This window comes from Pan paniscus, chromosome 17, assembly GCF_029289425.2.
Source record: "Pan paniscus chromosome 17, NHGRI_mPanPan1-v2.0_pri, whole genome shotgun sequence".
Taxonomy (NCBI): Eukaryota; Metazoa; Chordata; class Mammalia; order Primates; family Hominidae; genus Pan; species Pan paniscus.
Window position 1 is genome coordinate 71,925,543 of NC_073266.2, and position 72,089 is coordinate 71,997,631.

At 38.6% G+C, this 72,089-nt stretch overlaps 2 pseudogenes; one reads left to right on the forward strand and one right to left on the reverse strand.

The window, feature by feature from the left end:
• Window positions 1-12,932: 12,932 nt before the first annotated feature.
• Window positions 12,933-20,515, reverse strand: LOC129394616 (small nuclear ribonucleoprotein G-like; annotated as a pseudogene).
• Window positions 18,914-30,974, forward strand: LOC117976774 (uncharacterized; annotated as a pseudogene).
• The last annotated feature ends 41,115 nt before the right edge of the window (window positions 30,975-72,089 follow it).

Genomic DNA, 72,089 nt, shown 5'->3' on the forward strand with positions numbered 1-72,089 from the left:
TTTTAGACAAGGTCTTCCTCTGTGCCCAGGCTGGAGTGTGGTGGTACAATCACAGCTCACTGCAGCCTTGAACTCCAGGCTCACAGGATCCTCCCATATTAACCTCCTGAGTAGAGGGGACAACAGGCACATGCCACCATGCCTGGCTAATTTTTTATTTTTTGTAAAGATGGGATTTTTTCCATGTTGCCAGGATGATGTTGAATTCCTGGGCTCAAGCTATCATCCCTCCTTGGCTCCCAGTGTTGGGATTACAGGTGTGAGTGCCTGCCCAATTTCTCTCTTTCCTTTCTTTCCTTTCTTTTTCCTTCCTTCCTTCCTTCCTTCCTTTCTTTCTTTCCTTCCTTCCTTCCTTTCCTTCCTTTCTTCCTTCTTTTCTTCCTTTCTTTGCTTTTCTTCTTCCTTCCTTCCTCCCTCCCTCCCTTTCTTCCTTTCCCTTTCTCCCTTCCTTCCTTCCTCCCTTCCTCCCTTCCTCCCTCCCTCCCTCCCTTCCTCCCTTCCTCCCTTCCTCCCTTCCTCCCTTCCTCCCTTCTTCCCTTCTTCCCTCTCTCCCTCCCTCCCTCCCTCCCTCCCTCCCTCCCTTCCTCCCTTCCTCCCTTCCTCCCTTCCTCCCTTCCTCCCTTCTTCCCTTCTTCCCTCTCTCCCTCCCTCCCTTTCACCCCTCCCTCCCTTCCTTCCTTTCTTTGTTTCTGACACAGTTTTGCTCTGTCACCCTGGCTGGAGTGCAGTGGCGCGATCTCTGCTCACTGCAACCTCTGCCTCCCAGGTTCAAGCGGTTTTCTTGCCTCAGCCTCCCGAATAGTTCAGATTACAGGTGCACACCACCACACCTGGCTAATTTGTGTATTTTTAGTAGAGACGGGGTTTTGCCATGTTGGCCAGGCTGGTCTTGAACTCCTGACCTCACCTGCCTCGGCCTCCCAAAGTGCTGGGATTACAGGCCAGCTTTTGCACTACATTGGCAGTACTGACTAGTTGCAACAGAGACCATATATGGTATTTTCATCACGGCACTGCTGTTCCATGCACTACGAATTAAAGTGATGTAGTTATTACTTGTCAGCGTTTTGAGTTCTGCACATATAACTGTACTGTAGTGTTTCCAGAACCAAGCCGGCTCTGGCTGTGTTTTCTCGAGGCCCAATAATGAGAAGCAGACAAACTAGGAAGGAAGGGAATTGATTGTTGTAACTGGATACAGGGAGAAGGTCAGAGATAATTCCATCAGACCAACTCACTCAAAGTGTTATAATTTTCTTGGTGCTTATATAGGTTGGGGTTATGTGCCTATGTGCAGTATAGCATTCGCCTAAGCCTATTGGTAACTAATTTTGTTTCAACTAGAAGGTCAGAGGCAAAAAATGCTTGCTAAGTCTGATTAAAAGGGCCCCAGTACCGCCAGTACCTTCAGGCCTGTCTACTGTGGAACCGGAGTGATTATTTCTGTCTTATCTCCTTTATATTATAGCTTGGTCTGCAGGGCTGCCTTGCGCTCTCCAGTGAATCTATTCAAACAGCTGCCTCTGTTACCTTGACTCTCAGACAGATCCCGGCACTAAGAATTTAAGATTGTCTCTATTATTTTGACTTGCTCCAGGTTAGGGAGAAGCCCATGCAAGGCTCCTACTGACCATATGTTTCATTTCTAGCTTTGATGTCTGGGCACTGGTTTCCCTAGATTTAACTATTTGCTCAATGTTAGGGCAGTGCTGTGGAAATTTGTCTGTGTAACTGAAGTACTGTGTAGACCTGTCTGTGTGATTGTTGGGGGAATTGGCCTGCCACAATAGCATTTTATTTATTTGTTATTGCCAGTGCATACCCATCATGTCAAACAAGATGGGGAAAATGAACTTCAAATATCATACTTTTAGGCATGGTGGAGTGTAGATTATTTTGTTATTAAATTAGGTGGCAAATCATTGTGTTTGTTATGCACTGACACTGCAGCTGTGCTAAAAGAATACAAATATACATTACCGTGACTAGGCTGAAGATCTATCACAGTATTTCCAACTCACAGGAAAGCAACAGTGAGATAAACTAGAACGTTTAATAGCATCACTGTAGAATTTCTTTACAAAAATAAAAAATGGAAATGAGGCCACTAAGTTTTGAGTGGCTCATTTGTGGGTCAAGTAAGGAAATCTGTTTATCAATGTTAGGTTATTTAAACTGAGTTTGACTGCAGCAACTGAAGGAATGTGTGCAGAGAAAATACACGTGTTTAAGACTATTAGCCCTTTGGGGAGAATAGTTGTTCAAAGAGTTGAAGACATTGAAAGTGACATCAATAGTCAAATAAAAAGCAGAGAAAAATTCATTTCAATGGTTTTGCTTGTCTCTTGATGAGTCAGTGATGTTACTGATACTGCTCAGTTGTTGTTTATTTAAGGAGTCAATCCCAAGTTTGAAGTGTCTAAAGAATTAATCTCTATGAATAGCCTGCAAGTTACAAGCACAGGAGGAGTATTTTCAAAGAAGTTGAGAAAAACTATCCAGTAAACTTGAAATGGAATTTGCTAAGATTTATTACAACTCACTGTGGTAAAAATGTGTGAAGCAGAAAAAAATCTTAGTTGGACAAATTTACAAATCTTATCAAAATGTAGGATGTTGAAGCCCTATTCATGGCATTATTAGCCAGGCATGAATAATGCCTATTCATGGCATTATTCATTAGCAAGTTCTTTGCGGAAAATATTTGGGTCTACCATATGTTACTGAACCAATAGTATCAACAGTGAACTTCATTTGCTCTTGTGGATTTAACCATCATCAGTTCTGCATTTTTTGGGGGTCAGAAATAGAAGTTTAATCTTCTCTCTTGCGCTACTACACAGCAGTTTGATAATTTAGTAGTTGTTAAGTTTTATGTGATACTTTTGAGTTTAGGGGAAAACTGAAATTTTTCAGAATGAGAAAAATTAGCTTCAACTATTAAGGAACACTATGGCTTTGAAATTAACATGAGGTAGACTTCATAATGTTTCTTAATGAATTCAACTTAAAATTACAAGGTAAAACATCACATACATGCAAATATTATACTGTGGTAAAGTTATTTTGATGACAGTTAACATATGAATCACAAGTAATGTCATCAGTTCTCATGTTTCCAAATGGTGAAACAAGAAGTGAAATCTCCACTCCTACACAGACTTGCAGTGGATGTAATTTCCAAGATCCAATTATAGTTTCAGGAGCACTTTTGGACTTCAATTCAAATGCAAAGGGACTTCCTATATTTAAACATTCATTTAATTGTGCAATTGAGGAACTTTCACCTTACCTTCAATTGGAGGTTATTAATGTAATGACCTACTGAAAAGCAAATATCAAAGGTAGAATCTAATAGAATTTCATAAATGCTTTCTAAACATGAATATGTTCAACTAAAATAATATGTTTATAGATTGACATTAGTATTGGGCAGTACCTATCTGTGTACAAAAACATTTTCAAAGATGAAATTTGCAACTGTTCATCATTAACAGATGAACATTTATGATAAGGAGCACTAACTTTGAACCCCAATTAAGCAAAATGTTATCTCCTAAAGAAGAGAAAGAAGAGTTCAATTTTTCTCATTAGTAGACTTGTATTACAAAAAATTATACTCAATTATTATTATATTTTAAATTTTATCTATAAATTTGTTTTGAAATTAATTTTCTCTCTTGGCATGTAAGTACCTACATAATATCTTTGATTTTAGTTCTTGGACTACAATGCCTAAACCCCTGCTCTGGCAGAGTGTTCTTAGAATATAGGGTTGAAGTAACCTTTTAAGTCATGGCAGAAATGCATATGAATACTTAGATTCTTGTGGGGACTCAATTGCAGCCTAAGGCCTGAAGTTTTCTATATATTTTAAATTCTTATTGATAGGTCTTTTGTCCCAGAGATCTCTGAAAATGGAAAGCAACACCAACCACTGTGCATTTTGATGATGAATTAAATACATAAAATTTAAAAAAGCCAACTTTTCCAAGCATTTAAACAACAATTGCAAGTTGATTAATTCCCTGAAGCAATTTAGATTATACTCAAACTAGTATATCTGATTCTTTTAACAGGAGATAAACTATACACAAATACAATCATTTCAAAACTATTTCTAAAGTTATGCTTAAACCTAAAACATCAGCACCATGATTTTGATTCATACTCATGTATTAGATCTTATATTTTCCAAGTGTTATACTTTGATAGCTTCCTAGGGTTTTATTATTTTGATTTTTTCTCCAGGGATTTTGTAATTTCATGTGATGTTATAGGAACTGAATATCAAGTTAATTATTGGTTGAGATATTGGACCTGCTCATAGGAACATTAGATAGAGTTGCTTTTCTTTTGACATTGAAGTTTTATGTATTGTATCATGAGACTCTTAAGTACTTATTGTTCTTAACTTAACTTTTGAATGGTGTTTATCACAAAAATAATTTAGTCTTTAGATTTCCCATAGCCAGCAATACCCGAGCCATTGTCCTGTTATTATATTTTAATGCCTGGGTATGTTGGCCTTATGACTCTGCTGATTTTTCCTACCCTAGATGTAGACACAACCTCCTTCCAAGGAAACAAGAGTTCTTGCTCCTCATAGTAAAGAATAGTATAAGGTACCATAGTCTGAATACTAGCAAAACATATGAGAGTGAACATAGGGCAAAAGTACAGCTACTGCAGCTGTTGTTGGACTGTTTTTGGTAGTAATGGAGCTGGAAAATGACATGAATTCACACTGATATTTCTTATTTAGCATCTGGTACTGCTATACCATTTCTATGTGTTTTAAAACCATACTGTACATGGTTTAATTGACCACTTAAATTTTCTCCTATGTTAACAACACTTTTAGAAAGGTAAGAGAAGGAGAGAATGATGACGGCTGGATGCATTGGTCACTTCTTGTTAGTGGTTTAGGGTAAGAAATGTGGTTGTACTGAATTACAAGTATCACATAAGAGTCAATCATTTATTCATTTAAGTCTACTAAGTGCCAGGTTTTATGCTAAGCTTTAATGATGGTGTTTCTGCTCTATGCAATCTGTAATCTGGCAGTGGAGGCATTCATGTAACCAATAATTCTACAATTATTAACTGGAAGGAACACTTTGAATGAAACATTCAGGGTGTGTTGAGAATGTATTATAGGAGCACTTAACCTAGTTCTGAGGATGTTAGAGAGTTTTGATAGATGTGTGCAAGGAAAGGAAATGGCATTTAGCACGTTGGTGGTAAAAACAGTGAACCATGCTCAGAAGGAACTTGCTGTATTTGGAGGCATTAAGTGGCCCACCCAGAAATGAAATTGCAACCATTGAAGATTTGTTATTTTTTAAGAAATAATTTCTTTTGCTTCTAAAGCTTTGTGAATTTACAAAAGAAGTCCATGTTTACAGACAGTGTTCATTCATACTAAGAATGCAAAAGAAGTGAGCATCTGTGCCACCACGAATGGTAGCCATAACGTCAGTGTTTGTCAGCAAATATACACGGACCATTATTCAAAACAAGTTCCTCTAACCTTGAATGATTGCCTCAGAGATCCTGCAGTCATTACCCACGATCTCACATTATGTACTTGGGTCATTGGTATGACCATTGGGCACTGGAATGATACAGAGGTTTCTCTGCAGTGTGTTTATTTTTTCCCCAGGGTAGCTTCTATGAAAAGGAAAATTTCAGCTTACTTTTTGAGGATAGAGATCGTGGTTTATGTTTTCAGGCATTCTCAGCTCCTCAGCACGCTATCTGTACAGAACAAGCACTTGATGCATGTCAGCCGATCCGTTAGTGTGCTGTAATGGCTTTGAAAAAGGGTGCCCTTTAATTGATTGCTTCATTCTTAGGACCATACTTGGTGTTTCTTTGGTTTTCCCATTCTTTTTTTTTTATTTTATTATTATTATACTTTAAGTTTTAGGGTACATGTGCATAACATGCAGGTTTGTTACATATGTATACATGTGCCATGCTGGTGTGCTGGACCCATTAACTCGTCATTTAGCATTAGGTATATCTCCTAATGCTATCCCTCCCCCTTCCCCCCACCCCACAACAGTCCCCGGTGTGTGATGTTCCCCTTCCTGTGTCCATGTGTTCTCATTGTTCAATTCCCACCTATGAGTGAGAACATGTGGAGTTTGGTTTTTTGTCCTTGCGATAGTTTGCTGAGAATGATGGTTTCCAGTTTCATCCATGTCCCTACAAAGGACATGAACTCATCATTTTTTATGGCTGCATAGTATTCCATGGTGTATATGTGCCACATTTTCTTAATCCAGTCTATCATTGTTGGACATTTGGGTTGGTTCCAAGTCTTTGCTATTGTGAATAGTGCCGCTATAAGCATACATGTGCATGTGTCTTTATAGCAGCATGATTTATAATCCTCTGGGTATATACCCAGTAATGGGATGGCTGGGTCAAATGGTATTTCTAGTTCTAGATCCCTGAGGAATCGCCACACTGACTTCCACAATGGTTGAACTAGTTTACAGTCCCACCAACAGTGTAAAAGTGTTCCTATTTCTCCACATCCTCTCCAGCACCTGTTGTTTCCTGACTTTTTAATGATTGCCATTCTAACTGGTGTGAGATGATATCTCATAGTGGTTTTCATTTGCATTTCTCTGATGGCCAGTGATGATGAGCATTTTTTCATGTGTTTTTTGGCTGCATAAATGTCTTCTTTTGAGAAGTGTCTGTTCATATCCTCTGCCCACTTTTTGATGGGGTTGTTTGTTTTTTTCTTGTTAATTTGTTTGAGTTCATTGTAGATTCTGGATATTAGCCCTTTGTCAGATGAATAGGTTGCAAAAATTTTCTCCCATTCTGTAGGTTGCCTGTTCATTCTGATGGTAGTTTCTTTTGCTGTGCAGAAGCTCTTTAGTTTAATTAGATCCCATTTGTCAATTTTGGCTTTTGTTGCCATTGCTTATGGTGTTTTAGACATGAAGTCCTTGCCCATGCCTGTGTCCTGAATGGTATTGCCTAGGTGTTGTTCTAGGGATTTTATGGTTTTAGGTCTAACATTTAAGTCTTTAATCCATCTTGAATTAATTTTTGTATAAGGTGTAAGGAAGGGATCCAGTTTCAGCTTTCTACATATGGCTAGCCAGTTTTCCCAGCACCATTTATTAAATAGGGAATCCTTTCCCCATTGCTTGTTTTTGTGAGGTTTGTCAAACATCAGATAGTTGTAGATATGCGGCATTATTTCTGAGGGCTCTGTTCTGTTCCATTGATCTATATCTCTGTTTTGGTACCAGTACCATGCTGTTTTGGTTACTGTAGCCTTGTAGTATAGTTTGAAGTCAGGTAGTGTGTTGCCTCCAGCTTCGTTCTTTTGGCTTAGGATTGACTTGGCGATGTGGGCTCTTTTTTGGTTCCATATGAACTTTAAAGTAGTTTTTTCCAATTCTGTGAAGAAAGTCATTGCTAGCTTGATGGGGATGGCATTGAATCTATAAATTACCTTGGGCAGTATGGCCATTTTCATGATATTGATTCTTCCTACCTATGAGCATGGAATGCTCTTCCATTTCTTTGTATCCTCTTTTATTTCCTTGAGCAGTGGTTTGTAGTTCTCCTTGAAGAGGTCCTTCACATCCCTTGTAAGTTGGATTCCTAGGTATTTTATTCTCTTTGAAGCAATTGTGAATGGGAGTTCACTCATGATTTGGCTCTCTGTTTGTCTGTTATTGGTGTATATGAATGCTTGTGATTTTTGCACATTGATTTTGTATCCTGAGACTTTGCTGAAGTTGCTTATCAGCTTAAGGAGATTTTGGGCTGAGATGATGGGGTTTTCTAGATATACAATCATGTCATCTGCACACAGGGACAATTTGACTTCCTCTTTTCCTAATTGAATACTCTTTATTTCCTTCTCCTGTCTGATTGCCCTGGCCAGAACTTCCAACACTATGTTGAATAGGAGTGGTGAGAGAGGGCATCCCTGTCTTGTGCCCGTTTTCAAAGGGAATGCTTCCAGTTTTTGCCCATTCAGTATGATATTGGCTGTGGGTTTGTCATAGATAGCTCTTATTATTTTGAGATACGTCCCATCAATACCTAATTTATTGAGAGTTTTTAGCATGAAGGGTTGTTGAATTTTGTCAAAGGCCTTTTCTGCATCTATTGAGATAAACATGTGGTTTGTGTCTTTGGTTCTGTTTATATGCTGGATTACATTTATTGATTTGCGTATGTTGAACCAGCCTTACATCCCAGGGATGAAGCCCACTTGATCATGGTAGATAAGCTTTTTGATGTGCTGCTGGATTTGGTTTGCCAGTGTTTTATTGAGGATTTTTGCATCAGTGTTGATCAAGGATATTGGTCTAAAATTCTCGTTTTTGGTTGTGTCTCTGCCAGGCTTTGGTATCAGGATGATGCTGGCCTCATAAAATGAGTTAGGGAGGATTCCCTCTTTTTCTGTTGATTGGAATAGTTTCAGAAGGAATGGTACCAGCTCCTCCTTATACCTCTGGTAGGATTTGGCTGTGAATCCATCTGGTCCTGGACTGTTTTTGGTTGGTAAGCTATTGATTATTGCCTCAATTTCAGAGCCTGTTATTGGTCTATTCAGAGATGCAACTTCTTCCTGGTTTAGTCTTGGGAGGATGTGTGTGTCGAGGAATTTGTCCATTTCTTCTAGATTTTCTAGTTTATTTGCATAGAGGTGTTTATAGTATTCTCTGATGGTAGTTTGTATTTCTGTGGGATCGGTGGTGATATCCCCTTTATCATTTTTTATTGCATCTATTTGATTCTTCTCTCTTTTCTTCTTTATTAGTCTTGCTAGCGGTCTGTCAATTTTGTTGATCTTTTCAAAAAACCAACTCCTGGATTCATTAATTTTTTGAAGGGTTTTTTGTGTCTCTATTTCCTTCAGTTCTGCTCTGATCTTAGTTATTTCTTGCCTTCTGCTAGCTTTTGAATGTGTTTGCTCTTGCTTCTCTAGTGCTTTTAATTGTGATGTTAGGGTGTCAATTTTAGATCTTTCCTGCTTTCTCTTGTGGGCATTTAGTGCTATACATTTCCCTCTACACACTGCTTTGAATGTGTCCCAGAGATTCTGGTATGTTGTGTCTTTGTTCTCATTGGTTTCAAAGAACATCTTTATTTCTGCCTTCATTTCGTTATGTACCCAGTAGTCATTCAGGAGCAGGTTGTTCAGTTTCCATGTAGTTGAGCGGTTTTGAGTGAGTTTCTTAATCCTGAGTTCTAGTTTGATTGCAGTGTGGTCTGAGAGACAGTTTGTTATAATTTCTATTCTTTTACATTTGCTGAGGAGTGCTTTACTTCCAACCATGTGGTCAATTTTGGAATAGGTGTGGTGTGGTGCTGAAAAGAATGTATATTCTCTCGATTTGGGGTGGAGAGTTTTGTAGATGTCTATTAGGTCCGCTTGGAGCGGAGCTGAGTTCAATTCCTGGATATCCTTGTTAACTTTCTGTCTCATTGATCTGTCTAATGTTGACAGTGGGGTGTTAAAGTCTCCCATTATTATTGTGTGGGAGTCTAAGTCTCTTTGTAGATCACTAAGGACTTGCTTTATGAATCTGGGTGCTCCTGTATTGGGTGCATATATATTTAGGATAGTTAGCTCTTCTTGTTGAATTGATCCCTTTACCATTAAGTATTGGCCTTCTTTGTCTCTTTTGATCTTTGTTGGTTTAAAGTCTGTTTTATCAGAAACTAGAATTGCAACCCCTGCCTTTTTCTGTTTTCCATTTGCTTGGTACATCTTCCTCCATCCGTTTATTTTGAGCCTATGTGTGTCTCTGCATGTGAGATGGGTTTCCTGAATACAGCACACTGATGGGTCTTGACTCTTTATCCAATTTGCTAGTCTGTGTCTTTTAATTGGAGCATTTAGCCCATTTACATTCAAAGTTAATACCGTTATGTGTGAATTTGGTCGTGTCATGATGTCAGCTGGCTATTTTGCTCGTTAGTTGATGCAGTTTCTTCCTAGCCTTGATGGTCTTTACAATTTGGCATGTTTTTGCAGTGGCTGGTACCGGTTGTTCCTTTCCATGTTTAGTGCTTCCTTCAGGAGCTCTTTTAGGGCAGGCCTGGTGGTGACAAAATCTCTCAGCATTTGCTTGTCTGTAAAGTATTTTATTTCTCCTTCACTTATGAAGCTTAGTTTGGCTGGATATGAAATTCTGGGTTGAAAATTCTTTAAGAATGTTGAATATTGGCCCCCACTCTCTTCTGGCTTGTAGAGTTTCTGCCAAGAGATCAGCTGTTAGTCTGATGGGCTTCCCTTTGTGTGTAACCCGACCTTTCTCTCTCAGGTTTTGCCATTGTATCTTAAAAAATTCAACTGTGGTATGCAAGTTCAGGAGACAATGTCAAAGGAAGAGACTGTTCCAGGTGTGTGAAGCCCAGTGAAGTGTCGATAAAATCTGAACAGTAACCTGGCTTCCAGTGGATTGATCATCTGTTAGAAGAATTACCTAAAATCTCTAAGTTTTAACTAGAAGGAGGAGTTCATTAATGGATAGATCTTATCCCATCTCTCTGCAGTAGGTCTGTAGCAAATATGGCAGGTGAAGATTTGAAGGAAGAGTGATGTAGAGGCATTGCCAGGAGTGTGAGAAATCTAAATGTATATTTATTTTCCCCTGAATGGGAGAAGAAGAGACAACTGCTAATCCTTTCCATTTTATGGTGAGTTAAAATTTTTCTCAAATACTGTCTGAAATCTCTCTGGATTTTTATCACAACCTTCTGAAGTGGTTCCCTCCTCTATGTTTACTATTGTGACTAAACAGAAAAAGTATATATTCATAATTTATAAAGAGATATATCATTAATAGAAGAAACAAAGTTCTTATAGTAATACTCTTTTACTTATTAAAATATAGCATACAGACTGGGTGCAGTGGCTCACACCTGTAATCCCAGCACTTGGGGAGGCCGAGGCAGGCGGATCACCTGAGGTCAGGAGTTTGAGACCAGCCTGGCCAACATAGTGAACCCCTGCCTGTACTAAAAATACAAAAATTAGCCAGGCATGGTGGCCCGCACCTGTAATCCCAGCTACTCAGGAGGCTGAGGCAGGAGAATTGCTTGAACGTGGGAGGCGGAGATTGCAGTGAGCTGAGATTGTGCCACTGCACTCCAACCTGGGCGACAGAGCAAGACTCCATCTGAAAAAATAAATAAATAAATAAAAATAAGATAAATATAATACTGCATATATTCTATTACTTTATCCTTTTACATTACGTTTATCAACACTCTATATTACCTTTTAGCCTTAGAGTATCACCATGAACATAGGACCTTTCATAGGTTTAATATATTCCAATTAACTGCAATGTAACTATTACATATTTGAAGCTCAGTTTGTCACAGTCTGGCTTTGTGTGAGCCCTTGAAAGCCTCTATTGTGTTGACATTCTTGAAAGCATCATTGCTCTCTGGCAACAACAGAATGTTCTGGATTCTATTGATTTTTTTTTCCTACCCTAGATATAGACACAATCTTCTTCCAAGGAAACAAGTGTTCTTACTCCTGAAGTGAGTTGTTGGCAAGGAGTGGGGTTTATGACTTTACCCATTTATCTGAAGAGTGAATAAGGCACAGGAATCTATATTCTTTGCCTAAGGGCACATATTTTATTACCAATAAAACTGAGACTAGCATAGAACTCTAGGCTAAACTCCAGACAAGGCTTATGTGATCACCTTATTAATTAAAATGTCTCCCTCTGACGTCACACACTCCTGCCTCCCCCTGCTTAATTTTTTCTTATAGTACTTATCACTTTTTAACATAGTATTATTAAGTAGTTCTGACTCCTACTAGAATGTAAGCAACATGAGGGCAGGGAATTTTTGTCTGTTTCATCTGCCAGTAAAACTGAAGCATCTAGAACAGTGTCCTGGACATCGTGAGTCCTCAGTCAATATTTGTTGAGTGAATGCACATGAGCTATAACAGAAGTTTTCTGTAGCTAGACTCAGCTGGTCTTGTCCATATGATCACTCAGTAGCCATCCTGAAGTTTGACTTACCTTCTATTATGCCATTAGATTGGCATTATACATTACATATGGAGTACTTATTTGGGGAAACGAATTGCTGGAATGTTGAATATCTTTTTTATTTGAGACACTCTCACTCTGTCACCCAGGTTGGAGGGCAGTGGCACAATCTTGGCTCACTGCAGCCTCCTCCTCCCAGGTTCAAGTGATTTTCATGCCTCAGCCTTCCCAGTAGCTGGAATTACAGGCATGTGCCACCACACCTGGCTAATTTTTGTATTTTAGGTGGAGACAGGGTTTTGCCTTGTTGCTCAGGCTGGTCTTGAACTCCTGTGCTCAAGCGATCTGACCACCTTGGCCTCCCAAAGTGCTGGGATTACAGGCATGAGCCACAGTGCCAGGCCTGAATATCTTTATTATTATGTCCAATGGAATCTTAAAAAATGGGAGTGTTGGGAAGCTAGCAATTTGATGTTATTTCTCAAAATAATTATATCACCAACTCAAGTGGCAGAGCTAGACAGTCATTTAATCCAGTCATAATTGTATACAGATGAGGAAACTGACCTAGGACGGTTAAGGAACTAGCCTAAAGTCATATTGCTATGTAGAGTAGAGCTGAATGAATAGAACATTTTCATTTTTTTTAACTTCACAAGGTTAGGGGTCCTTCCCAGCATTCTCTGATGCCTGTATTAGAAGCCCACACCCACCCAATGCCTGCCGGGTTAGGGTTCTCCTGAGAGCAAGGGTGTTTCGGGAATAGGTAATGGCGGGGGTGGGAGCAGCAGGAATTTGTATTGAGCCTCTCCTGCAAAGGAATTTAAATGTATGGCATTGATTTTGAGGTGATAAAATATTTAAAGTTCTTATTTAAGTTTTTTTTCTGACTATTACAAAAGTTTATTTCACAAAAAGTCTAATAAGAAAATGTACGTGACCTAATTTTTACATCATAGTAAAACAGGATCTATGGAGAGAGGACATGGGTTTCTCTGCTGAACAGCCATTATTTATACTCGTTCCAAGGCTTCTAACATGATGATACTATTTCCTCGTATTACCACCATTCCAATATTGTTCTATTGTCCACTAGTCACCATCTCCACACATTCGTCTATCACAAGGTTCATAAAAGGATCAAATCCCCGCAATATTCCTTGGACATGTCTGCCACCATTTAATTTCAATGATAACTTCTTGTCCATAAATTTTTTCAACTCGGGAGGGTGAGCTTTGCTCATGGTGTATACTCCGCGGGCTCACAGATGCCTTGGAACGGAATGCATGGCTTCCCTCACGCTCCCGCGGTAGGCGCGGCGTCTCTATTTAAATTTTATCTATGGGACCAGTAAGGTGATTTTCCCATCTTGTTTTCAGGATACCATAAAACATATTTTTTTTCCTGTTTAATTTTCCTTGTATATTTGTTAGCTGGAATGAATCATACATTGTAAAATCTTTGTAGCAAGGGTCTGTGTCTTCTAAATTTACTAACTCTTCCCAGTGTCTGTTATATACTACCTTCTCATACATCTCTGATATCCAGTGGTCATATGAAAGTTGAACAATAGATAAGAAACATTTGCATAATGAGAATATTGATCAGTCCTGTTAGTAGTAGACATTTCAAAGGAAGTAATTAGAAAGAATTGCCCAACATTGCCTTATCAGCCTTTTCCACCTGAATGGTTATAAAGGTAGACTAACATAGAGATGGGGGAAATTTCTTATTGGAACTTAGTAGCATTGCTTTTTCTCCTTTACCAGTATGGTATAAAGAAGAATCTACTTGGCTCAGTTTTTCTGAGGAAAACAATATTCTTTTGTGATTGGATATATTCCAGGAAAATAAACTCAAATCATATAATGAAGAGTTATATCTTATATATTCAGTTTCTCCCTTTGACAGATATTGCAATCAGCAGCTCTTTGTACTTGTCAAATTTATTATTAGTTATGTCTAGCCCTTGTGATGGAGATAAACATTTCAAATAATAAAAGTTGTAGCATACCCTAGTGAGAAATAAGAGCTAGAAAAGTTATCAATATGTTTTCATTTTAGTTTGTGGTAAAAAATAGACCTACCAAATGTAAAATGGTAGAATACAACAGAACTTTATTGCTTGTATGTGCAAGAGTTTGAAAAGGGTGTTTTTCCCTGGTCTGGTGGGTTTCCTTTACAGTGACCTGGGGACTCAGGCCCCTTCCGTCTAATGGATCTGCCCTTCCCACCAGGGCATCACTGCATTCACCTGCTGAAAGTGTGAGGGGGAATAGTGGGGGATTACCTTCTTTTTTTAAAAGTCTGAGCCTGGAAATAGCACACAGCATTACTGCTCATAGTCTGTTGATTAAAACTCAGCCACATGGCAAAACCTGACTGTAAGGGATGGTGGGAAATACAGAGTAGCCATGTGCCCAGGGAAAAGATGTCATGGATGTTTTTCATGATTTTCCTTCCTCCTTTCCCTTTTCTTTCAATTTTTATTTTGAGATAATTTTAGACTTTAGACTTTAGAGTTGCAGAGATATTCCCTGAATAACTTTCTTTCAGCTTATCCTTATGTTAACATCCACATAATGATAAAAGAATTTTCAAAACCTGGCACAATACTATAAACTATAAACCTTACTCAGATTTCGCTAGTTTTTCCTGTAATGTCATTTTTATGTTCCAGGATCCAATTCATTTAATTGTCACATTTCCTTAGTCTCCTCCAATCTGTAATAGTTCTTGTCTTTCTGTTTTTTATAATCCTGTCACTTTTGAAGAGTCAGTAATTACTGTTCAGTAATTTGGTAAAATGTCACTCAATTTGTTTTTTTTTTAATGTTTTCTCATGATTAGATTGAAATTAAGCATTCTAGGGAAGGCTACCATAGACTGGAGGGGATCTGCCCTTCTCAGTGCACCAAATTGTGGGTATGTGATGTTGGTGTGTATTATAGGTGATGTTAACCTCGATGACTTGGCTAAGGTGGTGTCTACCAGAATCCTCCACTATAAAATCACTATTTTCCAGACAGGTGCAGTGGCTCACTAGAAGTGCCAGGCAAGGTGACACTAAAGTGCCTGGAATCCCAGCACTTTGGGAGGCCAAGGTGAGAATATCACTTGAGCCCAGGAGTTCAAGACCAGCCCAGGCAACATGGCAAGACCCTATTTCTACAAAAAAAATTTTAAAATAAAATAAAATTACTATTTTCCCTTGGCAATTATCAGATATTTTGGAGAGATAATTTAAGAATATGCAAGTATTGTTTACAGTTTACCTTTCAATTAGTAATTTTAGCACCCATCAAGGGATCTTGCCACAGCAATTTTTACTGTGATATTCTAATGATAATTTTCTGTTTCCTTCATTAAAAAATAAAATTTTGGTGGCTATCTGATGGTTACATATATATTAAGGATCCTTGCCCTCCTCTCCATGCCCCCCATTTTGGAGATTAAAGGGACTGTGGTTTAAATGATGTTAAGCCATCATTTAAAGATGACAAAAGGGTTAAAGGATAAGGGACACTGCCACAGCTCTGTAGTACTTAGATGTGGTCCAAATGGGAAGCTTCCTGGAATGGCAGTAAGAAAGCCGGGGTTTCAGTTACAACTGTCTTATTAGCTGAATGTAAGGAGCTGTTTTTACTCTAATTTTCTAATTTGTAAAATAAGAGTAATTCTATACATTGTCCAAAGTAATGTGTAAGGATGCAGTACTTTGAATTACTAGGAAGGGTAATATCTGTTTTATGAATTTGGAGCGTCCTTATTATACCAATTAAAATATAGGTATTATCGAAGTGGAGCAAGCCTACTTGTGCTTATTTAAAAGGAACAAGACTAACATTTGTTGTACATTTACTATATGCAGGCCCAAGCTTGGAATCCATGAACTAATTTAATCCTCTCAGACTTTTATGAGAGCAATGTTATTAGCCCCATCATATAGATGAATAACTTGAGGCCCAGAGAGGCTAAATAACATGCCCCAGGCCACATAGTCGATAAATGGTGGGGTTAGGAATTGAACCATGGTGGTCCAGCTCCAGAGTTTGGACTCTTCACCACTTCACTATGTACTTGTGCCCTGGTTGCAGAACGGATGTTCATCTAGTACATGCTAGCGTGTCCATATCAGCTAACTGCTTCTGTTCTGAAGTATTAAATTCTTGAATATTTAAGTAAATATTTTGTTAAAAATTTATATTTAACAAGGTTGTTAAATAGGTTGTTAAATATTTTGGGCATAAGCCTGGGTACTGGTAAATAAAAATATTTGTATGTCCTAGTTATGTTTGAACTGAGCATGTATTCCATTTGAAATAAGTGAACTTCAGGAAATATTTTTGGTGTTTATGATTGGAAGGACAATAATTTAAACATTGAAGTGAAAACAGAAGTATTGGACATGTGTTTGTTAATTGTTCTTCCCAATTTTGAGGCATTAGTCCACGTTTGTCCATGGCCACAGCATATAAGTAGTATGGCTCTTGTTTAAAGGTAATTATTAGGTGGGTGATTGGATATGTTACAAGGAAATCTAAGTAGGGTCACCAGTTTTCTATTCTTTCTATACATCTGGCACTTGCTTGGTGATTTGGCTCCTATTGTAGAATCTGGTTCAGTTTACAATTCTGCCTATTTTCTTAGCAGCCTGCCAAGCATTTCTGAGTGGTCTAAAGAACTCACTGCATTTCTCTGGTTTATGTGAAGAACTGGTGTCCCCTTTATTGGTGGTGGTGCAAGAGTCCTCTGCACTACACCATAGAATTAACTTCATGTGCATTAAAATGATTTAAAAAATATTCCTGCTTTCAGCTGTATGGCTTCAATTCACCATGAACCATTTACATGTATGTCAAAGGCATGACGTTCTCCTGCAGCAAATATAAATTGTAGGGAAAGCTCTGGCTGACAGTGGGAGAGCTGGGCTTTCATTTTGGCTCTGCCAGCGACTTACTCTGTTACCTTGGGGAAAATCCTTAGCCTCTTTGGGCTCCTTATCTGCAAAGATCAGCCAGGCACAGTGGCTCACACCTGTAATTCCAGCACTTTGGGAGCTGAGGCAGGTGGATCGCAAGCTCAAGAGATTGAGACCATCCTGGCCAACATGGTGAAACCTCATCTCTACTAAAAATACAAAAATTATCTGGGCATGGTGCCACATGCCTATAGTCCCAACTACCCAGGAGGCTGAGGCAGGAGAATCGCTTGAACCTGGGAGGTGGAGGTTGCAGTGAGCCGAGATTGCACCACTACGCTCCAGCCTGGGCAACAACAGCAAAACTCCGTCTCAAAAAAAAAGAAAAAAAGATCGAAATGACCTTATCCAGCTGCAGCTTTCTCTGATTCAGTGCTTCAGTGAGTTTTAGTGTAGTTTAGTTAATGATTTGTTTGTCTTGCCATTTAAATGAATGCTAAGCATAGCCCCCAGATAATGCTTATGACAGAAGGCTGCATTTTCACATTTCCAAGAAATAACAGTAAATGGTGAAGTTGTGTAAAACTTGTTTTGAAGATTCACATAGTACTATTGTCAGATAAGACCAAAGAAAAGTGGTCACACTATATTTCATGGAGTCAAAAAGACCACTCACTTTAAAACATATCTCATTTTCAGAGATATTAAAATGTGGAAAAATATGTATTTTAGATTTGATCAAATATGATATGAAAGCCCCAAGGTCATCTCTCCATCACTTGATCATAGATTAACCTGCAGCCTTTCTTGGAGCCTAGGCTGCCTGATACAGATAGGGTCTACATTCTTACCATATGGTCTGTCATAGAGCTGCTTAGAGGCAAGTCAGAAATTTGGACTAGAATGTAATTGACTAAGTGTGCCCACCTAGTGTGGCCATGTTGGGATGTGAAGCCTCAGTTCACAGTTGCAATTTCAGTGAAGACTTGCCTTCTTACTTTCTCGATACAATCAGTCTTCTGTATACTCACAGGACTTTGTATATATTTCTACGTAACACTTAGCACATTTTGTTGTAGTTATTTGCTTTCTTTTCTGCTTCTTCTCCTAAATTATGAGCTACTCAAAATTCTCTTAATGTTGTACAGGAGTGGTGTACAGCCTGCAATATAGTAGGCACACATCATGTTTATTGAAGGAGTAAAGGTCCAAAGGTATGAAGGAAAGAAGGGTGGCTGACTGTTTTGTGGATTATAGTAGGGGTTTTTAGATTACTCAGCCACCATTCATCACCAGGAAAAAAGATGCAAAATGAATTTTATGTAAAGATTAACTTTTAGGTAACAGGATTATTTCATAAACTATTAGGAAAACTACGTTATTAAGAAATAAGACTGATTTGAGTAAAAAAGAAAGAGTTTACTAGGCTAAGCCCCCACCATCAGATGCCAAAAAGAACCAATGTCATGGAAGAATATTATGACAAAAGGTGCTTTGCTCCAACACTAAACTGGCTCTGTCTGTGATTTGGGGCAGTTACCACCCCTCCCTATACCTCAGCTTCCTCTTCTGTAAAATGGGAATAATAATAGCACCTGATAATCACTGTAAGAATGATATCACATAATGTTTGTAAAACACTCAGGACAGTACTTAGCACATAGAGAAGGAGATAAGTGTGAGTTATTATTGTTACTATCTCTATATGTGTCATCAGTGGGCAAAGAGTTGGGGACCAAAGGATGTGTTTTATTGGTCTTTCATTTGGCAATTGTTTCAAGGATTTTTTTTTAACCCAAGATTATGATTGAATAGATAGTTTACTTATTTCATGTCCTTCACTTTCAGCTCTATACAAGTATGCCCTTACTTAAGAATCCTCATTCTTCTCCTCTGGGATCTCCCAGTTTGCTAGAGCTATCTTTTCCTCTCCCCTCCTTTCTTTTTCAGTGAATTGATTGTTCCTCTTTGCCAATGGACAGCTCAGCATTTGAAATGCATGAAGATGCAACACAGAATAGTTTGTCTATGGGGACGATAAACACTATCTCTAGAATGGTAAGGTGGGGATTTATATCTTGTGATTTGTTCCCTCCAAGACCTTACACAGAGCTCAGGCAAGAACCCCTCTTTAGATCAGTTCTTCTTAAGTGACCCTCTTCAGAAAGATAGCATCTCCTCTTATGAACATTTCTTGATTTGCCCCCTCTCATAAACTCTAAACTCACACCCATTTAGCTCTTTTTAAAATTTTACTTTATTATTATTATACTTTAAGTTTTAGGGTACATGTACACAATGTGCAGGTTAGTTACATATGTGTACATGTGCCATGCTGGTATGCTGCACCCATTAACTCGTCATTTAGCATTAGGTATATGTCCTAATGCTATCCCTCCCACCTCCCCCTACCCCACAACAGTCCCCAGAGTGTGATGTTCCCCTTCCTGTGTCCATGTGTTCTCATTGTTCAATTCCCACCTATGAGTGAGAACATGTGGTGTTTGGTTTTTTGTCCTTGCGATAGTTTACTGAGAATGATGATTTCCAGTTTCATCCATGTCCCTACAAAGGACATGAACTCATCATTTTTTATGGCTGCATAGTATTCCATGGTGTATATGTGCCACATTTTCTTAATCCAGTCTATCATTGTTGGACATTTGGGTTGGTTCCAAGTCTTTGCTATTGTGAATAATGCCGCAATAAACATACGTGTGCATGTGTCTTTATAGCAGCATGATTTATAGTCCTTTGGGTATATACCCAGTAATGGGATGGCTGGGTCAAATGGTATTTCTAGTTCTAGATCCCTGAGGAATCGCCACACTGACTTCCACAATGGTTGAACTAGTTTACAGTCCCACCAACAGTGTAAAAGTGTTCCTATTTCTCCACATCCTCTCCAGCACCTGTTGTTTCCTGACTTTTGAATGATCGCCATTCTAACTGGTGTGAGATGGTATCTCATTGTGGTTTTGATTTGCATTTCTTTGATGGCCAGTGATGGTGAGCATTTTTTCATGTGTTTTTTGGCTGCATAAATGTCTTCTTTTGAGAAGTGTCTGTTCCTATCCTTCGCCCACTTTTTGATGGTGTTGTTTTTTTCTTGTATATTTGTTTGAGTTCATTGTAGATTCTGGATATTAGCCCTTTGTCAGATGAGTAGGTTGCAAAAATTTTCTCCCATTTTGTAGGTTGCCTGTTCATTCTGATGGTAGTTTCTTTTGCTGTGCAGAAGCTCTTTAGTTTAATTAGATCCCATTTGTCAATTTTGGCTTTTGTTGCCATTGCTTTTGATGTTCTAGACATGAAGTCCTTGCCCATGCCTATGTCCTGAATGGTAATGCCTAGGTTTTCTCCCAGGGTTTTTATGGTTTTAGGTCTAACATTTACGTCTTTAATACATCTTGAATTAATTTTTGTATAAGGTGTAAGGAATTAATACAATAACAAATATTGTTTTGTGAAACTTTTGTTTCAGTAGTGTGTATATATTTACGTGTGTGTGTGTTTGTGCATGTATATCTGTACATGTACTGGATCACAGGGGGAAATGTATTTCTTGATGTGAATGTAGTAAAAAAAAAAAAAGTTTGAGAAACACTGATCAAGGCCAGTGATTAAGGAAGAAATACTAATGTCTAGCAAAGCATTACTCTTAGATATATAAAGTTATATGCTATCATTTTCTTTTAAAAATGTAAATGTGACCTTACAGTTGTGTGTAAATGTAAGCTTTCCTTTGAGAATGCTGGATCATGAGTATTACATTTTAATGATCTGGTTTGGTGTTGTGCACTTGTATAGTCCCAGGTACTTGGGAGGCTGAGGCAGGAGGATCTCTTGAGGCAGGAGTTTGAGGCCAGCCTAGGCAACACAGCAACACTCGATTTCTAAAACAAAAAAGAGAATTTAATGATCCTGAAATGATATGCAGTGATAGTACTTTGTTTTAGTGGAATAACAGAGGAATCAGGAGAAATTCTTTCTACACCTATAATTACAGATAATAGTGTGGCTTTCCACAAGTCACTGCTCCACCCTGGGCTTCAATTTCCTCATCAGGAAGATGAGACATAGAAGCTAAGCTGGAATCTTTAGTATTCTTTACAATGCAGCATTTCGGTGTTTATATCTTGAGGCTAGTTCCCCTTAAGACCCTTAACACAGAGCTCAGGAAAAACTCTTTAAGCCAGCTATCATCTTAAGAAATGTAGTACCCCCTGCTCTGATCATGTCCTGATTTAACATGAAATAATTAAAAGATACATTTTAAGTATACTTTAAAAAATAGCTCTTTTCATCATGTTTGTCAGTGAATTTTAGTTGAAGTTAGTATAAAGAAAAATTTAAGAACCGAGAAAGGAGGCAATATTTCTAATGTGTCTTAAGTAGAGAATAATGGCTTTCTAATTTTCCCTAGGCAAAGAACAGGCTGTGGTCACGGGTGAACATTTTCCTGGTGTGTCTCTTGGCCTGCATCATTACCACAGCAGTAGGAGTGCTCATGCTCTCCTTGGTCTATATTAGCAACTCATGCAGACATTCATTTCAAACCTGAAGCCTGGCCTCTGCAAACAATGACTCCCATAGTATCAAAAGCTATTGATCCAGAATTTCAGTTTCTTAATCACTTACCTAAATCTAAAGTATGAATTACACACATTAGGAAAAATAATTATTCTTAATGGCAACTTTAAAACCACCTTCTCATTGTATGTTTACTAAGCTTTATTCTCTATTGGAAGGGATGAACTGTGAGCCAGGATGAAGGAAGGTGAGAGATAGAGAAGAGGGGAGAGTTGCGTTGTTGTTGACCTCAGACAGAAATGTTCTTCAGTAGACAGTTCCATGTCTGACTAGAATAGAGAATTGCACGTGGACAAATGGAAATTCCTCTATTCTCTTGCCACCCTAGGTGTCTCTTTAAATGTCTAACAGGGTCTAGACTGATAGCACTGCGTGTGTTACTATTGCCATTCCTGGACTCTTACAGACCTATTCCTCCTCTTCCTTTCTGGGATTCCAAAACTCACCTCACCACCATTGCCTTTTCCCTTTTGCCTCCTTCTTACTCTATAGGCCCCATGCTCTTAGGAGGTGGCCTCCATGCTTATGGTGGCTTGTTTATGGTTTTCCGGGTGTTTGACTTCCTTGATGGTACAATCCAGTGGGCCCGGTACAGGAACAATGTCAAAGACTATCTCAGCAATGAAGAAGAGGCCTTTGGCACCAGCTTGAACAGTCAGAGATCACAAATGACTCTGGGGACACTTAGGATAAAAAGCAATGGCCTCCAGGCCCTTCACTGGCACTTCAACGCCAGTGAACATGACTGTCTTGCTCAGGTATAACTAGTTTGCCCACACTCTCCTCTTAAGCATCTATGTTTTTTGTCCTGAGAGTAGTATTTTAGTTGTTACAAAATCTGCTTAACTAAGAGATAGACAAACATTCAGGCTTTGGCTATATATTCAACTAGATTAGTTAGCAGTGCCTATAAGCATTAGTCTGTTTGTTTAAATTATTTTTGGCATCACTTTGAACTCTTTTCTTCAGTATGAAATCATTTTTCACACACTATTGTTAAAATAAGATCACTGTTTGGTCCTCTGAGCCAAAGCTAAAACCGGCAGCTCTGATCTAATGATCAAAGAAACAGCAGCTTTTCTCTAAAGAAAATAACAGCAACCAGAATAACAAAGTAGTTTGCTGTGTTCAGTCAGTCTGGAGTCTCTAAGATCAGGCCAATTGGATGCCCTTTTGTGGTTCAGACTTTTCAGAATGTTCTTGAAGTCTAGTGAAACAGAGATAGCTGGAGGTAAAATGAGTGTCCTTACTTGAATTTCAAATAATTCATTAATTCCCTAAAGTATTTATTGGTTTCCTTCTGCATTCCAGACACTGGGGAAGCAGTAGTGACTAAGCCCTCACAGAACTTTCAGAGTTTAGTCTTTCCCTGGTGATCTAGTTAAAGACGCATAGCCAATTTTACGTGATGTTTTTGTTGTAGTTAATAAAGCCTTCTTTTTTATTCTTGGACAATGCATTCAATTTTAGAATTTACAACAGAGAGAGAGATTAGAGTTTCCTTTATATGAGACCAAACTATTCTTTTTTTTCTTAGAACAGGAAGTCAGAGAGATTAGTTGGGTTTTCTAAAGATAAACTGTAGTCATTGGATTCACTGGGACAAAGCTCATGTTTTCTGACTTCTTGTCTTTTTCCACATAGACAAAATATGTGAAAGAGGATAATCTCTAAAACATTCATTTTCATGGTCTTGACTGAGCAGTGGCAGAGCAGTAGGAAAAAGAAAAGGCAGCTCAGTGGACTTTCCTAGGGGGAGACCCCTAAAAAGAAACTGCAAGCCAGGGAAATTGATCTGGAGCCTTCTCTAGTTGAAAATAGGCCCTGGGACCCAGCTCAGCCTGAGAAGGTTGTTCACGCAATCCTGAGAGTTCATAATGTGAGCTATATGGAGTTGAATATTCTCTAGATACCCAGAAAATTGTGGGATTACTGTTTCTCACAATCAGGGTAAGAAACCAAGCAACAGGATGTGAAGAAGTCCATCTATTCCAGTCGTCCAGGGATATTGCTTCTGCTTCTGAGTGTCTTCGTGGAAGCTTTGGAAGGGACCCTGGGAGTACGGTGGGCAAGCTGACTGGTGTTCCTGGCTTCACCACAAAGATCACATTGACTCCCATGCTATCTCTGCTTTGTATCTGGAGTAATTGGTGCCCTGATATGAATAGGTACACATTGCTGCTGCTCCCTGCTTGTGGATGAAGAGAGAGCTCTTTAGAGGGCCACCTTTCCCCTGTATATTTAATACCCATCTGGATTCGAGTTATACATGTCTATGTAGACAGAACGAAAACTTCTTTTTCATCCGCCCCTGTGGCTGCTCCACTATGTGACCATGAGTCTCTGGTAAAACAGAAATAATGGTATCTTCTCTGCCTACCTCACGGGGTAATACTGAGGAACAGATTAGAGAATGAGAAAGTATAGAATTTTATAGAAGCAGAATCAAAATATGGGTTAGTATGAATAAAAAGTATAGACTTTGGAGCCAGACTGCTTAGGTCCAAATCTTGGCTTTTCCATTGATTAGCTGAGTAATCTTGGGAAAATATGTTCTCTCCATAGTTTTCTCTTTTGTAAAATAGGGATAATAATATTACCATGCTTCATAGGATTGATGTAAGGAATAATCAAGCTGAATCAAGTAAAGTGATCACATGAATACCTGACATATATTAAAGGCACTACATGTTAGCTGTTATTGTTAAAATTGTATGCACACTTTTTCTTGTCTGGAAAGCACACACATATCTGTATGTATACATACACACAAACGCATACACTTGTACCTGTACAACCAACTAAGAACATGCACACATCCTCCCCAAGTGGCTTCAGTCTTTTTAAACTTTAAAATATGCAGTCTTTGTTTTTGTTTTGTTTTCTGAGACGGAGTTTCGCTCTTGTTGCCCAGGTTGGAGTGGAATGGCACGGTCTCCACTCACTGCAACTTCCGCCTCCCAGGTTCAAGTGATTCTCCTGCCTCAGCCTCCCAAGTAGCTGGGATTATAGGCATAAGCCACCACGCCTGGCTAATTTTGTATTTGTAGTAGAGACGAGGTTTCACCATGTTGGCCAGGCTGTTCTCGAACTCCTGACCTTAGGTGATCCACCTGCCTCGGCCTTCCAAAGTGTAAAACATGCAGTCTTAATAGGAGGTGATATTGCCCCCAAGGGGGCAACAACTTTTGAGGGAGACAAAAGTCTTACCCTTTTTATGTATAAAGAATAGATATGCATAGAGTATATAAACAATGGATTTATACGGTATACTGATCTACAGTATATGTACAGTATTAAAATTGCATAGGGTGGTAATAGAAAAAAAGTCTAAAAGCATACCTTAAAGGGAAAGTAATGAAAAGATGTTGAGAAACATTGCTCCAAAGTGATGTTGGTTATGTTTTTCTGCTTATATTTTAGGGAACAGCATAGATTGGGGTGGTTGATGATGATGGTGAAGTAGTTACACGCACAATGTTATAGCTGGCCAAGTAATCTTCTTCCCTAAAAATATACTATACTGGATAAAGAATGTGGGGAATGAAGATTGTTTTTTCTTGCTCTTCTTTTCCACACATGATGAACTTCAGACTTTGAATGTTGATGATGTATTTTTTTCTGTAACTGAGACATTGCTTCCAGGTAACTTAAAGTAGGTACCATATCTGAAAACACGTATCGCCCTGAAGGTATGTATTATGTACCATATCTGAAAACACATATCACCCTGAAGTTATGACACAAAGAGAGCATGAGTATTTGTGTTTCTGGGGCAGCAGTCAGCTAAGTCCAGGGAAAATTGACTAATAGGTATATATAATAAAAGTTGGATAATGGACTCAAAAGTACATCTTATATTCTTCCTAATGACAAAATCTTGTTGAAATTGAGTTGTTTTTTATTTCCTTTAATTTTAGTCTTCCATAGGAAACTATAATGTATTGGCAGAAAGATTATGATATAATTAACAGAAAACTTGCTATAATTTGTATCTCTCAAGAGTCATAAACTCACCCATTCTTTCTATGGGAAGAAATTTGCTGCAGATAATGCGGTCATGTTTTCATGTTTTCAATGGTTGATCGAGGCTTCAATGTGGATTTAGGAACTAAACTTCTCTGGTATAGATAATTATATTAATGAAAAGACTGGATGCCTGTGAGAGTTCTCTTTTCATTTGTTTTTAAATGCTCAACTGGTTATATTGTATCATTGCCATTTCTTAGCTGTGAGGACCTAGGTAAATTCCTCAACCAACTTAGATTTGAATTCCATCATCTGTAAGATGGGGAGAATAATGCCACTGACGTTATAAGGTTGTTGTGAGGAAGAAGTGACATAATAAATGTAAAAGGCATAGAAAATTGCATGTTCTTGGTGAGGGCTGCATAAATGTTAATTATTATGATGATTGTATGAATTGCTAAGTTGCTAAGTAGGATGTTGGCTAATGGGGTTTCTTTTTCCTTTTTCTTTTGTAAGCATCAAAATGCCCTTACCTTTAGTGCACTCAGAATTTGTAACAGAATTATAATGGATTATGACAGCCACATTTTCATTTTAATGCAAATGAAATGCACTATGTGTTAAGTGGATGTGGAAAGGTAATTTATCTCCAAACTTTTTTTTGGGGGGGGATTTACTTTTTAATGCAAAAAGAAGCAAATGGGAGGAATTTTTCATTTTGCTTCAGTTGTTAATAACATAAAATGACTCAGTCCTAATGGCTTTCTGGGCACAGTTGCTACAGAGAAAACCATGAAGATCCTGCAAGGTAGTTTCTGAGTTTAATGAGACAGAAAGATTCAAGATGTGCATGAAAAGAGGCTAAGAATATTTCAGAAAGTGGTAAAGATGTTATCACCATGATGGAAGATCTGGAATACTTGCTTAGGTTTTCAGTTTTGCATCCTCAGGTAATGCATAGTGAAAGGTGCCGCCCTTGGCAGAGTGTGAAATAACAGATTGCCTCTCAGTGCAATGTGAATGTGGGTAGCTGGGGAGACATGGAGCATCAGTAGGGTGGCCATATTCCAGTTTGTCCAGGGTATTCCTGATGTATACTTGTTTTCTTGGTGAAATTATTGATCACCGTCTTTAACTCTCCAGAAAACCTGGTTTGGATGATCAATTATATGGGTTCCATAAGAAAAGACAAGCTGTGTAGCATGTTTCTCTAATGATTTGACTGTGGTTCTTCCAGAGTTTCATGGGTTTCCCTTGGGAAATCAACAATAGTATACACAGATGGAATGAGCTTAGCTCTAAGAAGCCTGTACCTTTCTCCATCTTGAAAGAAAGAACTAAAACCAGACTGGAATTTATTCATTATGTCATCATAGCAAAAGTCTTGTTTTATGTTTTTAGAAGTGAAAGCTATAATAAATCGGAAAAGGGCATTGTGATTTTTCACAAATTATATTTCAAGGATTAGACTTTACTTTGTCATGTTTGTGTGTGAGCATTTGTGTACAAATATAGTCTTTAACCCTTTTAAGGAAGATTGTTAGGATGTTGCTATCCTAGAAGGATGATTTTTGCCAAGCAAGTGCAGAGAAAGGCATGGGGGTAGTGAAACACTGAAATGTAAATCTTCTACCTGTTGTGTTAGGGAACATCATTTGTAACCCTTAATTAGAACATGGCGATTGATGCCCTTTTTCATGATGTCTTACTCACTAATACATTTTAAGGAGCACTTACTTTAATATCTTTTGATTTTTGTGGGGCTAGGAGATTTTATGTGAAGGAGTGAAGGATGGCCTCTACCTTCCACTCTTACCCTTATAAGGAGTTCCTGTATAACCATGTGCTTTTATTCATCTGTTCTTCACTATTAATACTTATTCTTAATGAATATTTGATTGAATAATAAATTGGATTTTCTGATGGTATCCATATAATTGATCATCCATATTAGACTCTCTGGACAGTCAAAGGGGTGTGATCAATAATTTCACCAAGACAACAAGTGTACATTTTATTTGCTTAAAGTTAAATAGTTAGTTTTTTCCTCCTTAGGTGGGGATTATTGGCACTCAGAGTACCATAGAATTCAACACTCCCATTGGAGATGTGATATTTTTCACTATTGGAATCCAGCATTACATTAAGAGCACATGTGATTAGGATTTGCTTTTCATTCTTGCCTACAACCCTGAAGACCGGGTGAGAATAAGCCAGCTTGAGAGAGATTGCCAGGTGTCAGTGTTCTGCACAATATTCTGCTAAGCAATGTGTCTGGACCAAAGGGAGCCCTCAGTAAATGTGTATTAAATGAATGAATAAATAAACTGGATGAATCAACATGTGACCAGGAGAATCAAATAGTCTTCTCATCTGTTTATAAAGGGATCCAATATATCACATTCTCTCTTAATGCTCCAAATTTTGAACCCTGAAAGAAAGATCAAAAAGTCAATATATAGAGATCCAAATCACTTTTATTAGTAATAAATCAGGTATTAGTGTTAGAGAATGTACTAATACTGTGGGCAGGTGGGTTTCCTAATAGTGGTCCCCAGAATTGGATAGGCCTCCCTGTGTTGAGGCAGGTCTTTGTATACCTTATGGCATAAAGTAAAAGTGCATGCTCTTGGAAGGTTTGACAGCTCCCAAGCAAAAAGAGGGAGGAGATGAAGTGAGCATGCCCAACTTATTCTTTTCAAGTATACTTGAGGGGGAAAGGGTGGGGAGAGAAAAAAAAAAGAGAGAGAGAGAGAGAGAAATGGAGTTTATTCTATATGAAGAGAAACTTCAGGAGTAGTGAAGTAGCATTTCTTCCCTTTCATTCTTTGAGAAATCTATGATGACCTGTGTATACAAAACATAGACTAAGATAAATTGTTCACTGCATTAAATAATTATTTGCTTAAAAAAAATTCACCCCTGGGCTCCCTGATGAGATGAAATGATGGGTTTGAGAGACAGAGATACATTGTGGAACTTAGATTTTAAAAATTCTTAGGACTAAGTTGCCTTTTGAGACTGGGTGGGAAGTAAAACAGTCTGATTGGGCACCCCTGGGATGAGTCCGGGAACAGACAGGCATTTCTCTTGGCTGTGGTTCTTCCTACAAGGAGACCCAACAAGGCCTCCACGGAGAAGCACAGATGAATCCTGCAGTCTCCTCAACAGGGCCTAAGCCCAAAGGTGGATCTGATCCTGGTGACACTCATTTCCCAGGATGACCCCCTCCATTCTTTGAGGGAGACTGGCAAATTCTAGCACCTGGGTCTCAACACCTTCCTGGGCCTACCTGGCGAGAGGTTTATGGAGAGCTGTATGAGAAAGAGTGGAAAGTTGGCTGTAGATGTTATTGGCAGGGGGTGGCAGGGAAGAAGGATTCTGGTGACCCCGAATTTCGGTGTGGGTCTCACTGCTACTGCCACCCTCTTGGCCATCATTCTCAATAGCCATTGTAAGAACAAATCATAAAGCAAAATCAGATCAAATAAAATATAAGTAGGAAAATGAGGGAAAACTCAAATTAAAGATAGCAAGTTAAAGTTTAAAAAGCGAAGAATAAGAAAAGAGAATAGAAAAATGATTAGAATAAAAATGTTATATATGTGCAAAATATGACAAAGGTAAAATGTTAAAAATCAAAATTAATATGGAGGCAAAATAAACAAGATTTAATGTGACATGAAAGGCTAATACCGACAAATTAAAGCTTAAAATTATAAAAGATAAAAATGACAACTGAAAACCATTAAATACAAATCCCAAATTAGAAAGTACAAATCTTTTAAAAAGAGAATAGAAATATGGAGTTTTTAAATGAAAGGAAACAGGAATCGACTTACAACAGGAAAGAAATAAATGAATCAGAATTTGGGGGGCAGAAGGAAGTTTTTCACTCCTCACCTACCCTCAGGAATACCTGATTTGCACCTTGATGGAGGATAGTCCTCCAGCCCCCAACCCCCATCAGAGTAAGTGATGGGAAGTGCTTCTGATGGGGATGTGTTTTGTATCGGGAGTGTGAAGGGAAAAAGGAGGGAGGGAGGATAGACAGGCAGAGAGAGGGAGGGAACATATACCCAGAGAGAAACACAGAGAGAGTCACACACATACAGAGGGACAGAGACACACAGAGAGAGATACATGGAGAGATGCACAGAGAGGAAGAGACACACATACACACACAGACATACAGCCCCCAATAAAGAGAAAGACAAAGAGAAACAGACATGAAAAGGGAGTGACACCAAGAGAAAGAAACAACACAGCCATACACAAATAGGAGACACACAGACATGCACACAAAGAGGGACAGAGACCCGTAGAGAGACAGAGAGATAGAAGGAAAGACACACAGACACACACATGCCCACATACAGACAGACCTATACACAGGAGAAGGAAAGACAGACACACAAAAGGACAGACATACATAAAGACAAATGCACACAAACATAGGCACACATGCAGACAAGACAGAGATTCAGAGGCAGATGTGCACAGACGTGTGCACACATAGACACAGGAAAGAAACACTCAGTGAGAAAGGTAGATGCACATGCGCACACACACACACTCACACAGAAATTGAGAGGCAGAGTGAGAAAGAGAGATAATGCCAGAGAGGAGTGGGGGGAAGAAAGAGAAGGACAGCAACAGCCATATAGGGGACAAAGGCAGACAGAGCATCAGACCCAGCCCACTGGATATCCAGGCCCGGCAGACTGTGATTACTGGCCCCAGCAGAGAGAGGCCATCAGCCTCTGGCTGCAGAGCACCAGGACCAATTACTTGGCAGCCTCTGGGCATGGAGTTCTGAGAAGCCCTTTTGTCTCTAGGTCCCGTCATGGGAAGACGGATGGTCCTGCTCCATCCTTAAGGAGAATCACCTACCCTGTAGGACAGAGGTCCCTTCTAAAGAAAGTTTCAGATGCTTCAGTCCCTCTAGTTATCAGACTCTCCCTACCTCTCAGAGTTGAAAAGGTGAGCTCCCCATGGCAAGGCAAAACTGGTACACAAGGTGACCATTTGCAGGAGGTCATAGCTGTGCAGGTAGCCAAGTACCGTGCAGTATTGCAAAGGCCTTGACAGTTGTAAGACCTCTGCAGGGATCTGGGTAGTTAGATGCGGACATATCTTCTTTTGGTTTACACTATCAGCTGCAAACCCTTGACATGGATGATTATATCTAGGCTACAGCAGACCCCATCTTGGCCCAGCTTTCTTCAGGAAGCAAAGTGAATTTAACAAGAGCCCCCAGTTTAAGGAGCACCAGGTAATCAACCTTAGAGTTGCTGATGAGTTCCTATCTATTCTTCCTTCCTATTTGTTGTTATTGCTGTTAAAGAAGGACCACTTGGTTAATGAACTTGGAGCTCTTTACAAAGTGGAAGTGGGAAAGCAGGTTCAAAGCAGCCTGAGGGGCTCAGTTAACTTCGTGCTAAGGGAAAGTTTCAGTACACTCTGTAGATGAGCAGATCTATGTAGGAGACCCAATAAATTAAATTAATAGATTTTTATATGGATTTTAGCATGTGTGTATATAGTTGTTTACTTTCCTTTTATTATTTCAAATTTATTACTCCAAATGTAAGTCCATTCTTGTTATGTTCATCAGTAAAACTTAATACATTGCAAGTATTTTTGTTAATAATCTTTGTGAAAGGAAGTAAAGAGGTTAGCCTACATATATACACATTAAGGCACTGGAACTCAAACCTCCTCTGCAGAGTTTATAAAGAACCCTAGACTAGCAATTCTCAATCCTTTTCTTGGCACGAGATACTTTTAATAATGCCAACATTTTCAAGGACTCATTAATGCTTATTTTATATTAGCTAAGAAAATATTTAACGATAAACTGATTATAAATTCAATACCATCTTTAAATGTATTTGGATTTTATTAATCACACCATCATCTATTTATACTTGACAAATAGTCATCCCTGTGTTTGAGAAGCATATGGTTTGTCTATTGGCAATGCTGCCTGTAAATGTGAATTCAAGGATACCTTATTATGAACTGAAGCTGGTAGTTTTCAAGTTGGGGGATACTGTCTTAAGTAAAAAATAATTTGTTTAGACCTAATCTGCACTTCATTTTTGTTTGCAATTTATTTTATTTATTTATTTTTTTGAGACAGAGCCTAACTCTCTTGCCCAGGCTGGAGTGCTGTGGCCTGAACTCACCTCACTGCAACCTCCGCCTCCCAGGTTCAAGCAATTTTCATGCCTCGGCCTCCCAAGTAGCTGGGATTACAGGCATATGCCACCATGCCCAGCTAATTTTTATATTTTTAGTAGAGTTGGGATTTTGCTATGTTGGCCAGGCTGGTCACGAACTCCTGACCTCAAGTGATCCACCCACCGTGGCTTCCCAAAGTGCTGAGATTACAGGTGTGAACCACTGCGCCTGGACTTGTTTGCAATTTATTTCAACAGGTATTTGGTACCCTTGCAGTATACTGGGTACCACCATAGTTTTGGGCTACTCTATATAAAATTTTAAAGTAGATATAGCTGGGTTTTAATGCCTTTCCAACCCCTTTCAGTCATTGCCTTGATATCTAGTGGGATATTTAAAAAGATATTTTAGGCTGTTTGTTCCTAGGCTACAAAGAATCTGTGTCTGTCTGTCTGTCTGTCTGTCTGTCTGTCTGTCTGTCTGTCTATCTATCTATCTATCTATCTATCTATCTATCTATCTATCTATCTATCCATCCATCCTTCCATCCATTGACCCATCTGTCTCTATCTCTGAATGGTTACTTCTCTTGACTACAAGTACAGAATGTAGTGAAAATCAGGAATGGCTCACTTTTTGCAGCAGGAGGTGGCCACCTCCATAATGTACTTTAGGAACAGGACAACCTCTCCCTGCCCTTGACTATTTGTTTATCTAGCTATTCATTTACTAAACATTTACAAGCAATGACTATAAGTGAAGCATTATGTTAGATGTTAGGGATATAAAATTGACTGTTAAATGATCTTTGCCCTGAAATAGCTTTCAGCCTATTGAAAGACACAGTAAAAACAGTGATACATTGTAATAGTGCTATGATAAGTATACATTGTAATAAGTGATATATATGTATATACACACATACAAAGGATATATCTGTACATACATACCTAAATGAGACACCACACCCAGCTATGGGGTGTGAGGTAGACGGTGTCAAGAAGTTTTCCTGGAGTCTCTCTGAATGAAGATTAAGAGTTAGCCAAAGCATGAAGAGGAAGAGGGAATGTATGTGTGTGAAGGCTGCTCCACGGTGAAGGTTGAAGGAGGCAATCATGCCAGGCATGGAAGTGTGAGAAAGCAGTTGACTGTGGCTGAAAAGGAGAGGCCCAGTGGTGAGAGGTGAGGGTGGAGGAGAAGGGAGGAATCAGGTTGGAAAAGACCTGTTATCCCTTAGATCCACGTTATTGTGAATTTAGCTTATTCTCCTTTTCTGGGAGAGCTAGACAATCTGAGAGCCTGGCAGCAATGGGAAGTTTGTGGTGGTGTTGGTGTTTTAAAGAGATTTTGTAGCGAATGTTCACAATCCAGGAGGAGGAGTGTAGTTGAGAAACACAGTGAAAAGCACAAGGCAATGGGTATACGGAAGAGGATGTCCACATAGAAAATAATCACAAAATTTAAATGATAATGTATGCAGTTTATCTACTAGTTTTGTTTTACCTTGGGTTTTAAAAAATATGTTATAAACCAGTTCATAATTCATTCTCTTTTATCAGGAAATATTGTATCAGATAACAGTGTGGTCATTTAATAAAGATTTTTGCCTCTGTATATTATTTTATCATTGTAATTTTGAATAAAATCTGTTCTAATAGGTTTGTGCATTTGAGGCATTATTGGATTCCTTTTAGGCATTCTTCAAATATGATTTATCATTACCTAAAGAAAATATGGGCCGGTAGCTGTGGCTTACGCCTGTAATCCCAGCACTTTGGGAGGCCGAGGTGGGCAGATCACCTGAGGTCAGGAGTTTGAGACCAGCCTGACTGACATGGTGAAACCCTGTCTCTACTAAAAATACAAACATTAGCTGGGCGTGATGGTGCACGCCTGTAATCCCAGCTATTCGGGAGGCTGAGGCATGAGAATTGCTTGAACCTGGGAGGCGGAGGTTGCAGTGAGCCGAGATTGTGCCACTGCACTTCAGCCTGGGTGACAGAGTGAGACTGTCTCAAAAAAAAAAAAAAGAAAAGAAAAGAAAAGAAAAAAAATATATACATATATATATATTATAGTGCAGGAACTTTCTGTATTTTCTGATAGTAATATACTTGAAGTCTGATTTAGAAACTTAATCCACCATGAAATTAAAAAAGAAAAATCTTAAGAATAACCTAATAAAACATCCCACTGAAATATTTTTGGTATATTATTTTACAGTGGGAATGCATTCTTTCATTTCATGAATTTTGTTTTATTTTTCCCTTTCTTGGGATGGTATCTATTTCTTCATCCTACTTTATTATTCAGGGTAAGTTTGTCTATTACCCCGCAAGTGCTTTTAGGGGTTTTGGTGTATCTACTTCATTTATTAAAAAATCACCGTATTGAAGTGTGAATTGCTCAATCAGATTGATATTTGTTATAATGTAGGTAAATAGACTTTTAACAGAAAATCTCCTTTAAAACTGAATTCACCCTAACAACTTTATACACACATTCTATGATATAGCCACACTTGATGAATTTGAAATGGCATAAATTATAGTACATAAAATATACTTAGATGTTGAAAAAGCTTTTTAAAAAGAATTTTCTTTTTAGCAGCAGCTTTGACTGAGTGGAATAAATTTAATCTGAATAGAGGAACTACAGGTTAGGTAAAGAACCACTGCACACTACTCATTGCTTCTAAATAATGGAAAGTGGTTATAAAAGTTTCTTTGTTCATAGTCTCATCCTTACCTATGGATGGAGGAGTCACTGGGCTGCTTTTTATCACCCAAATGATCTAAGGAAAGGAAAATAGTTACTGTTACTATATAACTTGATTCTCAACTACCGTAATTTATCAATGGTCAAAAATGAGCCAGCAGTATATTATTGCTTAAAAAACTAAAAAAGAAAGAAAGAAAAAGTTACAGTGATTTTGTGTTATAATTAGAATTTACAAGTGATGTCTCCTCCATATTATCCACTAATCATAAAATTATGAAACTCCTATATTTACTTTGGATCACTGTTCCTCTGGGAAAAAAAACAGGAAGAAGCTGGAGAGTTCAGAAAATAATAGTGATGGCTAAAGAAATGGGAAACTATTTTCATTATGTAATTAAGTAGAAACTATTTAGAGAAAAGCAGTTAAGGGATACCTTTGAATCAGAGAATTGTAGAGCTGGTAGAAGCCATGTAACATCTGGTCCCATTACTTTAACTTGCAGAAATGGTAACTGAGACCTGAGAGGTCTAAATTGCCCAGACAGCAAGTAAGATATTTGAGACCAAAGTTCAGGTCTTCCCACCTCCACCCCATAGTATTTTGGGGCTAGTGTCTTCAAGTGTGTGAAAGATTGCTTCACAGGAAGCGGAAGTCTCTATTAGCAAATACACCATCTTCAAGTGGGAGAGACAGCTTCTATTACCTACAAATCAGCCAGCCCCAGTACCAGCACTGCTGCTCCTTTGCGGGGCTTCTCACACATGGGGGTGCTTGGGTTCCAGAGGCTTCCGTGAAGAGGTGGCCAGAGCCTCCTGAGAAAACAGTTCACTATTCCTGTCTAGCCAAGCACTCAATGCTTGCTATTTTTATTTTTATTTAAAAATTTCAAGGTAGTAAAATATATATAACGTAAACTTTATCATTTTAACCATTTTTAGATGTTCAATTCAGTGGCATTATGTACATTCACGATATTATGTAACCATCACCACCATCATTTCTAGAACTTTTTCATTATTCCAAATAGAAATTCTATACCCAGTAAACAACTCCTCATTCTCCCCTGCCCCATCCTTGGTAACTTGTATTCTGCTTTCTGTTATTATGAATTTGCCTATTCTAGGTACCTCATATAAGTGGAATCATACAATATTACTCAATGTTTGTTTTTATTAAGTTCTTGCTCGTTTAAAAAATTGTGCCTTTACTATATGCTTAACATCGTGCTAGGATTCTATGAGAGACGTAGCATGTGGCCTTGGAGAATTTACAATTTAAATGTTTTGTATTCACTTCCGTATTTCATTTCCCTCCCTACCCCTGCCCTGGATAAACCCAGCCCTTTGCACGTCACGAGCATCAAAAAGAATGTTTGTTCATTTAGACTTTGTTAGGGAGTTTGCACTAACAGATATGAAAGAAATTAAACAGGTGGGTCTATACTAAGCTTTAATATCTCCAGAGAAGGCAACACGCACTCCTTCAGTGATTTCTATTCTAATGTCTTAACAGTCCTTAGTCCTCCAATTTTTTATAAATCACCTAACATTTCTTTGCTCCTGCTTTTTTGGAGGGGGGCTTTATTCTAATCCCTAAAGTTTAAACATCCAGATAAGAGTGTTTAAAATCTTGTATTAGTTTTTTTTTTTCAACATTAGTAAGAAACCCAAATGGCCTAAACTGGTGTCTTTCTCATCTCTCATCTTGGTTCAGTATGTTCAACTTCATCCTGCTGCCAATAAAGCTGTCACATTATTAATTGAGCCTGATGTATTCAGATTCTTTCTCAGTTCAGAGTGCAGGAGTAGCTCATGCTGAAAATAAGCAAACCGCAGTGTTCAGCCTACATACATAGAATACTGTACCATGTGGGCTGCAGTGAGGAAGCCACTAGATTCTTTGTAAGCCAATGCATTAGCACATATTGAAAAAGCCCACTTTTGGTGTCAGTTAACAAAAAGACTTAAAATTTTAAATCATCATCCAGAAAAAAAAGTAATTAGTAAGCATGTATTAATTTTTGTACCTTTTTTCAGGAAATTGGGCAGGTATGAAGAAGGGATTTTTATTTGTTTTTATTCTGGTATTAAGGATGCAGTGTGCTGTAGGTGTTAAAGTGTCAGGTATAAATTAAATGAAAAATAGAACAATGGCCAGTAAAACTGGTCTCAAGTGATTCATGTAAAACCTTTAAATGTCTCCTGTACCTAGATAACCTTCTCCCCAGTATCAGCACTTCTCAAACGATTATTGTCCTTGGAGACAGTTTTGTCTCTGCTCATCAAGAGTTTTAGATAGTAAAAGCCAACAAGAAAAAATTTCTACCAACCAGGATGGATTACCCTTTCAAGTGTACTTTTTCTTATCTTGTAAAATAAGCCATTGTACATGGTTTTACAAGTGTGTAGTACTGAGCTCCCAACTAGCCTGGGTATGGGAATGAGTTTTTAAATACATAGTTACAGAACAGAGAGAAGCAGGAACACACAAAATAAAAGGGAAAACTGTAGATCTGGTTTTTGTTTTAAAATGTCATGACTTGACCAAGGGCTGCAGTAGAAATCTTCAACTTTCTTCCAAATGAAATTTTTTGACTTGTGCATTTCTCTATAAAATATTTGCTTTTGGATGGGACACTTTTCTACCCAGGCATGATCTATTTCAGCCATATTTTCAATGACCACCCCTTAGGTTTTTAATGTTTAACTTATTTCAGTACAAACATCCATGGAGAAAAGTGCACACATCCTAAGTGTACAGCCCGATGGATCTCAGCTCACTGAACGTGCCCATGCCCATCTAAACAGTGACTTGAGCCTCCATCAAGAACCATGATATTAACTCCAAGTCCTCTTGTGCCCGCTCCAGCCACCACTTCCCAATAGGATAAAAAGACTTGTGACCATTTTTGAACTTTATGTACATAAAGTCATACTAAATGTGTTTTTTCATATCTGATTTCTTTTACTCAACATTATGTTTGGGAAATTCATTAATTTCTTCACTTTTATGCTTCCTCCTTCATTTTTATGCTTCTCATTTTTTTCTTCTCTCTTCTCTGATAAACAAACACTTGGATTTTATCTGTCACCTACTTGATTCGGTCATGACACCCATGGCATATACGTAGTATAGAGTGACTCGAAGCCATGTCCTCATGGTGGCTTTGATGGCTGAGGTTGTCCCTGATCTATCTCCTCTGCAGTTATCTGGGGAGAACTGAAAGCTAAGAAGAGAAAGGAGGAAAAGACATGGTCAGCTCTCCTCTGCCTTGTGGCATCCTTTCCTTCAACACTCCCCTTTTCAGGTCAGGCATAGTGGCTCACGCCTGTAATCCCAGCTACTCGGGAGGCTAAGGCAGGAGAATCACTTGAGCTCAGGAGTTTGAGAACAGCCTGGGCAACATAGTGAGACCCTGTCTCAAATAAAAACCCAACCAAACAACAACAAAACCTCCAAACCAGTGCCTAACACTCTCCTTTTTACTATAACCCAACCTCTCAAGTGGGAGGAGTTTGTAGATACCAGCTGCACCGGCTATGTCAAACTCCATGGCAACTTTTCCCAAGCAGGAGAGGGGGAGAAGTAGAGGAGGGAATTCTGGAACAGATTACTAGCTTTCATAAAGGGATAATTTGCTTAGGTGATAATTTGTTCATGATTTTCCCCCCTCTTCTGGTGAGTTTGACCATATTAATACTTTATGAAATATATCACTAAATTTAACTTTAACAACGTGTTATATGGTTTGAGAGAGAGAAAGAGAGAGAAAGCGATTTAAACTGCATAGGCACATAGCATAGATGAAGCAGTCCAAGGGCGCTGATCAATTCAAGTTTGGGCAATTTTATGAAGATTTATTTATTCCAAGACAATTTGTGGTAAACAGTTGATATTAGTAGCTCTGTAATTTTTGTCATGTTTTTACGAAATACTAGTCAAATTCATTATTTTCATGCACTATTCAAAAGCTAATAGCTCTCTGAATTTGTCAACTTCAATTCCTAATGCGGTATCAAGAAAATTAATAGGATGTCTAACCACTCTTTCAACATACTCTTCTGGCCTTAAAGGTGAAGAATATTTATCGGAATGCAGTCAACTTAGATTTTTAAGTTACAGTCAAAGCGGTTATGAAAGAAAGTATTTATATGAGAAATATGCATTCTTTTCTGAATACTTCTTTGTATGTTACAATTGACATTTGCAACACAGAAAAATTTTAGACTGAAGCTGGATATTGGAGGAAGTGGGAGGAAACAGTTATGGCTGTTGTGATTTTAGATGCTACAGAAGATATAGAGCTTCCTGTAACTGCAGTGACAGCAGGAAGGGGAGTCAGGGTGGTGGAGTATGGAGTAGGGGCTGGTGAATCCTCTGGAAAGTTTCCTCTTAGGCTACTTGACGCTGGTTATCTCTCTGGGAAAGCCACTGTAGACATGATGACTCATTCAGAGAGGCCCCTTCCATGCTCCTCTTCGTGGGGTATGAGAACTATTCTGACTTACAACATAAAATGTTGAAAAACCTGTATATACAGGCACTAAAAATTCCCCAAACCCAACATATAAAGGACATAGGGAATCAGAAACTTCTTTCTAAAGGACTTAAGAGTAGAAGATGTGTAGAAAATTTGACTTTAGGTATTTTGGGACAGACACTGATTAAGGGCAACTTGATCTGCATGATGAATTTCAAGTAGGACTCGGGCTTCATCAGTCATGTATCCACAATAGTCATATAGGAAATTCGTATGGACTTGAATTACTAGCTGAAACTCTTCCCCAAAGTGTCTTTGTTTAAAGGAGAGAAAAACCGCTGTTCACTAAGTGTCCCAGCCAGATTACTCTGTCACTTGCTACAGCATCTCAGTGTCTGGAATTCCACATGGCTTCCTGCTTGTAGTAAACCACTTCCTTTGCGAGTACGTATGCTACTGTACATGTCTGCTACTGTACTCGCAGCGTTCCAGACCCTCACTCTCACTTTGTTACCCTACAACTATATTCAATTTAACAAAAAGGTACCCTCAGAGCTGGGAAGGGACCATCTGGACCAGCTAGTCCAGGAAGCTCAGGGTGTGTTCCTAACAGTGTCCAAAGCAGACTCCATAGATTTGGGCTTGGAGAAGGGGTGAGTCAAACTGGGGTGCTCAATGCCTCTACCAGCTTTCACCCTGCCCTGCTCCAAACAAACAGAAAAGGGCTTGAAACTCAATGACCTAGTCCAATCCCTTCCTTTTTCAGGTGAGAAAACAGGGGCCTGAAAAGCTGCTTTTCTATATACAAAGCATATGAGAGTGATAACGATGTAACTGCTCTAGAAATTGATATTACCTGGTTAACTGAACCTCCAGTCTCACTGTGGAAGAGAGAGGTAAAAGGTAACACAACTTTGTAAAGCTTTGGTTTCATTTAGAGATTTTAACCTACCTAGAATGTGCTTGCCACCTCTTTTGATTCTCTTCATTATCGGAACACAGCTTTGGAGAGTTGTGCATGCTGTTGCAGGATTTTTTTTTTTTTTTTAAGAGACAGTTTTGCTTTGTCACTCAGGATGAAGTGCTGTGATGCCATCATAGCTCATTGCATCCTCCAACTTCTGAGCTGAAGCCATCCTCCAGCTTCACAGCCTCAGCCTCCCATGCAGCTGGCTCTACAGGCATGCGCCACCATGTTTAGCTAATTACAATTTTTTTTTTTTTTTTTTTAAAGATGGGTTCTCTCTCTGTTTCTCAAACTGGTCTCAAACTTCTGGCCTCAAACAATCATCTTGCTTCAGCCTCCCAACATGTTGGGATTACAGATTTGAGCCACTGTACTTGGCCAGGAAAGAATTTAATGGCAACTTTCATCTAGTGCTTCTCATGGCAGTGTTAGGCTGAACACTGGATACTATGGTGAAGACTGTTAGTTACTTTAAGCTTACCTTTAGTGCACAGCTCTCCTTTTACATGCCGTAAAGAAAACCATGATGAAATGATATACATGCCTAATCCACACCACACAGTTCCTGGATGACTTGTGATGATGCTGGAGGTCTTTGCTTTCACTCCTCCACCTGGCTAAGCCCATCTCTCCCTTAGACCCTCTCTCTAAAACTCTAGACTCTTGTCGGCATTCCCCACTTGACATTTCCACTTGCTTGTCTGATAAACATCTCCAACTCAACAGGAACGAAAGTCAATTTCTAATCTTTTGTTCTAAGCCTGTTCTCCCTGAGCATTTTTCATTTTGGTTCCTGGCAATTCTATCCTTCCAAATATCCTATCCATTCTATCCTCAGGTAAAAATCCTTGGAGTCATTTTTGCCTTTTCTCTTTCTCTCACATTTTTTCTCTACTCTGAGCTAATCCTGAATTTGACCAGTTCTTGCTACTGCCACTGTCGCCACCTTGGGCAGAGTCATATCATTTATCTCCCGACTTGCTTCAGAGGCTTCCTAAGTTACCTTTCTACTTCTGCCTTTGCATCCCACTTTCAGTCTATTTTTAGAAAAGTAGAGGGATCTTTAAGTTAAGTCAGATCATGTCATCTTCTTGTCAAAACCATCCAGTGGCTCCCCATGTCATCCAGAGAGAAACTAGAATCCTACAGGGTCCTATGTGATCTATCTTCTATTCTCTGCCCCTTTCCATGTCCCATCTGTCCATGGCCCACCACAACTCCCTCTCTGACTTCATCTTTACTGGTCACTCACTGCTCTCCAGCCACATAAGCCTCTGGGCTGAGCTTCCAATTCCCTTGGCACACTTGTGTCTTACAGCATTTGCTCTGGTGGTTCCCTCTAGCCAGATTTTGAACCTCCCACACCTTCAGGACTTTGCTCAAATGTCACTTTCTCAATAATCATCCCAATGAAAATGGAAAAATGACTGCCACTCCACACATCATCCCATGCCTCCAGTTTTTGCGTATGGATCTCGTAGAAATATTTCTAGATATGGACTAGCTGAGTTCAAGTTATACACATTTAAAATGTTGCTGGCTCTTGCCAAACTACCATCCAGAGAGTCTTTACCAGTTTACATTTTCACCAAGAGCACATTAATTTCCTTACTCCAAACCCTTAATCATACTCTGAATTATCGTTTAAAGCCATATTTGCCAATCCCATAGTCAAAGAATAATAAATTATCATTGTTTTAATTGTAGATGCCTTAGATTACTGTTGAGGATGACCATCTTTTTACATCTTCATTCATAATTTGTGATTTGTGCTTCTATAAATTATCACTTGTCTATTTTTCTTTTTTAAAATTGTCAAATTATTAAAGCTCTTTAAGAATTAACCATTTGTTAGTATTGCACATTGTACCTGGTTTACCTTTTATCTTTTATATGGTGATTTCCTGATTATGCAAAAGTTTTAGATATTTAGATGTCAACTAGGTCAATCTTTTCTTCCTTTTTTTTTTGAGACAGAGTCTCACTCTGTTGTCCAGGCTAAAGTGCAGTGGTGCTATCTCGGTTCACTGCAACCTCCACCTCCCAGTTCAAGTGAACCTTGAACGCCTCAGCCTCCCAAGTATCTGGGATTACAAGTGTGTGCCACCACGCCCAGCTAATTTTTGTATTTTTGGTAGAGATGGGGTTTCACCATGTTGGCCAGGCTGGTCTTGAACTCCTGGCCTCAAGTGATTCACCCACCTCAGTCTCCCAAAATGCTGGGATTACAGGTGTGAGCCACTGTGCCTGGCCTTAACCTTTTCTTATGTGGGATCTAGTTTTCTTGTCTTGCTTAGAAAAGTGTCTGCAGTCCCACATATGAATAGTCACTCATATTTTATTCTAAGATGTTTATGATTTTATCAGTACATTAACATACAGAATTTGTAGTTTATTTAGATTTAGTATGCCTGATTGATTAGAAAAATGGCTACAATTCTGCACGCTTTTGAGTATGAACCCCCATTTGCAATGTGACTTTGCTGTTGTGTTCATCAGGAGGTGGAATTTGTTTTCCTACCTCTTAAATCTGGGCTGGCCTTGTGACTTGCTTTGACCAATCAAATGTAGTGAGAATGATATTCTGTTAGTCCCAAGACTAGACCTTCAAAGGCCCTTCATGCTCTGCTTGCTCTCTCAGAACCTTACAGTGCCATAGGAATAAGCCTACTAGGCAGCAAGAGACATATGACCCTGCTACTCTCATCATTTAGCTGATAGCCAGCCAACTTTTGGAGACATGAGTGAGGCCATCTTAGACCAGCCGGCCCTCAGCCAAGAAGTCAGCTGGACAGTAACTGATGGCAGACCTGTGATGAGCCTGGCCAAGTTCAGAGGAGGTTCTCTGCTGAGTCTAGGCCAAACTGATGACCCATAGAAAAGTAAACTAGACAAATGGTGGTGTTTTTATGCTCTGAGGCTTGCCTTATTATGAAGTAAAAGTTAACTGGTATCTGAAGTAGGGAATTTCATTTATTTATCCAAGGGTTAGTCTGTGGTCTAACATCACTACTACATACATAGTTCATCTTTTCTCCATTGATTCAAAATGTTGCTTTTATTTCAAATATATTGTCTTGATTTGTCTGTCGTTTGTGGTATGGCCTCGCTCAATGATATGTTTCAGTATCTGGAAGGACAAGTCTCATTTCATTACTCTTTTCTCCTACAGTCTTAGCTACTCTTACATTTTTATTCTTCCAGATGAACTTAATATTATTTTTTCAAAAAGGGAATGCTGGGTTTTTGATTGGGGTGGTATTAAACATATAATTGAAAAAATATTGACATTTAAAAAACATTGAACGATTTCATCTAGAAACACAATATTTTGAATCATGTTTTAAGTCATATTTTATGTAATTCAGAAGAATTTTATAGTTTTTCTCATGTGGCTTTCTCACATTTCTTATAACATAGTTTATATAAAAATGGATTTTTAAATTTATATTTTATTATTATTTTTGATATTTTGAAAAACCATTAACTTTAGTATATTAATATTGTAACTGACTTCCTTACTGAGCTCTCTAATTGTTTTTAGAAAATATTTAAAGTTGAGATTTTTAGCTATACAAATCATATCATTGCAAATAATGACAATTGTTCCAGGGTTTTTTTTTTTTTTTTTTAATCAGCTCCTGTACAAGGGTGGGGGTGGAAATGTGATTGCTGTGCACATGGGAGGTGAGAAAGGAGAGGAGAGCTCTGCAGCAAGTGCAGAGGAAAGGGCCATACTATTAGTTGGCTTGGTGGATGGTGCATTGCTCAAAACCAGGCAACATCTATTGCTGGGGTTCAGATGTGTCTTTGGGGAAGTCTTCTGTACTAGCAGGCTGGCTACAACTGAAGCCCTATGTCTGTTAGAGGCTGAGAAACCTCTTTGGCATGGAGCTAACAGAGTGTAGCCTCCAACAGGAAAGAGGCTCTCCCCACTTGCTGAGGGAATGCAACATGTCATCCGCATGCTGAGGATTCCAGAGATTGCAGAGCAACTTTGACTTCTTCAGGGCTCCAGAGCAGCAGCATGGTGGACAGTGTGCTTCTCAGCAGCATGGGCTGCCAGGCCTGGAAAATGGGATAGTACCTGGCAGAAGAAGCACTGGTTGCAGGCATAATCATGATACCTAGTGGCAGCAGCAGGGGCTGGAGGATGCAGACCTCCCTGGAAGAAACGGTACAGGTGCTTGTCATGAAGCAGCTCCCAGTGGGCATGGCAGCACTTTATGGCACCAGAGATGGTGGCTGGGGGACTTCATGTGATACCTAACTGAGCTTGCCTGTGTGAGTCCATTTGAGGCAGCCCTTGGGTATTCTAAAAAGTATACAAGGGGACTTTGAAGGGCTTAGGGACCTGTGTGGCAGGCAAGGGTAAGAGCCAGCAAAATATGGGGAATGAGTATTCCTATAATCCTCTGTACCCATGAGTGAAGGTGTGCCCTAAGCAACATGGGTTACCAAGTGAGGGGATTATTCCCAAATTGGCCATCAGAGCACTAGAAGAACAAGACCATTTGCTACTGCCTGTAGGGTTATCTCTTCATTTCAAAGTTGTTTTAGTAGGACAAACACACATACACACACACACACACACTCATACACACACAGAGAAGTAATCTGGGACACAGGGGGTTAAAGAATATTGAACAGGTTTTCTTTCTTACATAGACCCTGTCATACAGGCATACAGGGTCTCTGGTATCCTGACTCATTCAAGTCGTGGACATTTGGCTAGGGATTGAGAACCTGTAAGCCATGAAAATTACGCCATGGCTGGTTCAGGTTCTAGGGCTGTAAAAATGACAGTAAGACAGGGCTTAAGTAACTTTCACTTTGGTTTTCTAGTGCATTGCTTTCCTCCCTTTCTCCTTCCTTCCTTTCCTACATTTCTTTCTTCCTTCCTTCCTGGCTTGCATCACCTCCAAATAATTTGAAAACCTATGTATTTCCTCTTACATTTATATTTTACATAGAAATATTAAAAATTGTAAACTTAAATAATTGCAAATGACACGGTTATCAGATTATTTCATATTACATCTGTGCTTCAAATAAATTTTTTGGAGTTACAGAAGGAAGCTACAAGGAAGGCAGGCATGCAGGAAGGAAGGAAGGAAGACAGGAAGACAATGCATTAGAAAACCAAGTGAAAGTTACCTGTTATGTCTTCATAGAATGTACCCACCACATAATTAATTGACAAAACCATTCCTCATCGTCAACCCAAACAGCCAAATTAAGCTTTCTTTCTGACAAAAAGTGGCTTCCTTGATGTTTTAAAATTCCATTCAAATGCATTCCTGGGATAACCATCCCACTTCTCAGCTCTCATCCTAAAATAGAGGGAAGAAGAGAGAGTACAAGGAATGGGAATACAAACAGGCTGGGAGACTAACCTGAGTTTGTCATTTGGGTGCAATAAGACTTTGCTTCCTCCATATTTTCTATTTCACTGGCTTCGTTTGCCCTCACAGAGCTCTTCCTCAGGGGTCGTCCTTTTTCAAATTGCCCATGGCTTTAGTGACCTGGAGGTCTTTCTGGCCTGAGGTGATGCTCCACAGTAAAACTGGGGAAGGCCATGCCATTCTTCTGTGAGGAGGGAGAGGAGGATTGTAACAGGGGCGGTGACGGAGGGAACCCTGCCTCACCATCAGAGGCTGTGCCGGGACAATCACTTTTAAGAAAAGACACGGATGTCGAGGACCCGGACCTTGATTCCTTCCATAGTGTCCAGCCCATGTATTCCCCTCACAGCCTTTGTGTGCACCAGAATCTTATGTCAATTAAAAGACCGATAGGGAACTAGCAAGAATGTAATGGAAAGGAGACAGCTCTGATTAAGTCATGGGCAGTGCAGAGGGCCTTCGTTCTCCCCCCGGGAGGCACTCCTAAATTCAAAGCCCAATTTTGGTGTCTCAGCAGCCCACAGGGAAAGAGATCTGCCACGTGAGGAGCCTACAGCCAGAGCTCATTTATCTCATCTATTTGTGCCATTTTAACTGTTGGTCGGCCGGTCAATCGGTCGGACACACATCACCAACACCTGGAAGTTCATCCTGTTACAAAAGAAGGAAGTTCTCGTTGTGCCTGAGTTGCATTCTTCTGCCTGATCCTTCTCTCTGTGCTATTGGGTCTCCCTTACTACCCCAGCCCCCAGGTTTCAGTAAAGAGGCCAGTCTTCACCTACCACAACCCACCCTTGCTAAGCCACTGGCCTCAAGGAGAAAAGTAATCCTCCCCAAGTGCAGTGTCTCCCAGGTAATCTCTTGCCCACATTACACAGAGCTTCTATGAGTCTTCTCACCTCAGACAGCGAGTCCTTCTCTGGATGTTCCCTGAGCTTTTTCCAATCATAACACTTAGAATGTTGACTTATGCTGACTTTTCTCCCTAAGTCATCAAGATGTTTTATTTCTCCTGCAGAATGGAAACTCTTTGGAGGTGGAGATTTTATTTTTCCTTTTTATTCATTTTTGTTCCCTCTGCAGCATCAAGAATGGGGTGTCGCACATAGTAGGTGTTCAACAAATATTGGTTGAATTAATAAACTTAGAGGTGACATAATATACACATAAAATAGGAGATGCAACTCAGGCCCCAAGTACAAATTCATATAAAGACAAATATTTACAACGGACGTTTTAAACAGTTATAATGGATGTTATTGGCCCCATGTTATTGACAAAGAATTTCATGGAATCCAAGTGGATGGCCTCGCATTTTGATGACATTTTGTGGTTAGGATATCAAGCCTGTAACCAGGTCTGAAACTGAAGCCACCCTGTCTCTGGGCGTCAGGTGGCGCTCATACACCACCAGAGAAGTTTTTGCAACTCAGACTGAAGTTTCTGTTTTACAAATGGGATAGCTGTGGCTTTCAGGGAAATTCTGTAAAAAAATAGATTTCCTGTGGACTACTGGGCCATAGCTCTAGTCTCCAAAGGGGAATTTAATACACATGCATGAAAACCTTATTATAAAGCACCAAGCTTTATAATAGCTGTATTGAAGGGCAAATCCTCTTTCTGTGAACACGGACACTCTTTTCTTACTTGGTCTTTGTGCTTTTTAAGTAGCTTCCTTACAAAGAAAGAAAGACTAAAGGAAAGAGCAGGGAAAGAAAGCTAAAGAAGCAGAGTATTTTAGACTGGAGAGTTACTGATAATCTACAAAGAAATCCAGGGCAGAAGCCTGTGAGTTTGGACAAATTACTTACTCTGGGTTTTTCACACAGGAATGAGGACACTTAATTCAATGTTTTCTGATCTTTAAAGGGAGGTGAATTTTTACACTGTACTGTCAACTCTCATCTCTTTGCTGTGCAAGTATGATTGTGCCTTGATCCCTCTCCTCCTGCCTTCTCTCCTCTCTTATTTCTTGTGTCTAAAGGGGGAGATTAGGGGTAGTTTATCAATCTGCAGGAAGCAAATGGTTAAAGAGAAACAACAGGCTTGGCGATTTACCAATGATAAGACCCTGAGTTAGTGTCCTCCTTAAGCCTCAATTTACTTATCGGTAAGATAGGGTTAAAAATACCTATTTGGAAAGGTTGTTTTTGTAAGTATTGAACAAAATAATAAGTATACGATGAATCCTTTGCTTTCTTCTACCTTTGAATAGACAATAAATGCAGACAAAGGCTAAGAATTTGAGTCTACAAGCTTCGTGGATTCATTTTCAGTCTTATGATTTCCAAGGCATCATATCTGTTTTGCTTCAATTGAGCTGACTCTTTGGGACATGATTGTCTATCCATTCATTCAGGTATGGAACAAATATTCATTGAGCACCTACTATGCTCCAGGTATTATACTAGGTACTAATAAGAATAAGTCAACAAGAACGAAATCCTTGACCTCATGGAATGCATGTTTTGTAGCAGAAATAAGTAATAAATGAGTACACAGACATATAATGTGTAATTACAAATATTTGCTATGAGGGAAATAAACAGGTGCCATGGTTTTTTAAAAAAGTAACAGTGAGTGGAGGAATACCTCAGATACGATGGCCAGAGAAAGCCTCTCTGTGGAAGGTCAAATCAAAATACAGTGGAAGTGGAGATAAAGTGAACCCTTCCCTGTGGAGTAGGTTGTGAAGCAGACCATGATCTGCTGAAAGATCTTTCTTTTATCATTCTTTTATTTTATTTCATTTTACTTTAAGCTCTGGGATACATGTGCAGAACGTGCAGGCTTGTTACATAGGTATACATGTGCCACGGTGGTGTGCTGTACCTATCAACCCGTCATCTAGGTTTTAAGCCCCACATGCATTAGGTACTTGACCTAATGCTCTCCCTCCCCTTGTCCCCAACCCCCCGACAGGCCCTGGCCCTGGTGTTTGATGTTCCCCTCCCTGTGTCCATGTGTTCTCGTTGTTCAACTCCCACTTCTGAGTGAGAACACGCGGTGTTTGGTTTTCTCTTCATCATTCTTAAATTGCAAATGCAACTATATTTATAACAATGTAATGATACCATCCATTTTTCAGTTTATATTAGCATATTTCTTTGGGAGATTCTATCAAATTTGTCTTCTTAGCCTAACACTTTTTATTTGGCCTGGCCCAGAGTAGGTGCTCAATAAATGCTTGTTAAATGAATAAATGGTTACAACAATCCCCTAATGTAGGCAAGGCAGATACCCTAATGTAAGCAAGGCAGATATTATTGACCCATTGCAGAAATATTAAATCTCTGAATTATAGGGACAAGTCATATGGTTCACAAGGGAGTGGAGTGAGAACAAGATTTTTGATTTTTTTTGAAAAATGTTTACTCCAGTGTTCTTTTATTTTCATCTTTGGAACCAAAGTCTCATCCTTATGTTTGTGGGAGTTCTCTTTCCTATATAAGAATTTCTGGGTGAGATACAGTGTAAATATCTGACAGAAAGTCTGTGTAATCTTGAACAGAATGAATTGTTTTTAAGTAACACTGGCATTAATCTGAGTGGGGTGATCCACACCACTTACACTCCACCCATAACATTCTGGACAGGCTTATACCTGCCTATTGCTGATTGTTGGCCATGTTTTACAAACCACTGATTAGCTCCAAAATTGTAATGCTTCTATGAGTTGCTATTGAAGAATGGCTCCAATATTCCTGAGGAAGATGTAGTGGCAGCATCGTACATAGTGTAGAAAATCAATCAATTTTAGCAGTGAAGGATGGATTCCTTCACATTCCTGTCTATATTCACCTCTCCTTTGTAAACATTTTTTTTTTTTTTTTGGTATGAGGTAAAGTTCAGAGAGATCTGATGTGTTGGAAGATTAAATAGGTAACTACTGAGATGCTTGAATAGAACTATTTGAAGAGAAGATCTCTGGCCAGGAAAAAAAACCTCTCCTGAGCATTTAGAATGCTACCCTAATGACTTTGTTTCCTCCTTTCGGTGGGATCTTTGTCTTGCAGCCTTTCTCGAAATACAAAATTTGTTAATCAGTCACTGTGCTAGGCTCTGGGAGAGATGCAAAGAAAAATATCTTTCTTCCAAGAAATTTATTCATTCATTTATTCCAGAGTATTTCTTGAACAACACCCTCTATGTCAGAGACTGGACTAGGCTTTAGGGGAGCTAAATAGCTAACATATTTTGAGTGCTTACTATGGGCAGGCACTGACTGTTCAAAGTGTGTTTCATGTGTTAACACATAGTCTCACAATCTCCCTTTATAAACCAGAAAGTGAGGTCCTTTTTCTCCACAATCTCACCAGCATCTGTTGTTTCTTGACTTTTTAATAATTGCAGTTCTGACTGCTGTGAGATGGTATCTCATTGTGGTTTTGGTTTGCATTTTTCTAATGATCATGTTGAGCTTTTTTCCACATGTTTGTTGGCTGCGTTAATGTCTTCTTTTGAGAAGTGTCTGTTCATGTCCATTGCCCACTTTTTAATGGGGTTGTTTGTTTCTTGGAAATTTGTTTGAGTTCCTTGTGGATTCTGGATATTAGACCTTTGTCAGATGGATAGATTGCAAAATTTTTTCCCAATTTGTAGGTTGCCTGTTCACTCTGATGATAGTTTCTTTTGCTCTGTAGAAGCTCTTTAATTTAATTAGATCCCATTTGTCAATTTTTGCTTTTGTTGCAATTGCTTTTGGCGATTAGGTCATGAAATTTTTGCCCGTGCCTATGTCCTGAATGGTATTGGCTAGATTTTCTTCTAGAGTTTTTATAGTTTTGGGTTTTACATTTAAGTCTTTAATCCATTATGAGTTAATTTTTGTTTAAGGTATAAGGAAGGTGTCCAGTTTCAATTTTCTGCATATGGCTAGCCAGTTCTCCCAGCACCATTTATTAAATAGGGAATCTTTTCCCCATTGCTTGTTTTTGTCAGCTTTTTCAAAGATCAGAAGGTTGTAGATGTGCGGTCTTATTTCTGAGTTCTCTATTCTGTTTCATTTGTCTATGTGTTTGTTTTTGTACCAGTACCATGCTGTTTTGGTTACTGTAGTGTTGTAGTATATTTAAAGTCTGGTAGCATGATGCCTCCAACTTTGTTCTCTTTGAGTAGGATTGTCTTGGCTATATGAGCTTTTTTGCTTCCATACAAATTTTAAAACAGTTTCTTCTAATTGTGTGAAGAATGTCAATAGTAGTTTAATGGGAATAGCATTGAATCTATAAATTAATTTGGGCAGTATGGCTATTTCATGATATTGATTCTTCCTATCCATGAGCATGTAATGTTTTTCCATTTGTTTGTGTCCTCTCCAATTGCTTTGAGGTGTGGTTTGTAGTTCTCCTTGAAGAGGTCCTTCACTTCCCTTGTTAGCTGTATTCCTAGGTATTTTATTCTCTTTGTAGCAATTGTGAATGGGTATCTCCACTTTTTTCTAGGTTTCAATTGTTATTGGAACTCATAGCTGAGGGTGAATTATTTTTGACATTACTTTGAATACTGTGATTTTAAATCTAAAATTTAATAATATGAATATTACTACTATTACTACTACTACACATAGCTAACACTTGTCAAGAACTTACTATATTGCCAGGCACTATTCTAAGTTCTTTACATAAATTGACTCATGCATTGAAAACATCATTTACCATCAATGTGCAGAGTAGTAATTTATATCTTCCCATGAAGTCAGGCTTCTAATGAATGCAGATGTCTCTTGTCTTCCCCTTGGGTTGTTTTTGGGACATAAAGTACAGGTATTATAGTTGTTACGGGTTAAATAATGTCCCCTCAAAATGTTTACATTGAAGTCCTAGATCCCAGTACCTGAGAATGTAACCTTATTTGGAAATAGAGTAATTGCAGAGAGAATTAGTTAAGATGAGATCAGACTTGAGTGGGGAGAGGGAAGTTAATTCAATATGACTGTGTCTTTATAAAAAGGGGACATTTGGACACAGGCACACAGGGAGAACATCATGTGAACATGAAAGCAGAGATAGGGCGATGTTTCCATAAGGCAAGGAACGCCAGTGGCCAGCTAACCATGGTAAGCTAGGGCAGAGGCATGGAACAGATTCTTCCTCATGGCCCTCAGAGAAAACCGTTTCTTCTGACACCTTGTCTTGAACTTCCAGCCTCCGGAACTGCGAGACAATAAATTTCATTTGTTTGAGCTACTTAGTTTGTGGTAATTTGTTCTGGAAGACCTAGCAAAATAATACAATAGCTTACAAAATGTAGATGACTAGCAAAATATACTAGATAAGCAATTCCTTGAATTACTTATTTTTGATGACCCAAGTCTTACTTAGCACATAAATGACTGAGAAATAAATTAATGAATATTACTTTAGTAAAGGCAACAAAATAACAGCATCACGATGGGCTTTAAAATGGCAGGGGAAACAGCTATGAGTATGCAGCTAGAACTACCTGCTGTTAGGGAGGGAACTATTCCTGTCATGAAAAAATTTAAAGTACGTGCTATTGGCTTCGCACATGATTGCAAATGTCAAAATTCCATTAATTTGATTTTTAAAGTTTAAGGTATTCTGCCATTTGGTTACCCAGTATATGAATAGAATGACATTTATTCTACTTGGCTCTCTGTAAGCTACACATGCACATTTGTTTGAAGGGTATCATTTATCCCTTTAATGAGTATTTTGGGAGCACACCATGTTGGATTAAATAGGATGTGTGATCAGAAGGAAAAGAACATACTCTGAAACTTTAGACTCTAATGGAAGACAGACCTAACGAACATGAATGTCTTAAGTTACAATGAAAAACAGTGTGGGATTAAGTGGCAATGAGTGACACAGACAAGACAGTACATCTATAGACTTCAGAGAATGGAGAGAAAGAGCAGGTAAGGCCTTGTGAAGGAGGTAAAATTCTGTTTAGACTTTGCAGGGAGGGGAAAAGAAGGGCCTTTTAGATGAGTGGAGGGAAACTGTGACCCAAGGCAGGAATGAATAAGGTCTGTATTTTGAGGAAAAGTAATGATTTTCTCTTAGCTGGAGTGGGAATTTTTTTTAAAAGGCTATATATTCAGCACCTACTATATGCCAGGCATTCTACCAAGTATTATTTAACTTAATTCATAAAATAGCCTTGGAAATTAGCTGTTACTAACTCCATTTCCAAATGGGGAAATCCTGGCTAAGAAAGGACAAGTCACTTGCCCACGGTCATATGCTGGCCAGTGGTAGAGTAGATGCTTAACCTCAAATCTGTCCCATGTCCTTCACGTGGGTTTGTGTGCTGACCCATCTCCTCCCATCTCAATTTGTCCAAGTTTAGATATAATCCAAGTGGACATACACGTCCAAGGAAGATTTCTCTTCCTTCAGTCTATTTAGGGAAAGGTGGGTTTATACCTTTATTTTCCTGAGCTATTTCTTGGTGTCACACGTTCCTATCTCTGGGAACATGAGACCCAGATTGGCTCTGGGTCTCTGCTTGTTTCATAGGTGACCGCTGCGTGGACCCTATGGCCATTGTCCTCATGATATGATGCCGCTACTATAATGTTGGCATCAGTGAAATGGTGATGTTGAGAAGAACACAGTATCTTTTACTACTCTGTTGTGTAATTCTGTACCACACCACCAATACAAAACATTACTGAAGGAATTAACTGGAGGTTATATTCATTAGGATATAGGTTTAGCTATGGAAACAGAGAACCAACATTTGTAATGGGTTAAATAAAGCGGAAGTTTGTTTCTCTGCCATATAAGAGTCTGAGCTGTTATGGTGGTGCTTCTTCATGACAGGGACAGAGAAACTTCCACCTTGTTGTTCTACTACTGCAAGGCAGCTGCATGCAAGATCCAAGATGGTAAACCATTGTGTCTACATCCTATTAAGGTCTTTCTAAGGACATGGCCTGGAAGTTGCGCACATTGCTTTCACAATCAACCTATTGGCCACAACTTAGTCACTTGGCCCCATCCAGCTGCAAGGGAGGCTGCTGTCTATATTCTGGGCAGCCAAGAAGCCAGGTAGAGCTCAAAGGCTCCCTGCCTATGGAAAGAGAAGAATGAATATTGGGGGATAGTTAGCAATCACTGCTATAGAAGGAATTCTAAAAACAGAGAAAACTATGAAACTTAGATGACAAATATGGCCATCTCCAGAGTCTAGTAAAAGAGATAAAATTATTTAAATCCATTTGTGAAGATATTCTATCCTATAAAAGACATTGTTCAGTTACAGTATTTCCTATTTCAGATGTGCCTTTTTCTTTTAGAGAGAGATGAAAAGATAGAGGATGGGGCTGGGGGGAAAGAGAGAGAGAGAGAAAGAGAGAGAGAGAGAGACATCCAAAGGTACATCTTCAGTGTTTTTTTTTTTTTTTTTTTGAGAGAGAGAGAAGATCTTGCTCTCTCACCCAGGCTGGAGTACAGTGGTGCAATCATAGCACCTTGATCTCCCAGGCTCAAGCAATCCTCCTGCTTCAGCTTGCCAAGTAGCTGGGACCACAGGTGTGCACAGCCATGCCTGGCTAAGTTTTATTTTTATTTTTTGTAGAGACAGGATCTCATGTTGTCCAGGCTGCTCTCGTGCTCTCAGGCTCAAGCATTCCTCCCATCTTGGCCACCAAATGTTGTGATTACAGACAAAAGCCACCAAGTTTAGTCTCATCTCTAGTCTTTTAAAGGAAACTATATCCTCTTCTCACTCTTGGATATCTCCCCGAGAACTATTCTTAGACACAGTAACATGCAGCTGCACCTTTGAAAATTCTGAGTTATCCTATCTAGAGCTGGCCACAAGAGACATAAAGCAGAAAACCCCAGGGTCACCTCTGGTTGACGTGAAGTTATGTTGCTTCATTCTCTTGTGTACCATGTGGGTGGTTAATGGAATACGTGTGTGTATGCGCACCCACAGATACACACTCATATCCCACTCACTGGGACGATAGTTATCTTAGAGTTGATGCAGTCTAAGTCCAAATTAATGAAGAAAACACTTTTTAAGTGTATAATCTGCACAGATATGCAACCCACAGTGTGGAGAGGGCTTGATGCTCTACATGGAGCAGTGTGAATTTCTTCTTGATTACAGGAGATCTATTCTTCTTTACAAACATCAGAGCCATCCGCCACTAAGAACTGCTCTTCAGCTATTCAAAGAAGCATTGAAATTCCACTTTTTTTCCCTTTGGCTCAGATAAAATTTCACTAAAACTATGCTTCTGTCTTTCCAAACGAATCTATGAAGTTCACAATATAACAAAATATGAACATGTGTTTGCCTCTTTTCAAGGTAAACCCTAGTGTTTGTGAAGGTGTGGTAGTTAGAGTTTTACTTCTAATTACATTTGGTTAAAAACTCCTTTACAATTTTTTAAGTAAATTTACACATTTCCTTAAAAATGTGAGACTTCTCTGAATTTGATCATCCTGTGATGAAGGTAAGTTTTTCTGGTGTGCTGAGTTTTCTTTGGCATGTCTCTTCTGTCTGGCTGTGCCTCCTTTGATTCCTAGCTCTACTTTAATTCAGGATGCATTGCATCCTTTCTGTTGCTAAATACAGGCACATGTCACTCAATAATGAGAAATGTGTCATCAGGTAATTTCTGTGCAAACATCATTGTGTACTTAGGCAAATCTGGATGGTCTATCCTGCTATACACCTAGGCTATATGGTATAGCCTATTTCTCCTAGGCTACAAATCTGTAAGTATTGTCACTTACTGAATACTGTACGCAATTGTAACACAATGGCAAGTACTTGTGTATCTAAACATATCTCAACATGGAAATGGTCCAGTAAAAATATGGTATAAAGGATAGAAATGGTACACTCTGGACACTTATATGTATAGAGCATTTATCATGAATGGAGCTTGTGAGATTATAAGTTGTGAGTAAGTCAGTGTATTGGTCTGTTCTTATGCTGCTATAAAGAACTACTTGAGACTGGGTAATTTCTGAAGAAAAGAGGTTTAGTTGACTCACAGTTCCATAGGCTTAACAGGAAGCATGACTGGGAGGCCTCAGGAAACTTACAATCATGGTGGAAGGTGAAGGGGAAGCAAGCACCTTCTTCACATGGTGGCAGGAGAGAGAGAGAGGAGGGGGGAGTGCCACACACTTTTAAACAACCAGATCTCATGAGAACTGACTCACTATCATGAGAACAGTAAGGGACAAATATGCCCCCATGATCCGATCACCTCCCACCATGCCCCTTCTCCAATTTGACATGAGATTTGGGCAGGGACATAAATCCAAACCATATCAGTCAGGGAGTGAGTGGTGAGTGAATGTGAAGGCCTCAGATATCACTCTATGCTAATGTAGACTTTGTAATCACTGTACACTTAGGCTACACTAAGTTTATAAAAAATTTCTTTCTTCAATAATATATTAACCTTAGTTTACTGTCACTTTCTTACTTTATAAGCTTTTTAGTTTTAGAAAACTTTTTTACTCTCTTGGTAATAACACTTAAAACACAAACACATACAGCTGTACAAAAATATTTTATTTCTTTATATCTTTATAAGCTTTTTTGTATTTTAAAATTTCTTTATTTATTTTTTACCATTTAAACTTTTTTGTTAAAAACAAAGACACAACACACACTTAGTCTAGGCCTACACAGGGTCAGGATCATTAATATCACTGTTTCCCACCTCCACATCTTGTTCCACTGGAAGGTCTTCAGGGGCAATAGCATGGATGGAGCTGTCATCTCCTATGATAACAAGGCCTTCTGGTATCTCTCCTGAAGGACCTGCCTGAAGCTGTTTTATAGTGTTTTTTTTTATGAGTAGGAGTGCATTCTAAAATAACAATTAAAAGTATAGTAAATATATAAACCAGTAACATAGTCACTTATTATCATTATTAATGATTCTATATTGCACATAACTGTGTGTGCTAGACTTTTATGTGACTGGCAGTGCAGTAGGTTTGTTTACATCAGCATCACCACAAACAGGTGAGTAATGTGTTACAGTACAACATTAGGATGGCTATGACGTCACCAGACAATAGGAGCTCTTCAGCTCCATTATAATCTTATGGAAATACTGTCATGTATACTATTCTGTCATTGACCAAAATGTCATTATGTGTCACATGACTGTAGTTATTTTTAACTGAAGAATTGTCTTTTCCCAAGAGCTCTGTTCTTCAACAGTTCCTCTCCAAAATCAAAACAAGACAGAAATGTTACATGGAAACACTAAATTTGTAAGTGAGAACCATTAGGGTGAATAGCTTTTATTTTTTCTTTCCTTCTACTTGTCTCCTTACATCTTTCTTTCTAAGCAAATGAGACATTTGATTACAATGAAGTTCTCAGAACTTAAGGATCATTTAGGTCTCAAAGATCACTTTATGTTACCAAAAATTACAAGTTGAACAGACATAATAGAAGAGTGTTACAAAGGCAGATAAAGTGGTTTTTTTATTCACAGCATCAGCTATTTCCTTTTCAGAAGCTAATTAGAAGTAACTGTCGACCCAGCCTAGTTCCTGGTCGTAGGTCATGAGTCTCCACATGGTGGATCTCAAACTTGACTATAAAAATGCCAGTGTCTGAGTCTCACTCCCAGGGATTCTAAGTTAATTGGCCTCGAACATGGCCTGGGTCTTATGATTTAACAGGTGATTTTAATGTGCAGCCACTGTTGGAAATCTGCTCTCAACCTTTTCACAGAGCTATTTCTGATAGGATGCCATTCTGAGCAATGATCTATTTAAATTTTGTTCTAAAGCACTATATCTGGCTGGTAGAGAGAATAAGTTGATGAGCTGCATTGAGGATCAGGTAGAATGTAATTCTACCTGATATAGAATTTATATCTATATAAAGTGGAGATTCTAAATCCTCTGGATCCAAAATAAAGTAAGGTCCATGTGAAGCAAGACACGTGTCATTGTGGGGATAGTAGGCCAAGGTGACTGAGCTGGGCAGGAGTCAGCGAGTATACAGATGCAGGCAGGAGAGGGTGAGGGGTAGGCTTTGCTATTCTAGCCTTCGGAGTCAAAATTCTGACCATAAAGATTTAAATTTACTGTGTGCTTTGGGAAAGTGCACAGGAAAGGAGGAATCCCAGGCACTGGGTAGAGTTAGGATTCCTTTCTCTAAAGTGTCCGTGTTTCAGAGTTGCTTGGCTGGGGCTGAGGCAAGGCAGGCTGGACCCACTCTGCCTCTCCTCATGACCTCTTTTCTATGTGCTTTCCCACCTGGGGACCAAGGACAATTCTTACTCAGCCTAGGGGGCATTTAGATTTGACCTGGCCTTTTAAATTCTCCTAAATCAATTTTACATCCTTATCACCTGGTTCTGTTCACCTCTGAAATCCAGGGGTTTTAGAAGGCAGTTTTTAAAATGAGACAGATAGAAGAAATGGATGAATAGGAGAGGGAATTCAAATTGGTCACGTTTAGCCTGTTAAAATTTGGAGACATGGAGCCAGCTGGTGATGCTTGGATGAATAGCATTGGTATTGCCCTAGTTTATTCCTCAAAGGTATTTTTGTGCTTTGTAGGCGTTTATTTGGTGTTTTCTTTTTTTCTTTTCTTTTGAGACGGAGTCTCACTCTGTTGCCAGGCTGGAGTGCAGTGGCATGATGTTGGCTCACTGCAACCTCTGCCTCCCAAGTTCAAGCAATTCTCCTGCCTCAGCGTCCAGAGTAGCTGGGACTACAGGCACACACCACCATGCTCAGCTAATTTTTTTTTTTTTAAGTAGAGATGGGGGTTTTACCATGTTGGCCAGGATAGTCTCTATCTCTTGACCTTGTGATCTGCCCACCTCAGCATCCCAAAGTGCTGGGATTACAGGTGTGAGCCACTGTGCCCAGCCTGGTGTTTTGTTTTTTTTTTCTGTTTTGCATCGACTTGCTCTTCAATGATTTCATGTATAGCCAGATAGAATAACATTAAACAATTACGTTTTGGCTCATTTTACATTTCTGTCCTATAATAATTTGTTTTAATGGGCCATTCATTTTTCATGCATATGTAAGGCAAACTCTGAATTTTGCCTTTCTTTAGTTTTTTTCTGCTAATCACTGGAGGCAATGGTGTATAAAATTTATATTTGCCTTGGAGTCTTGTAATTAAGGGTTCAAATCATTCTTTTTTGAAAATTATTTAAGATCTCTGAGTCTCAGTTTTTCTTTTTAGAAATTGGGAAAGACTAATCTTTGTAAGATTGACTTTGCTGTTTCAAAAATCACTAATATATTTTTTTTAACTTCATAATGCTGGAACAATTTGGGCAACAAAATAAATAAAACAATGTTGGATTATAACCCAAAGTATAAAAAAAATCAATACTGATATAAATAAATGATCAACTAAAAAATAAATGGCATGAGAATAGACAAATCTGAGCAAAATAATTGCAAATAATTCCAAGGTGTAGTTCATTTTTCAATACTAGGTCAAAGCTTAGTGCCTAAAGGTAAACAAGCAGACATTAATGACAAAGAAATCCAGTAGTACCTCCTAAAGAAGTCTTAACATTAGTCTAATGGTAACGAGTTAAACATTGGAGAAGTTAAGGAGGTTGGAGAGAGATAATCTTCAAAAAGCTACTAATACGATGTCGATAACTTTCTGTCTTGGAAAACTTTGGAGCCCTTGTCGTTCTTCCTATTTAAGTGATTTTTAAGCTTGCTAGTTGGTAATATAGAGTTCTGATGATCCCTTACAGTTCTTTTACTTTTATTTTTTCTCCTCACTCAGAAAAAGGAAGCTGCAGTGGTTATGTTTTGCTGATGTCTAGGATAATAGGCTTTGAAAGTTTCATTCTTTCTTTTTCTTTCCATCTTTACCTGTTCTCTGGACCCCTGATCCCACCAAATATTATTTTATTGGTACTCAAAAATGTATCTTTAGTGAAAGACAAATATTTTTGGAAAAGTTTAAAAAATCTGTTTCTTATTCTCCAAGGGATGTTTCTATTTCCCCTTTGGTGAGCCTTGGAAGAGATGGATAAATGTGAAAGTGTGAAGGCTCAGGGAGCATCTGAAAGGACACTGGGTGTGTCAGGGATTTCTACTTTTGTTAAGCAAGGCTCAGCCATGATGGCATCACCTACTTCCCTCCCAGAAGAAAGATTATGGTTTATCCAGCAGCTTTGCACCATGTCTGCAGGGCCTGTTGGAAGTTTATGTTTGAGTAATGCTTCTTAATGCATGCTTTCAACTGTGCTTGACTTTACAGTTTTGAGGAGTCGGTCTTGTTAAATCTTGTCTCATGTGAAATGATGTTGTGACAATGCCTTACTCATTTCAAAGACCTTTGTAGTGTGGCAGAATTAATACTGAAATATTATCTGGTCCTATTTTCATGGCTCAGGGATTTTTGTGGGATGGAAAAGAGAAGCAGCCCTACCTTTCTTTCTCTTCTTTCCTTTTGTTCATAAAGATTTGAGGATTTAAGAGCTAATGGAAATGTCCTACCAGGAAAAAGGAAATGGACAAGGTCTTCGAGAGTCTGGAGAAAGCTAGGAGGAAGATTCTTCCCAGACTGATAAGAAGGGAGGTTTGAGTGTTCCATGGGAAGTGGGAGTGAAGGCATTATGTCAGGGCAATGACTGGGGAGGTGGGAAGATTCTAGGCATTCCCATTTTTCTAGTGCCAGAAAAATGGCACCTAGGGGAGGAGAGACCTTGGACATAGGGATTTCTGGACCAACAGAAGATCCCTAATCTCTGGAGATGGCATAGAGGCCAGAGTCTCTGGCCTTCCAGGAACACCCTGGGCTTGGAGAATGAGGATGTCAATGGTCATCGAAACAACTTGTTGGCTAGAGGCTCTTCCTACCTTTTCTGCACTCCACATAACCCTAATTGATTCTGCTGCAGCCTGAGAATGGAGGGAGTTCTCATAAGAACTGGGATGAAAATGCAGGCTTGGTGCTATATTAAGTTGATTAAAAAGCAATAAAATGGTAATATTTCTTGAACACCTGTGCTTGTGCACTGAGACTCATATCTGTTACACTAGAATTAATTCATGGCTAATCGATTTGAAGGGAAAATATTGATCTTTCATACCAAAGGCAAATGTCTGAGTAAGTCCCAACAAAATCAGAAACTGCATATAACCTGTATCAAGGGAGATGAGAAGTACAACATGTGAATAAATGTACAGGGTTTGTTTTTCTATACAAACTCAGCTCAAAAACCCTAGGCAAAGTTTCTTTTAAAGAATATATATGTTAAAATTATAGGGATTTGCAAATCATGTGGCCAAAATTTTGGATGTGAGTGCAAAGGGTAGTCATCAACTTTATTATCTCTTCTATAACTTACTATTTCTTATCTGTTGAAAGAACATTGTGCTGGGAGTCAGGACACTAAATCCCAAACTTTGGCCTTGGACAATCCATTTTACCCCTGAATGTGTAAAATGAGGGTTTTGGCATACCTGAGAGTCCCCTAGTTGTGGAGATCCAGGATTGGAAACTGGTTCTGGGGAATATGTAGTGCAAACAACGGTGGGCTTGCTCTGAGGATATGGGCTCAAAGTTTGGTTTTTATCACTCACTGGCCTTTGTGATCTTTGACAAATTAATTTTCCTCAACTTCAGCTTCCTAAACTGGAAAATGTAGATACTTTTTCAGGTGAATCGATGCAATACTATAGGTGGAAGTGCTTTGTAAATTATCAAGTGCTATACAAAGTTAAGGCCTTACTAACAATCGATCAACAATGCTTTATGAGAGCCTGATATACGGTGGTTGGATTTGAAGGAAAAAAGAGAGAAGTCCTTAAGATATGACTTCAGGCCTTAGTGAACTTTCAGTTCAGAAGGGAATAAGGCAATTAGAGGACAATAAACAATTAGAGAATACTAGCAAAATAAAAATTTTAAGAAAAAGTTTCTTGGGGCGGGACATGAAGAGCTGGGGCCAGATGTTTGCATATTTAAAGAAATTGTGAACTTAAATAAAAGCCAATTACTCACCAAGCCTTCTAAAATCTACAAAACAACCGAGATAGATCTTACTTTTTTTTGTTTTTGTTTCCTCCCCACCGGAACTTAATATATGATAACCATAGGTAGTTCCTATCGAAATCAGAAAATGTGGATGAACTTCTCTAAATGGGAATCTCCATGCCTGTTAAATCCTAGATCAGTAAAGAATCTTATCACTTTTTTCTTCAAAGTAGTCTATCATCAGTGTGTGTTTTAGAAAGAAATGATTGTTAAGTGCTAAGCATCATCATTCTTTATGTAAATTAACCCATTGAATCCTCACAAAGATCTTATAATCGTACTATTATTATCATCAACATCCTGATTTTTTAGAGAGAAAACTGAGGCACAGAGATATTAAATACCAACAGCCAAGCCCAAATTTGAACTTAGGCAGCCTGACTCCAGGGCCTTGCACTTAACCAGTGTCCTATGCTGCCACCAAAACACAGAGTCATCTTTTGTTTCTTAACCTTTGCTTTGCTAACAACAAAATTTATACACTGTCCAGTATAGAAAACTTAGAGTTCTCAAGGACAATTTTGTTGGGAGAAACATTATTTTATTTCATTGAAAATGAGTGTATCTGCGACAATGTTTGTTTTTGAAGCAATTAGTGAAAACGATATTCCAGGAAAGCTAGTTAATTTATTTTTTGCTAATAATTCTCAAGAGTGATAATACTGGGATCTTGAGTCCTAAACTCATTCATAAGTAACTAATTAGGAGAAAAAGAGAAAAAGAAAAAGGAAGCAAAGGAGACAAGAGGATGAGGCCTTGAAAACACAGAGTAGAAAAACAACATATGTCAAATTTATTTTAACACAACTCACTCAAATTCAGTGCATATTGTGAACCGTGTTTACCAAGATATTTGAATTTTCAGAGAATTTTCTTTCTTTCTATTAGTACCTTCTTTCAAAAAATATTGTCAGGTATTTATACATTTAGATATCATCTTTAAGGCAAAAATAGCTACCAATGTACTTTAAAATAAATCATTTGTACAGCCAATATGTTGAATAAAAAATATTAGCTTTTTGGGCCAAAAATTTCTATTTATGCTTAATTCTTATTTATTAAAAATGTTACATGTAAGTATAAATCAGTTGAAAAAATACAGAGAGCTGTAGTAAAATGATTACATGAGCAACAATAACAACAATTTACAGTTGTAATGGTTGGGTGTTTTATTTCTCCAGTAAAACCTACACAGCTTCAAACATTTAGGGCACCTTTTGAGGAACAAGGAAGAAGTTAGTGAACACCTAATGGTAATTATATTAAATTGCCAACACACAGTTGGGTGTAATATTGAAAAAAAATTCTAATACTAGGTGGCAAGTTTAGATGGAGAAAAGGGACCTTGCTTAAAGAGAACTAGACAGACATTTCAAAAATTTGAGAAGTTTCACAGTAAAAAGTCCCAGCGTATAATGGCTGTTTACATCTTCCCTCCCTGCCTTCCTTCCCTCCTTCCCTTCAATCCTTCCTGCCTGCCTGCCTTCTGTCTTTCCTTCCTTTCCTTTCTCCTTCTCTCCCCCTTCCTGCCTCCTTTTATCTCTTTCTTTCATTTTTAAACAGCTTTATTGGGATATCATTGACATATAAATATTATATATATATATTTAAAGTACATGACTTGGTGTTTTGATATACATGTACATGGTGGGAGAAGGAAATGGGGAGATGTTGGTCAAAGGGTACAAATGTTCAATTATTCAAGATAAATAAGTTCTGGAGATCTTGAACATGTTAAGATCTCCTGGAACATGTTAAGATCTCCTGAACTTAATAAAAATTGGCAAATATCCAGCATGGTGACAATAGTTAAAAATGCCATATTGTTTGCTTGAAATTTACTAAGATGATAGATCTTAAGTAAAATCATCTTACCACACACACGTGCAAAGTTGCAAAGTGATAACTACATAGAGGTGATAGACATGTTGAGTAGCTGGAACAGAATGATTCCTTCTTTCTTTCTTTAGCACATATTCATTGAGTGTCTACTCCAGGTATTGCTATAGGCAATAAGGTTCAGTAGTGATCAAAGCAGATCATGTTCCTGCCCTCCTGAGGCTTACATTCTAACATAACACATCTCTAATATTGTTCCATTTCCTTCATTTTTGCTGCCATCCCTCATTAATAAACCTGGGCTATTGTAAATAGACTTCTGACCGGTTCCCTGGACTTCAACTTTCTCCCTCTACTCTGTTTAGCATATTGCCAGCAATTTAATTTTTCTAATATGTTGCTTAGCTAATTTCTTTATATAATGAAAGCCATAATACTATCAACTTTATATGATTATCCTGACACTTAAATGAAACCTACAGGTAGAAAGCACAGTAGATCCTCATTAAATAGTGGCCCATGTTGTCAGCATTGGCTTCTTCCTCTCCACTAGGGAAATGTTAAGCCCCTCATCCATCACTGGAGCTCTCCAAAGTTTTGGTTAGGGTGTGGCATATGACATGTTAGTGCAGTTCTGTTTGGTTTAGAGTTTATAACATAGTTGAGTTCACATATAAAAATAATTCAATCCCCAAAGGGATCATCTTTCATGGGTAATAAGGAGAAAGTATTTTTCTCTAGAATGCTTTTCAGTATTTCAGATTCTGCCTTGTCAGCCTACATCCAGCCTGTCCAGATGTGGGATATCATTATTACAACTAAATTATGATGATAACCTCTACATGTCCATCACCATCACTGGTGGTGATGGTAAGGCCATCGCCATTTTTCTAGATCCCTGACTCAAACCTGTTCTTACCTACTCCTCCCTCACCCTTGCTCTTACAGGTTCCCGCTCAGGGCTGTGTTCCCCATATTGATAAATGGTACTGCTAAGCCTTCACCGGCTGAGTCCAGAAACCTTGGAGTCATGCTTGTTTTTTCCCTCTCTACTATTCCATACTGAGTTCCTAAATTAAGCTTTGAGACTCTAATTTCCACCCAGTCCAATCCTGTCTCCTCTACCCTGGTCCAAAGTGTCATCTTCTCTGCCCTGGGTTACCACAAGAGCCTCCTACCTTGCCATCCTGCTTCCACTTTTGCCCCTAAAGTCTATTCTCATACAGCAGCCACAGTGATTCTTCTGTAACATTAAGTCACTTTAAAAATGAGTCCCCTATTCCCTGAGTGACTTGTCATCACCCTTCAAATTGATACAAACACTTTTACGGAGGCCGTCTCTGACCCAGCTCTCTTTCTACCCCTCTCATCTCTTGCTCACAGCCTTCCAGCCACACTGGCCTTCTTCTTGTTCCCCTGACTCACTGTGCATGCACTCTGCTAAGAGTCTTAACTCCCTATGCTTTAGTTTTCTTTGTACAACAGGGATATTTGTACAATGAAAAGTTTCTTTTTATAGAATACTTGGGAAGATTACATTGGATAAGGCCTGTAAAGTTCTAGGCACTGAACATAGTATATAGTAATTTCTCAATAAATGTTTATGCTTGTTTCTATTCTAATGCTAGTCTCATTTTTTCAATGGTCTAATTGACCTACATATCCCACTAGCAAATCAAATTTAATATTTCCAGTCTGAACTCACAAACATCTTCCCATAAATCAGTTCATTTGATTGGCATTCTTATTCTCATAAGGCCATCACCATTTTTCTAGATCCCTGACCTCAAACCTGTTCTTACCTACTCCTCCCACACCCTTGCTCATATTCCACCTCTAACCAGTCATCAAGTTCTATTGATTCCATTTCTGAAAATTTCCATCTATCCCTCTCTTTCCTTTCTCAGTGCTGCCACACTAGGCTCTTGTAGTAGATTCCTAATTGGTCATCCTGTTTCTGACCTGTCCTTTCTAAACTATACTGTACTCCACTTTCAGATTCCCACAGCTCAGCATAGCCCTAGTCAAGTCACTTCTGTTCTTGGAAATCTTTGAAGTCTCTCTATTACCTACAGGAGAAAGGCTCTGCTACTTGGTCTGCTATTTAAAGCCTCTGTATCAGTCAGAGTTCTCCAGAAAAACAGAATCAGTAGGATACATGTGTGTATATTGTGTGTGTATATCGTGTGTGTGTTTGTATGATGCGTGTGTGTGTGTATATATATATATAGAGAGAGAAAGTGTGTGTGTGTATATATATATACACACACACACATATAGTTGGCTATGCACATCCATGAGCTCTGCATCGCAGATTCCACCAAGCACAAATTGAAAATATTTGAGAAAAACAGTAAAAACTAACAATACAACAATAAAAAGTAATACAAATAAAAATAGAGTATCACAACTATTTATATAGCATTTAGATTGTATTAGATATTATAAGTAATCTAGAGATCATTTAAAGTATATTGGAGAATGTGCATAGGTGATATGCAAATACTATGCCATTTTACATAAGTATTGTGGCAGATGACTGAACTGGGTGGGTCCAAACATTAAAAATGTTATAATACATAAAATAAAAAAGTGAAAATGCCTTATTTACTACTATTTATTAGTGGTTGATTCATTTCATTAAAAAAGTACAAAGAAATAAAGAATTGCAGAAAGTAGGCGTTGCTTACCTCAAATAATGAAAACAGAATGTTTTGAAGGGGAATATACAATAGCAAGGCAAATTTCCTCAGTCTACCCAAAGTCCTAAATAATCATATTTCCCATTTTAAAAAACAGTATATATCTGCAACTTCTAAAGTGAATGTTACCTACTCCAAGTTAGAAAATATGCATTTAGCATATTTAAAACAAAGACAGGATGACAGATTCCATATATAAGAATTTTTAGCAAGATTACAGAATTCTAACACTGCTTTTTGCATATGAGGGATTTTTGGGCAACAAAGAACACCATGACACAGGAACATGTAAGGGGATTCAGCTACAAAGTGACTGCAGTCTTGCACATGCTAAATGCTTACTTAAGGTATTTGATATTTCTCAGAGCTGGTGAAAGAATTTTCTTTCTTTCTCTCATTTCTTTCATTCTATCCCTTCAGTAAGCCAGCTCCTCAGAAGTCAAAATATGCCAGGCCATATATTCTTTTATTTTATCTCAATTCTCAGAAATGTTCTTCCTGCATAAATAGTTAATGTTTTGTCTTCTACTTTTATAGAAGGCAGATAAAAATATTCATTTGAAGAATGAATCAGAATAATTACAAAACTGTGGTCAAAGATATTTTAAAAAATTATATTCCATAGGCATATTGGAAGGATTAATATTATTTTTGTATTTCTGTTTTATTGTTAATTATTATGGATACATAGTAGTGTTACATATTTATGGGGTACATGTGATGTTTTGTACAAGCATACAGTGTGTAATGATCAAATTAGGGTAATTGAGGTGTCCATCATCTGAAGCACTTATCATTTGTGTTACGAACACTCCATTTCTACTCTTTTAGTTACTATAAAATATGCAGTAAATTTATATTAACTGTAGTCACTCTGTTGTGCTGCTGAATACTAGATCCTAAATAAGATTTAGTATTTAATGGTTGTATTTCTTAGGAGATTATATATAAATATATATATATTTTATATATATAAAAATACATATATTTTATATATAAATATATATAAAATACATATATTTATATATAAATATATATAAAATACATATATTTATATATAAATGTATATAAAATATATAAATATATAAATAAATATATAAATATATAAATATATAAATAAATATATAAATATATATAAATATATATACATATATACATATATAAATATATATATATATGTATATATACTACCAAGCCCAGAGCCTAGCTGAGTGGATACTCACTAAATAGTAGCTATTGTAATCTTAAAAAATTCCTTTTAAGATTTATTGCCAGACAAATATTTGACTATTCTAAGAAATTTGTTTGTTTTTCAATACAACTGAAAACAAGAATTATATGCTCACACATATTTACCTATTTAATACAACTGATAGAAACTCAGAACTAAATTTTGTGCCTAACTTCAATAATTATCTTATTTTGGATACTTAATACATCTATTTCTAGTCATTTTATAATTGTAAAAAATTAGCTGTCTTATTTTACATAGGTTTTAATATTCTGTTCTGTTCAAATTGGTTTTTGGAAGGAGGAGAACATAATTAAAACACAATAAAGCAAGATAGTTCCCTGACCCCTTCATGGGCAGGAACTGGAGTGCAGGGGCACTGGAACTACCCAACAGCTTTGGACCTGCTGTGCCTCACCCCTTGCAGGAAGGGGAGCATGCAGGTTAGTGGGTACAGGAGCTGGAGCAAGTGCTTTTGGGCACTGCCAGCGGGAGCAAAACTCTGTGCGGGCCCTGTGGCCAGACTCCTCTTTGAAGCTATGCTTTCAAGCCATCCTTCTGATGTCACACCCCTTCTCTCTGATGCCCAATCATAGTCTCCAACATCCAGCTGTTTCTCTCTCTCTCTGCTTGCTGAGCCTGGGGTTTTTATGGGCAGCACAAGATAGAGGGCAGGGCAGGCTATGGGTGGTTTTGGAAAACACAACATTCAAGTGGGAAAAGAGAGATATAAGTTCTCACTATGGGCTGCAGTTCCAGACTTGAGGGTGGGGCCCTCCCTAGGGACCTGACCTCTTCTGTCCAGAATTTTCCTGCCTCCTGTCCCTAGCAACAACAATAACAAGAAATAATGCTGCAAGGCCTCCAACTACTGACACGTTTCATAGACATTAGGATACTTCAAACAAAATGTAGAATACTTATGTCTTGGAAATAAAATTGATCTAGATGCCAACAATACGCAAAAAATTTTTTATTCTAGAGTTGAATGTTTATAATATTAAAAATATCACAGTAAAAATAGTCTGGATAATGTTTATGCCCCATTTACAGGACAAAACAAAATTAAGAACATTGCCATTTTCTAAAGAGAATTCTGAGAGAAGAGAAAGTTTTACTGTGACTAAAGTATTAATTTATGCCATGTTATAACACTTGAAAGCAGTGTACTATATACATGGGCATGTTATAGAGAATCCCACACACTCATACCTGGTTATGCTGCCACTGCTCCTATTGGGTGATCTTTGCAGAGTTACTTAGCCCCTCTGAGGCTCTATCCCTATTTTTAAAATCTTAGAAAATAATTTTTGCCATTCATTGTTGTAAGGATTTATAATAATTTATGCAGACAGCCTAAGACAGAGCCTGGTACCAATATTCCATAATTAGTAGCTGTTAAAAATAATAAGATCAATGATATATACCTGTGCTAGCCTAGAATTGTGCAGAACATGAACCCTCAAAGGACTTTCAATGACTGAATGGGGCAAACAGAGTAACATCTGCAACAAAGCAGGCTAGTTCTTCCTTCTAAGGTGATGCTGGCTTGACTAGCTTTCTCTCTGTTTGATGAAACTGGAAGTGAAAATGGCAAGAATTGTTAACTATTGGTTTTTGCTTATTTCAAATATCTAAAGTAACAACACTGAGAAAACAAGCATATTATTGACAAAAAGTTACACTTCACCTCTTTTTTGTAAGAAAGAGAGAAAAATAATCCCTTATAACAATCATGACTAAACATGTTTTTCAGGCCGTGGGTTGTTTCCTGTAACACCCTGGAATAATTATTTACTTTTATCCATAACCTGTTCTTGGTTAATTGCATATAATTTCTGTTGCTCACCTTACAGGTATGCTAAGGTTCTAAAAAGCTGAAGTTTGCACATAACATAACACATAAATTGAACCTGGAAATTGTGCCCACTGGAGACTAGATACTGACCCAGATGGTGACTATAGCATGACTACATATAGAACTACCCTTTCATCATGTATAGTTTCTCATGCCATAATTGCAGTTGTTTTGCTGTAAAAGAAACTGACAATATGCATCTCAATGTTTTAAGGTTTTGTATATCTATCATTATAACAATTTGATTTTGGTACTCAACATTTCGCAACTTCTTGGATTGGTAAGAATAAACTCAGTGGAGAAAGTGGAGCTAAATGTACATCAGTTTTGACTCCTTAACTTTATTTCTAAGAAAATATAAACACAAGTAAACAGAAGTCTTTACCTGTTAATTTGGTCATCCTCTATGAAAACAAAAATAAACAAAAGCTACTATACATACTACCTAGGAAGGCAGAGAGGTGTTTTAGCACAGTGTGGCTATAAAGTCTAGAAACACACCTTATTTGACTTAGTCAAGACGTGAAATGTAGGCTGGGCACAGTGGCTCTTGCCTATAATCCCAGCACTTTGGGAGGCCAAGACAGGTGGATTGGTTGAGCCCAGGAGTTCACGACCAGTCTGGGCAACATAGTGAGACCTCATCTCTCCAAAAATTACAAATATTAGCCAGGTATGGTGGTGTGCACCTGTAGTCCCAGTTACTCGAGAGGCTGAGTCAGGAGGATCACTTGAGCCTGGGAGGCAGAGGTTGCAGTGAGCCGTGATTATGCCACTGTACTCCAACCTGGGCGATAGAGTGAGCTGGGCAATAGGGTGAGATTCTGTCTCAAAACAAACAAACAAAAAACAAGACACCAAATGCTGATTGCACTTGACAGGCTGGGGGAGGTCTCGTGAAGTAGGGCCTGTAGGGTGGTGCATGACCCCCCCATCACACCATCCAACACCTGGTGGGATGATGTTAAACAAAACTTATTGAACGATGTGGCTGTGTGGAGTGAGATGCCTACTTCCAAGATATGAAGCCCATGGTTATTTCTTCCAGGGTAGGCTAAAGGCATAGGTTTATGTAGTGAACACCAAAGACACAAATCATCTGAGGCAACACATTGCAGATGCCTGTACAGGGATTGATGGTAATGCTGCATTAATGCATTACATTCATTGTCATTTTGCCCAGCATAGGGAAATATGCATTGATGATGAGAAACAACACATTGAACTTTCATGTAATGTCATTGAACACCCATGTATTTTAATGTAATGTCACCAATCTGTTTGTTATGTCTATTTGTGTTTCCAAAATTATGGTCATCCTATAGGTCTCTGATCTCTGAGTAGCACACTGACTAGGGTGACAAACCATCCTTGTTTGCCTGGGCCTGAGGAATTTCTAAGAATGCTAGACTTCTAGTTTTAAAATCAGGAAAGTACTGGGAAAAGTAGGATGAGTTGATCACTCTGATGGTGACGTATCAAGATATGAAAAACTTGGTTAATATGTGCCACACCGAATACTAGCATAGTAAGTGTAGAATCCACCTAACATTAATTTCTAGACCTAAAAGATGGGTAGCCATGTTCTTACTATAAGACCTGTGGTTGCTTTGCATCTCAGGAGTATTTTATCACTATCCTTTGAATGGCATTTGTAACATACAAGAGTGAAAGATAATGACCAACCAAGAATTAATGGACCAACTCAGCTACCCACATCAAGTCCCAGCATGGAGTCAGAGAGGTAAAATGTAGAAACAAAAGCATAGTTAACCAATCCTGTGAGCATTTGGAAACCTTTTCTTCAGAAGTGAATAGATCTCTTCAGGAAATATTAAACTGAATGGGCTGAAAGAAAAGGAGGTGCAATCCACTGCAAGGAATCCTCCCAGTTTTGTAACTGCCTCTCATCTCTCAAGCAGTCATCTTAATAAGCAGTACCCCCACCCCCGCCACACACAAAAAATAGAAAAAGAGAGAAAGGGCTCTGGGGCCAGCAAGGATTGTGAAGGAATCCTACCTCCATTCCTTCTTGGCTGTGTGACTTTAATCAAGTCCCATAACCTCTCTGAGCTTCTGTGGCCTCATCTCTGAAATGAGGGGTTCCTGGTCTAGGCCACCTTCCTTTGTCATCTACTCTTACAGAATTACAGTCTTTTCCATCAGAGCACAGAGCTCAGTGATGATTATTTGCTGTCAAGTCCCTGTAAGCCCTTTGAGAGCAGAAGTAGTATCTTTTTTTAAGTTAGATTGTGTTCTTTTTCTTTTTTTTTTTTTGAGACGGAGTCTTGCTCTGTCGCCCAGGCTGGAGTGCAGTGGCACGATCTCGGCTCACTGCAAGCTCCGCCTCTTGGGTTCGTTCTCCTGCTTCAGCTTCCCGAGTAGCTGGGACTACAGGCACCCCCCACCGTGCCTGGCTAATTTTTTCTATTTTTAGTAGAGATGGAGTTTCACGGTGTTAGCCAGGATGGTCTTGATCTCCTGACCTCATGATCCGCCCACCTCGGCCTCCCAAAGTGCTGGGATTACAGGCATAAGCCACCGCGTCCGGCAGATTGTGTTCTTATAGGGGCACTCAATCACTTTTTGTTGAACAGAGTAAATTGTTGGAAGATTTTTTTTGAAGATTGTGTGAGATAACTTATCTGTAGGGTTCCTAGAACCTTCGTTCCTTCGTGTCTCCCAGTCAACCCCACTCAATGCCTAAATGTTCCAGTTTTGCTTTTATATTTGTAGAACAAGGTTTAGTTAAAAGACATTTTGTAAATATATAGAGAATCTGAAAATCGACATATCAGATGCCATATCTGCATGTTCATCAAATCTGCATATTTGGCTGGAATGCCAATTTCCATCCAGTTATTTGAAAGTACTGTATATGCACACTTAGGATCTGGTCGAGGAATTGTGACCAGGGAGAGCAGGTGTTTATTTGTGATAACTAGTGATCTCTATTTCTGTGGTGAGGCTGAACTGATTATCAACAATTTCCATGGATTACATAGACTTTTGCCAACTTTGAGCCCTGTTACTGCATCCTAGACAAGAATTCTGTCTGAGCAGGCAGTGAAAAGTGAAGACTTGTGGGCAGTTTATTTCATTTTATCCAATCAACTCAATATTTCAGCTGTATGTGATTTTTGTCCAAATTATGTAGTTGATTGCTTCAATTTTTAACTTCCTTATGCATGTCTAGACA